This window comes from Lactuca virosa, chromosome 4, assembly GCF_052849685.1.
Source record: "Lactuca virosa cultivar CGN04683 chromosome 4, Lactuca_virosa_CGN04683_v6, whole genome shotgun sequence".
NCBI lineage: Eukaryota > Viridiplantae > Streptophyta > Magnoliopsida > Asterales > Asteraceae > Lactuca > Lactuca virosa.
This window is the reverse complement of record NC_136429.1, coordinates 183,079,373-183,151,461: the sequence shown is the minus strand read 5'-3', so window position 1 is coordinate 183,151,461 and position 72,089 is coordinate 183,079,373. Positions and strand designations below refer to the sequence as shown.

Genomic DNA, 72,089 nt, shown 5'->3' with positions numbered 1-72,089 from the left:
CATGGAACTCGAAAATGGAAAACAACAACGACGAATCACCTTCAATTCCGAGCAGTATATCAAGTGAAGGGAGAAGTTTCTTGAAGAGTTGTTTCTCGAGGAAAGCTTGTTTTAGATGGACGGCTGAGATGCTGTTAGCTCATCCTTTTCTTGAAGGAATCGGTGATGATAATGAAGAAGATGATGATACAGTTGAAGAGTTGGGTGAAGTTTTGGACATAAATGCCATTTGTTCATCTGTCATTTCTGAAAACGATGATGATGATGATGAGATGAGTATGTTGTCGTTTTCAGATGGGTTGAGTTATTTTTCTGAAGATGAACTCCATTGTTGTTCTGAAGAAGATGTTTCTTGTTTTTCTGTAGAAGAAAATGGTACCACTGTACCATTGAATGAAGTACATCAATACCCTATTACTTTCTCCATTTCTTCAGGAGTGTAGCTTAGTACGTAAATGTTCATGTCATGATCAGATGTTAAGTTATATCATACTTTTGTTCCATAGCCATATTTGAAATACAGATTACATTGATTTTTGCTTCTAGTTGGTATTATTTTTAGAAATCAGATTCATTCTTTGTGTTAATTTCTGCCTTATATATGTCAGAAATCAGAATGGGGAATTGGATTGTTTTTTTTTTGTTTCCTTTTTGATAACTGGTTTTTGTATAATAATGAATCGGCCTTATTAAGAATAGTTCTTTTTAGGTAAAATATGTATCTTATTAGATGATTTTGCTGCATGTTTTTGGAGTTTTAGTGTGTAAAACTGGATATGCTTTGTTGGTCTGTTATCATATGAACATGTGGAGACAAACTGCATACATAATCTTTCTAACTTTTTTGGTCATTTGACACACAAAATAATATTTTGAAAATATAGCTTTGTTGGTCTGTAGTCATATACGATAATGAACATGATATGAGGAGCTATATACTCGTTTGGACTCATTTCCATGGTGGTAAGCATGAGTTCAGTGGTATCAAGCTTTCCAGGACTTCATTGAGAGTGAAAATGACATGCATATTATTTATAGTTCATTATGAATTAGTGATTTAAGATGAAAATTTCTGCAATGGTTATTCATCAATGGGATTTATGATCATATCTTTTACAAAAGGCTTGAAGTGAAGATGTATCGCACTTCTGTTTTTATCTTCTTTTTGGATAGACAAAATTACAAAAATGGTCCCTGTGGTTTGCCAAAAGTCACAAAGTCAGTTCCTAATTTTTTTTTGATGTAAATGGTCCTTGTGGTTTGAAAAACTTGCACGGATGGCCCTTTTTACTAACGCCGTTAGTATTCAGCCGTTAGGGACTGAATTCGTAAGGGCATTTTCGTCTTTTCAAATATAAAGGGATTGAATTCGTCTAAAAAGAATTTAAATGAGTGGAGGAGGATTCGAAGCTGGGACCTTCTCCACTAATCCCAAATCAACCTAAGCCTTATACCACTAAGCTGCATCCAAACTTGGTTTACAGTTCCGAAAAATAAATTATATTACTTAAAATCTCAAAAAAAGATAAATAACAAAATTAATTACAATTTTTTTTCCATAATTTTTTTTAATAAAACAAATTGTACTTTTACGTATTGAAGAAAAAATGAATTTTTACAATTAGTTTATATGTTTTTTTACGTATTTATTTTACGTAAAATAATTTTTTTTATGTATTTAAAAAATACGTTTTTGCACAATACGTTATTATGTTGTTATAATCTTATAATATACTTTTACGTTATGTTAACGTCTTTAATTGGTTTAAAGCAAAACTACAAGTATTTTTTTTACATAAAAACATTAAGAACATGAAAACATAACGAAAAAAAAACTTTAATATTCGCTTTAAATCAACTAAAGATGTTAAGATAACGTAAAAGTATATTTTAGGATTTTAACAACGTAATAACGTACTATATGAAAATGTATTTTTTAAAAACATAAAAAACATACTTCACATAAAATAAATATATACAAAAAAAATTACGCATTTTTTAGGATTATGTTTTTGTATAATATGTTATTACGTTAAAAGTATGTTTTAGGATCATAGAAATGTAATAACATATTATGCGCAAACGTATTTTTTTTATATAAATTAAAAAATATATTTTACGTAAAACAAATACTTAAAAAAAAACTGGTCTAAAAAATATTTTTTTTACAATACACTAAAAATATATTTTGTTTTATTAATTTTTTTTTGTAAAAATATGTTTTTTTTATTTCTTATTGTTAATGTAATTACGATTTTACGTAATATAAGTTAGTTTTCGGAACTATAAACCAAGTTAGGGTGTAGCTTAGGGGCTGTTTGTTTTGCACTTACTCAGTCCGGTCAGAAGTGACTGCTGACCGAGTCAGCAGTCAGAGTGTTTGATGGAGTTTAAAGTTGGCTTACTCGGTTAGCTATTGCTGACCAACATCCTGACTCGTTCCTCAAAAAATTAGCTGCTGACCGAGAAAGTGAACTTCCTTTCCCCGGTTGCCCTTGTTTTTCTCTTTGAATGAACTTCGCTCTGCCCTCTCCATCGAGTCTTTGATGCACTTCAGCCTCGTCGACCACCTTCTCCACCACCGCCCTCTCTAGCACCGGCCACCTCATTCACCACCGAACTCCCAATCCCTTCTCTCATGATCGATCGTAACTGTCGTCTCTCTCTATTGTTCTCCCTCCCATCGCACCAAGAAGAAAACGAGATTTCACCCCTTTTTCGTTAATCAAGTTGCAGGTATTACCGTTTTTTCTAAAATATATAAATGTTTTTGGGTTTCTGTACTCTCACCCTAACCCTGTTCTGAATCGATCGCAATCTTCACACACGTCTTGAATTTGATTGCAGGTCAAAATCGAATAACAAGGGGATGGAGATGTTGGTTAATTTTATGTGAATTACGTGTTTTAGTCGATCAATTATCTGTTTCCCGTTGATACCCACTTGCTAAAACGATTTAAATCACTCGTAATTAACCCTTTTTTGTTCTTAATCTAAAAGTTGGCTCGTTTTATTTTTCTTGAAGTTGCAGATTGTAATCAAATACATGGCCTTTGTTTGCGTTGATTTTTTAAAGCTTTTGAGAGTGGGTATCTACTAAGAATTTGAGGTATCATATTGGAAAATGAAATTGTCTACTTCCTGTTGGTTAATATTACCAATTGAGTGTCCTTTCTTCTACACATACAGTGGGTGTTATGGAGCAATGTTGATTTGAAGAAAATTATGTGACTTTGTAATCCATTTTTTTCCTTCATAGGTCCAACATTATTAGTGATGAAACGATGATGAGATCAAAGAATCGATCATTGCCAAATTTGCCAAAAGGATGTATCATAGACACTAAAAAAGGTTTATATTGGTGGTGGTGTTGTATATTCTTCAATTGGTGCTAGATCAATGTCTTCCCTTGATCAAGAGAACATGTAGGTGTGTTTTCTGGTTTTGCTTTCTCTTTTCTTTTTGTTAGTTCTATTCATAATTCCCTTGTAGTAAAACCAAGTGTTGTAGATTCATCATTATTGATACCAAAAAAAAAAATACAAACATGTGATTCTTGTCAAGAGTGTTTTTAATATCATCTTATGTGTAAGTTCTTGAATATTGTGAAAAAAAATCATTTTGTAATTGCATCTTGTGTTTTGTTTTGTAGAATGATTTTGAAACGATTTTGCCAAGAGATCTATTAGAATTTATAATTATTTTGTAATCTCTGTGGTTGGAGCTAAGAAGCCTTTGCAGTTGGTTGACTTATGAGTTCCTGTTAAGAACAATGAAGCAATTGTAATTTTATAAATATTTTATTGAGAACAAGAGACAACATAAGGGTAATATGGTCATTTTTCATTATTCAGTATGGTCAGTCAAAGAAATAATCAACAACATAAACTCAGTCAGAAGTAGACTCAGTCAGAATTTCTAACTCAGTCAGCTTCTAACCCAGTCAGCTCTAACCCAGTCAACAACTATGGATCAATGGATGTAGGCCTCAAGTTCGAGTTCTCCTATCGTCATTTCTTAGCATTTTCATTATTTTATCGATTTTATTATTATATATACGATTTTTAGAAGGTAAAAACCAAGTTGGCCTTTAGTTCAATTGGTTAAGTTGTTGGGCAATAAAGTAATGTGGAGGTTACGAGTTCGAGCCTCCCCCTTTACAATTGAATTGTTTTTTTCAAGAAAATTTCAAAAATGGTCCCTGTAGTTTACCAAATGTCACGAATTCAGTCTTTTTATACTTGAAAAGACGAAAATGCCCTTACAGATTCAGTCCTTAACGGCTAAATAGTAACTCCGTTATTAAAAATGGCCATCAGTGCAAGTTTTGCAAACCACAAGGACCATTTGCATCAAAAAAAATTAATAGGGACTGACTTTATGACTTTTGGAAAACCACAGGGACCATTTTTGTAATTTTGTCTTTTGGCTATGTATCCTTGTTTCAATGAAAATATTACTTTCAACATTTGACCTCATAGAATATATTATATTTCTATAAAAGGAAAACATTAGAGTATGGTGACATACATGGTAATTATGATGACATACTTCGGATACTTGACTATCTCTAATAATTATTAAAAGAGAACCTTAAATTCTAAAATGAAGAAATATGGACCCTTATTACATTTCATTGCTTTGTCTCCATTTTAGATTGTTTTGCTGACGTCATCTGGACCAAAACATGCACGCGCCTTAGGTACATTTCATTCCTAGGTTTTCTCTACATACAATCAGCCAAATCACCCAAGAGCGTATATCGACATTCCCATGAGACTCGATAAATCCTTATTCCTTTCCTTCAATCGATACTTGTAACCTTATCGATTTCATATATACATTGAATCGATTTCATATATACATCGAATCGATCCTATGTGTTCTTCTTCTACTGTTACAAATTGTCTACATGAACTCATTTTCTTCTTCTTTTTCTCTTTCTCTCTCCAATCCATCAATGGATGTAGCTGTGATCGATTGGAAGGATTCAAAGTTCGAAAAGGACATGCTTTATGAAGACATTTACGCTCCTCAATGGATTGATTTCTCCAATCATGATGCTCCTGTTGATGATGAAGCTTGGTTCTACCGCCCTGGTGATTTTTTGTTCTTCTGTTCTTATACATGCTAACTGTTTAGTGATTTTCATATGCAATGGATTGTTTCTTTTCAGATCTTTTTGGTGGTAATTTTGATATGCAATCGATTCCATTACATTTGCTGATTTTTTACTGTAACTTGTAATTGTTAATGTTTTCGGGTTATGTTTAAGAATTTACGATGACTTTGATCTTGTAATTGTAACTGTTATGTTATTCGAACTTCAAAAGTCAAAATTACATCGGTTTTTATTGATTTATGTTGTTATGTTCATGATTGTGGTTTACAGATTGTGATCATCCAAAGACGGTGGAAGATTTCTTCAGGCAAAGAACCCCCAATTCCGCAAAGGTTCTAATTCTCAGATCTTGTTTGATTTCTGTTTCATTGTACTCTTAATCAAATCCTTTTCACGAGATCTACATATGTTTGATTTGATGAAATGTGTATTAATAGTCTAGATAACTAACTGATCTTCCATTTATCTTTCCATGTAGCTTCCTAGATCGGTTAGCGTTTCTGAGATCCCTGAATTTAGTGATCGAAATCGCAGGTATGAATATACAAACTTTATTTTATAACAATAAAGTCCAATCGAATCCATGGTTTATGAACCCTAAATCACATTTATATTTATGTTCATAGAGATGCAGCATTGAAGAATTGGTCCTTGTGCTTGATTTGAATTGAACTTTGGGTATATTAATAGCAATATTATATTTGACTCCAAAAGTTTATTCGTTTGAAGAAAAGCCATCCAAGGTAAATTTCTTGAACACACTTATGTTTTAATTCCGTGTTTGCAAATTTCTAGGTTTTTACATCTGAATTCTAATTTTCGGAATTCTAAATTGATTGAATCGTTAATTTGATTGTATTGTTCTATAAATCAGCCATTTATAATCTATAACTTTCATGAAGAAATTTGAAGGTTTTATGGAGAAGGAAAACGGGAAGAGGATGAATCAGATGGAATGTGATTCCCTGTTCTCGGGCAAGGAAAGAAATGGGACTTACTATATAGGTAAAACTTCATCTTCTTCATATCTGTGTTGTTCTTTGATACTAAATGTCTCATTTTATAGATGCTTATTATGTCTTACTAACCACCTTATATTATCTCATTTAATTCGAATAACTTAAAAAAACTTTATTTGAATGGTTCTTTCTCAGTTATCATCGTGTCCATGTCAGCTATTTGGGATCCAGAAGAAAACATATCTCGACATTTTAACCAACTCTGCAGTTAATCAGGTGAGATGCACATGAGGTTTAATTTAAATAGTTATCTGTTGCCATAAAAGTTTAATGTTTGGGTTGTATTTCCTGCGTTTATTTTATTATCATCCAATTGTATGTGACTGGTAGTGGGTTTGTACATTTTTATTGTGTATAGGTGAATGGTATAATTAAGCTTGAGGAAGAGGTTTTAAAATTGGCAGCTTTTATGGAAATTTAGGATGTGAACGAGATTTATAAGGGGTTGTTAGGTAAATATGGTGGTATATGAATTTTCAATATTGATTATGCTTTTCCTGTACCTATTTATTTTTATAATGACCATTGTTTTTAGTTTTATTTGTTTAGTGTTGATATTAAATCTCCAATTTTTCTCCTCTGATCACCAGGTACCATTTTTTATATCTATGTTTTTTTCTTATGCTACTTACTAGTGGTAATCGCATTAGAGTTTCTTGCATCTTTTATATGTTATCATTATTTTTTTTAAAACCTATTTATTCAATTGTGCTTTTGGGTTTCTTCTATAAAAATTAAAACTAAAGAGTAAGGATGAAAACGTGAATGTATTGAGTTCCAAATAGTATGGTTTTATATGACTTTGTTGTGGAGCTTTTGGATCAAGGCCATGAGGTTTTTTAAACATAATGGATTTTAAAGAAAGGCTATACCTAAAGCAGAAGCAAGAAAAAAAATAATGGATTTTAAACATATTTGCTTGATTTTCAATCTTTTTATATTTTCATATTACTTCAAACTTGGATTTTTTGGCGAGCTTACAGCATAGAATCGATGAGATTCAATGTTACACTGTTTGCTATACCATTTTCAGTGCTTCCTAAAATCAAGAATGGAGGATAACTCGGCCAATCAAAACAATCAGCAACAACAGCCACCTAATGTAAGTTATTGAATCATGTTTAATCCAATACCAACTTTGGATTTTTGTTTATCTTCAATGTTTCTGCTTTGTGCTACTTTTATCGGATTTTCATTTTTTCCTTAATTTGGTTATAGTTGCTCATCAATTTTTGTCGGCTTTCATACTTTCCATTAATTTGAATTGTTTTGAATTTGAATTTAGTACTAATGCTTGAATTTCAAACTTTCATTCAGTTTTAATTATGTTTGTAATGTGTATTATGTTCTGGTTTTTCATTGTTTATGATACTGATATTGGTACCTTGCAGTCTAAAATGGTTCTTCATAATATTGAAAATAGTGTAGTGACCGAGCCTATTGTCATCAAACGTCGCAAGCAAGTTGTGAAACTGTACTCAAAAGGAAATTTAAATATTATTAATATTATCATATAGTTCATGAATCATTGATAGTTTTTATGTATTTGAGCCCATACAAGGTGAAGCTGGGGTATGTAATCGACATTTCCCCCCTTTCATTTATGTGTTCTTTTCTATCTATTACTGTTAAGGACTATTTTTTTCCACATTAAGTCCTTAAGAAAGTGGCTGAATGGGTAATGATGTCTGTATAGATAAAGTCTTGCATAAATATGATTTGTTTCTTTGAATAACTTGTCCTAATGAATATAAATTACCATTTTACCTTTACATTCCAACAAATAAAGTCATTGTGTCCATATTAAGTATAATAGAATCAATAATATATAGATGTCCAATTAATTGCTTAATTCATTAAGGATTTAAGTACAAACGAAACAATGCCTTAGCTTCATAAATGATAATCCAATAACTTCCTTTTGTTATGTTTTTGAAGTTCAAATTTTACATCTCCTTTGGTGGAAAATAGATTTGATTTTGTGTTGACTGGTTATAATTTCTCCAGATGGCTACCTTACGGCTGTGAGGGAACATTGTTTAAACCATAAGGTCTTACATACTGGTCATGTAAGTGGTTAGTGTGTCATGTTTCTTTTATTGTCTTGTATATCTTGATACTTTTTTAACTTCAAAGTATAATGTCCTAATAGATTCTGTGGACATTTGTATGTTTTTTATATGCGTTCCCCCGCGTTTAACGCGGGTCATAATCTAGTTTTATCATTAAAAGAGTAACTGTAAATTCGGTCAACATGTTTGCTGATTTTTTATCGTTTCATCTAAAAAAGCTTTTTTTTATTATACGAGCTTTAATCTTTTAGATCCATATAAAATGACAATTTTATCTTCTTCTATGCATTTTATTATTAATTTATTACTACTAATATTAACTCGAGATTTATTTTAAAATGAAGGTTTTTCGGCTACACAACCTCTTTCGATACACAATTTTCATTCGGATTCAACAACTGAAAGATCTAGTATGCTTAATAGTCATATTAAAATGATATTACTAATTAACATATGATACTAATAGATCACATTAACAACGTGATACAATTGATTTTTTTATTAGAAATTGATTTTAATAAATATTCAATAAACTCTTATAATTAATTGGAAATTATTTATTTCATGAAAATAATAATTTTCATTATCAGTGAACATTACATATTTCATATGGTATAAATTATTAAGTCATGTATAACATTTTGGACTAGAAATACTTTTTTGTCTTTTACCTAAAAGTTAAGGTTTATATTTTATAAAGAGAGTTTATAAAATTTACAAGTGTTGTTTCTTTTTGACTTGTGAAACCGTGAATAGAGGAGGGAAGAGAGGGAATCACATTTGCATTTGTTTAATAAAAAGCCTTACCCTAAAAAGGCATTCTTAGACATGATCATGAACTAGGGACATGGTTATTCAAAAAGTGTTAAGACCTTATGGTTAAAGACTTCACTTTATGCATAAACATGAGGCTTTCATATTTGTCTCTTTTCACTTGCATAAAACCGTAACTACATAGATGTATACATACTCTCTCACTTTTGATAATCTTATGAAGAACACTTACTTGCATTTGCTCTCTTGAAGTTCATATTTTGATATGAACTTCAAGCTTAAGAGTTTTACAAGACTAGCATCTTAAATCAAGTTGAGCTCTTGTTGGTGTTTCAAAGGTTTCATATTCTCCATAAACTTCAAAGCCTTCCCTAAAGGTATCAAAGTCTACAAAGGTTGTTAAACTCTTCTTCTTCTTTGGTGCTTGTTTTTTTCCAAACTTTGCAAGAAGATCCATGGTTTGTTATAGCTAATTTATAATAATTCAAAAATACTCAAGTCTTCCATTGCTAAAATCTTGGTTTTGAAACTAATTTTAGAATAAAAAAATCCAAGAATTGGTATCAGAGTCATCTTTGCAAGTTTGGTTAGATTTTATAAATTTTTTGAAATCTTAGTTTTTGAAAAATATGGATAACTTGTTTTTGTAAGAAAATGAGTTCATACATATTTTCTACGACAACTTTATAATTGTTATTTTTGTGACAAAGTTTTCATGCATATTTTGTCATTTAAAGTTGTCTTAGAAAAACAAAGGTTGTTTAATGCGTATGTTGATATGTATGATGTGAATAAACTAGCCAATGACCATTGTGTTTTTGTGTTTGATGTTTTTGTTAAAAAATTGGTTATAATAATTTATTTATTCATATGATATGCAATAATTAAATAGATTAGTATTATTGGTTTATTTTTGTAAGTAATAGATTAGTTTTTAGAAATAATTTATTTATACAAAAATGTAACAAAAAAATGAAGATGAAACCATTTTTTGAAGACAAAAGGGTAATTTTCGCTACTAATAAGTGTGCAGTGAAAATAGTGACAATTTCTGTAAACCGTCACTAAAGTTGTCGCTGATAGCTATTCCTTATGGGCTGCTACAACTTTTGCGACACTTCCTGCAACACTTTCTGAAAGTGTTGCATGTTGCTGAATTATTACATTCAAGAAGCTTTTTCAACCTTTTGCAAGCAATGAATGTTTTCTTAAGTGGAAGCTTCTACAACAACATTACTAGAAGACTTTTTGGTCCCTTTAAATGTCCCTTTAAGAATAGACTTGACATCTTTTGTGTTGGCTCACAAAAATGTCTTTAGTTAGTTATGTTTATGCACATATGTTTTATGTATGCTTGTGTTGTTTATTTTTATGCAATTATTATTTGTGGTTGATAAATTAGTTTTTCACATGCTAAAATAATTTTGAACAAAATAAACATCACATGAATGGTCCGCTCACTCTGACCGTCAGTCTGCAGATGATAAGCAGTGCTAAAATGCAGCCTCGTACCCAGTTCCTCATGGAACCTCTGCCAAAAACGAGATGTAAACCGAACATCCCGATCAGATATAATGGAGACTGGAATACCATACCGAGCAATGATCTCGTGCATATATAAATCGGCCAATTTTTCAGCTGAAGAACTCTCCCGAATGGCTAGAAAATAGGCGCTCTTGGTCAGACGGTCCACGATAACCCATATCGTGTCGAATCCCTTAGCCATCCGAGGTAACTTGTTGATGAAATCCATAGTAATATGTTCCCATTTCCACATCGGAACCTCCAATGGCTGCAACTTGCCATGTGGCCTCTGGTGCTCGGCCTTGACCATCCTACAAGTCAAGCACCTGTCAACATACCAGACTATCTCTCTCTTCATGGACGGCCACCAATAACTAAGCCTCAAATCCCGAGACATCTTGGTAGCTCCGGGGTGTATCGAAAACCTGGACTTGTGTGCCTCCTCTAGCACAGTCTGCCTGTTCCCACCAAAATCTTGCACCTAAACCCATCCATACCGGGTCAATAACCCCTGAATGTCAGTAGCAAACCTGTCAATCTCATCCTTGAGTCTCTTCTGCTTCCAATTCTCCTTCTTGACTCCCCCAGCCTGAGCCTCCCTAATCAAATCAAGAATTAGAGAATCAATCGATATCCTCATACATAGACTCTCAGCAGCAGAACTAGCCGTCTTACGGCTCAAAGCATCAGCGACCACATTAGCTTTCCCGGGGTGATACGAAATCTCGCAGTCATAATCCTTGACCACGTGTAGATAGTGTTGAAGGGTTTTGAGCATTCTAACACTCCTATGGTGTACATGCAACCCTAGATGATTTGGATCTATGTTTTCTCTAATATACATGCAAACTTTTATTTTTCCAAAGCATCATCCTAACTAGCATACAATGGAGTATCTTTACTACAAAATTCTAGTTAGATGACATACCTTTTGTTGTAGTTGGAAACCTTGGACCTTTAAGAACTTAGTGCCCCAAGTGTTGCACCTCAAATGGAATCACACAACACCACCAACAATGGAGGAACTTGAGAGGAGGTTACTTGCACTCATAAAATCGGCTTGCCCTTTTTGTAAGCTTACTTAGGTCCGATTTCATGAGCTAGAGGGGTTCTTATATAGTGTGGCTTAATTAGGGTTACACCATGCAAACCCTAATGTACATGACCTTCCATATTCCTCATGCTCCATGGGTTTAAACCTCCATGGGTCACCACATGGGTTTAGCCCAACACAAAGAACTATGGATCATAAGCCCACATTATAAGAATGAATGATTTACATAATCAATCCCCATATATTTAATTAGTCTCTTTTGATCACAAAATTAATTCCAAATTAATTCTTGATCAATACTAATTAAATAATATGATTTCATATTAATATATTAGAACTTATAATATATTAACAAATCATAAATAACCTCTTCTCAAATATCCATCCTTCAGATTGTTCCGGTGTCATGCAACCCAAATGGACCATGCTACTCTCGGGTCAAGTACATACCAATTATAGTTATGGATTTAGACACTAATCCAACAATCTCCCACTTGGATAAGTCTAATAACTATTATTGAAAGTACGACTCCACAACCCGACTAGCAATCGTAACTCTTAAAAGCCGCTGTCGAACTCTGACCTAGTCAATGACACGTCCATTAGATAAGGGATCATATATTCCTCCATTCTGTATATCATATGGACTGAGACATGGATTATAATCATTCTCTCTGTCCATTTGTTGTTTCCTGATTTCCGATTTATGACGAATGACTAATTGAACAAATCAAATCAGTCCAGGCCTGGTGTCATCACTAAATCATCGAGGGGCCCACATATATCGCTTTTATCCACATGGGGTAAAAGGAACGGATAAACTTCAACCCAAATGCTCGCTTGTACTTACTGCTCAAATTACACACAACACTATGTTTTATAACATCCAAGTTACTGGTGCGTTTACATATGTCAATGTGCAACCGACTCGCAACTACAACTCACATGTCTCCGTTTCAAGAATATAAGATATTATCGTCTCATGATCACTCGTGATAAAATCCATGAAGTGATTCAAATGAGTGTGGGTTGAATCCAATACTTGAATCTTATTCCAGGATGATATTAGTTTGAATACCTACTTCCAAAGTATGATTGACTATGGATGGTTTGAATAACCTTGTTATTCGGGAAGTCAAAACATGCAAAGTGAAACACAAGAATAATACTAATCCTATATAGCCCAAAGCTTTTGAGTCCCATAATGATTACTTATTATTCATTGTATATTGTTTTGAATAATCAACTTAATACTTGAATTAAAACAATAGTTATGTCATGCTCCAAGCATGCACATTATGTTTGTCTAAACAATAGTTATGCCATGCACCAAGCATACACACTATGTTTGTCTATGGTCCTTAATTTGTGAAATAGATCAATTGAAAAACATTTCAATGATGCTCATTTCAAAATTCCAAATCCTTATTGCAAGTGTAAGAATTCCAAATTCTTGTCACTGCTAGAAAGTGTTAGATTCTAAACTATCATGCAAAGATTCTTTTGTAATGTCTAGGTGCCAAAAGTCATAGAGACTTGACCAATGATATTACAAAATATTCCTTTGGAGATTGTTACAATACAATTCCATGTAAATGAAGTCTCAAATTCAAAGTACATTCCTTTGAATCATCCTCCTTGCATAAAAGTTTCTTACCTTTTCATCTATTCTTCAACTCCCAATATGGAAACATTCCATATTTGCCATATGACAACTCATTATTAACAGACTCCTGTCTATTCATAATAATGTCAATATGGTCCTTCCATTACCATACTTCCAACTGTCTTTAAGCGACCAATCCTTGGAGAACCTTAGATTATCCTTAACAGTTGTTTAACCACTTTAGCCATATCCGGTTCTATTCCTTTTTCCCTCTAAACTCCTTAGGCATTCGGAAAATTAGAACACGAGAATATTATAGCATATGCAATCGATCCTATACTCGAAGCATATGGGACACGATTCATAATGTCTAACATAAAGACATGATGCTTAATCAGTCTTTTGCTATAATATTTCTATTTGCCATGTTCTCATAATTTTGATTATGAAGAGGGATGTCGTAATCATAATCAAATCTGAGAACGCAATTAACATTTCCATATATAGAATTTCCTTATGTTGAACCATTCCAACATAACATTTATATATATATTTGACTAAATTTGATTAAAGTCTCACAATCTAAGCTTTTAGATATGAAATGAAGTATAAATTCCTCTCCCTTAATTATAGCAAAACAACTTTTCAAACCCTGCGACTTTGCGAATTGAAAGCTTTGTTTTCTATAATTAACATTGTTAACTTGCAACACTTACCATAATAATTATGCTCCCAATAGCATAATAATTTTTAGCATAACACGTATGCTCTCACTAGCTTTGACATATATTCAGAAATTAGCTGGACTTCTAGAAATCAATACTTATTGACTTTCATTACCAAAGTTCAGATTTATGATATGAGACGCTTCGATAAGACTTTATCTAGGCTTCTCAAACTCATACACCTTTCCTTAGATAGCTCACATGTGTGTCTAAACAATTTTAGAACTTATAGCAATAAGTCTCAAATGTTTAGACTTTTGCCATTTCTCACAATTCGAACTATGAAGAGGGATGTCGTAATCATAATCGAATTTGAGAATGCAAATATCACAATTGTTATCTCTTTAAAATCTACTTAGTGTAAGCGTTTCCTCACTATCATTTTCATGAGTCAGAGAGAAACCTTATGACACTTAGATTTTATGGCGTATATGTTCCTATCCATGTGCATTTGTCATAGCCATAATCACAAGACAAGGTCAGTGACAAATCCAAACTCATATGGACTAAACTTGTTCAATCTTAATTTCTTGCCACTTGGCAGCACAAGGGCCTACCATTTCTTCCAAGTAGTTATGCAAACAACTGAGAACTCATAGAACTGCATAGTCAACTTTAACTGGAATGGGCACAGAAATAAGAATATGTCAACACGATAGGTTATAAACCTCAAGTCGTGTGTTAGTGATAAACAATAGGTTTTATTCTTGATTAGTTCTTGAAGTTTTTCCAAGATCTTTAAGACTCCCACTGCCCTCTTGACATATAAGATTCTCTTGTCATGAATCATTCCTTGACAAAACATATATTCAAGAGTTAGTGCGGATTCTTATCAAGACAAACATTTCACTCTTACAAGAGTAAAAAAAAACTTTTACTCTACATTTTCTAAGTTTCTTAAACATTTCTTAAGATTATGTCACTCAAGGTTACAATCTTGGAGTATGACTCTAAGACTTGTTTTGGAAACGAAGTATGACTCATCTTCTTGATTTAAACTATTTCAACAATTCACAATTCCTCTTCTTAGCCATACAAATGCACTAAGATGTCTTTAGAAGATCAATTGTGATATGGTTTTTCCATAAACATTAAGATGATCATAAAACACGATACTAAAGTACTCTCCCATCTTTTCAGATTGGAGAAACTTTTATCTTTCTGCCTAATTTGATTCTTCTCATTCATTCTGCCATACATTGAACCTTTTCCAATGTTTCAGAATTACACTTAAACTTGTAAGCATAACCATGTTTACTAAACTTTAGTAAATCATGACGAATAGTCTTATTGATCTTTGTGGTGGATCTTGACCAACGCACACCCAGTGTACCCGATCCCTAGTCCTTCACTTGACTCACATATACATGTGAACAATGAATTAGTCTTAATTTACCAAAGATGAAAATTCTCATTCATCATACAATACAACTTGCATGATTCCAAGTTTCTATCCAATTGAAACTTGGTTGATGAGAATCTTTCCTTATTTGGCAAATACTCAACACTACCACAAACGAAAGAATCAAATTCATATTGCTAACATAGAAACATACAAAGATCAATTTTCACAAATGCCATTGCAAGGAGATATAATAAAATAAAAACAAAATTTTATTTATTTATAAAATACGCAAAAAACCTTTCCTTACAATGCAATTACAAATGAAAACTATGCTATTACATATTTCCTAGCAATCTATCATAACTCCTAAGCAGCAACTCAAAAATCCGATCTCCGAACCATTCGATTGAAATCCATCTTCGCGATCAAATTCAACACTCTCTTCCTTTAAGCTTCCTTCCATTTGCATGATCCTACAAAACATCAAAATGCAACCTTGTCACATCATGTATTAAGAATCAACAATTAAGAACTTAATAGATTTAGACAGTAGAATTACCTGAAGCAGAGTCAAACTTTTCGATTCTACCTTTTCTCAGATCTTTCAGGTAGTCAGGGCAGCTTCGCAATCAATGCCCCTTCTCTTGGCAATAGAAAGATATAGACTCTTTGGGAATGGTACACGGGACAATCTCAGACTTAGCCTTTCTCTTTCCCTTGGAAAGAGAAATCTTTTCTGGACTTCCAATGTTTCCATAGTAAATGTCCATGGAAGTTTGGGGAGTAGATCTTCCAATCAATTTTGGTTTTCCAGTGTGCCAAATCATTGTTGATTAAGCAGCAACAAGCAAATAGGTAAGATCAATAAGGGTCATGTCGTGGTCTGTCACATAGTAGTACTTAATGAACTCACTATATGACTCGGGAAGTGATTGAAAAACCCAGTCAACCTCTAACTTCCTCGAGACAACGACACCCAATACTCTCAGCATGTCAATATGTGACTTCATCTCCAAGACATGAGTACACACTGACCTTCCATCTTGATGTTTCATTGCAAGTAGGGCTTGAGTGACCTTGAATTTTTCAAGTCTTTGAACTTGTGGGTTAGGGAGAATTATTGGAGGAGGTGGAGGAAGTGAAGTATGACTTCCACGATCCAACCGCGAGACATCATCTTCAAGAGGAAAGCTTGTTCCAAAAGATTTGGGAAGACCATAGTTGTCTGAACTAGACATCTACAATGGGAGAAATTCAAGTTAGTTGATTTAAGTCCTTAATATAACACCCAAATGAAATATTAAGGCTAGGACCCAACACAATATTTTACAATGTGTAAGAGGGATGCCGTAATCCAATTGCAAAATATTTGAAGGTAGGTAAATGACGATTTACCAATTTCCATCACGAAAACCGAAAAAGAATTTTAGGTTTTAAGTGAATTGAAATTCCTAGATCCTTTGAGATTCATTGAAACTTTCAATGGCATGTTTAAATCTTGATTGTGCCCTTCAAGTTTGTGACTGGGATGTCGAGCATCATAAACAAGGTGTGAATAACCATGCAAATTAGCTTGGTACACCCAATGTTACAACCACCAAATCAATGTGTCGGTTAACCACACACGCTCCACTGATCTATGATTAAAATCAAGCTACCCTTTTCCACGCACTGTCAGTCCCAGATTAGTATGCCGGTTAACCACACATGCTCCACTAACGACTTAATAAGGTGCAAAGTGCAATTTCATGGGTTAGCACCATATTCACACTTTCCTAAGTAACTAAGATTTGGGAATTTATAAGTGTTTAGTTACTTTATATTTATCATTATACTTTTAATGAAGGAAGAATTAGAGTCACATCCTACCCGTTTGGCTAACGACCCTCCACCAGTCAAGGAAGCGGTGGGTGAGAGTGGACACCCATTAAACTGTCATTTTATAGGCAGTAACCTTATACCCCCCTTATAGACCGGCTTCGTGAATGAGGCCTACTAACGGTAAGACTGAATTTGTTCTTATATATATATATATATATATATATATATATATATATATATATATATATATATATATATATTAAACCTATAATATTATAATAGTATAAGGGTAGAATTTTAAACTTTAAAATTCTAGGGTTTGGAATTAAATGTTTCAAGAATTAGACTTTTACATTTACAAATTCCAAAACTTGAGGGCAAGTTTTGAACTATTCAAAAAAACTTTTGGACTCCATAACTTATGAGTTTAATATAGGTTTTAATGAAAAGACTCTTGAAAATCCATAACTTGAGGACAAGTTATGGAGTTCATAAAAAAAACATTTATGAAAAAGACTCTTCACTTTCCCAAAACCTATGAGTTTTAATGACCTTTTAAAAGAAAGACTTTTCATTTTTCCATAACTTGAGGACAAGTTATGGAATTCATCAAAAACATTTAGATCAACTAATGTAACTTACAAAATCAAACAATTTGTAAATGATCTAAATTAAACTCATAAGAACAAGACAATTCATATCAAAAAAAATTCATGTAATTAGCCTAACCATATAAACTAATACAAAACATGAAACTTTGACAATTATCTTTTAAATTGGATAAGCATGATCATTACCACATCAAAAACAGGTTTATAAGTTCAAAAAAGGTTTAGGGTAATGATCCTAGTCCAAATTCCAGCCTTAAAACTCGAAATTCTGCATGCAGGAGCACGAACTCGTCGAGTGCATGAACTGACTCGGCGAGTTGATCAGTTTATTGGGTGGACTCTGCGAGTTCCCCAGTGGACTCGGCGAGTCCACTGTCCAGACAGTAAAAAATCGATTTTTTAAGCTTTGAAAACAAGTAGCATCAAGTATATAAGAAAACAACCCTAAGCTCTGATACCACTGAAGGGTTTTGAGCATTCTAACACTCCAATGGTGTACATGCAACCCTAGATGATTTGGATCTATGTTTTCTCTAATATACATGCAAACTTTTATTTTTCCAAAGCATCATCCTAACTAGCATACAATGGAGTATCTTTACTACAAAATTCAAGTTAGATGACATACCTTTTGTTGTAGTTGGAAACCTTGGACCTTTAAGAACTTAGTTCCCTAAGTGTTGCACCTCAAATGGAATCACACAACACCACCAGCACTGGAGGAACTTGAGAGGAGGTTACTTGCACTCATAAAATCGGCTTGCCCCTCTTGTAAGCTTACTTAGGTCCGATTTCATGAGCTATAGGGGTTCTTATATAGTGTGGCTTAATTAGGGTTACACCATGCAAACCCTAATGTGCATGACCTTCCATATTCCTCATGCTCTGTGGGTTTAAACCTCTATGGATCATCCATGGGTCACCACATGGGTTTAGCCCAACACAAAGAACTATGGATCATAAGCCCACATTATAAGAATGAATGATTTACATAATCAATCCTCATATATTTAATTAGTCTCTTTTGATCACAAAATTAATTCCAAATTAATACTTGATCAATACTAATTAAATAATATGATTTCATATTAATATATTAGAACTTATAATATATTAACAAATCATAAATAACCTCTTCTCAAATATCCATCCTTCAGATTGTTCCGGTGTCATGCAACCCAAATGGACCATGCTGCTCTCGGGTCAAGTACATACCAATTATAGTTATGGGCTTAGACACTAATCCAAAAAGTGTTGGATTAGGTGTCTAAGCCAATAACTGAATTAGTATAAACTTGAATTATTAGCAAAGTCATTGTGGGTTACCTTCAAACCTAGTAATTAAATATGTTGACTTTTAGAGAGAGAGACTGGTTTATTGATTTATTATATGATTAATAAATAGAAATAAATGAATTTATTAATATGTTATGAATATAATATATTAATTAGAAATAATAATTTTAAATTATTAATTAATCAGAAATTAATTAGATTAATTTTGGGATTAGTTATATTAATTAAAAGTGCAAGGGTTAAAGTGCAATTGTTCAATAGTTGAACAAGAAAGAGTTCAACACCTTCCTTGGAAGGAGGTGGATGAAATTAGGATATTTCAGGGTATCTAAAATATTCCTTGCAGATAAATAGAAAGTTGGATAATTACCAAATTGAATAAATATTATTTTATTCATTTAGGGTTATCTAGGGTTTCCAAGTTGCAATATAAAAGACACCCTTGACCTACAATTTTCGGCCAACTCTTCCTACTCTAGAGATAGCCAAAATTTTGACATTGCCTCTCCTCTCTCAAAAGCTTCTTGTTGCTAGTGTTGGGTGTGAACCATTAGAGGCAAGATATTTGTGTTGCTAGCTTCCAAGTTATTGAAGAAACGATTCTTGATTGTTTACCACAACAATCAAAAGGTATGTATTTCCTTTTCAATTTTCGAAATTACCTAGGGTTAGTGTGTTCTCATTGTTCAATAGAATGTTACATAAATAGAGTTATGACTTAGATCTTTTAGGTTGCATGTACCCTTAATTGTTAAGGATTTATCCGTGTTAATACATGTAAAACCCATCAGATAGTACACCGGACCCCATACAAATAATGCCGCTAAATCTTGAGAGTGAATACCACTGCTCCCAACTCCAAATCATGAGTTAGATAATGACCCTCATGCGGCTTCAACTGCCGAGAAGCATAAGCAATAACTCTCCCTCGCTACATCAGCACCGCTTCCAAATCGGTGATGGATGCATCACAATATACAACAAAATCCTAAACACCCTCGGGGAGGGTCAATACTGGAGCCTCACACAACTTCTGTCTCAATGTCTCGAACGCAGCCTGCTGCTCAGGCCCCCAATGGAAATCCATGCCCTTCCTCGTCAGACGAGTGAGGGGTACAAAAATCTTGGAGAAGATCCTGAATAAATCTCCGATAATATCCTGCTAAACCTAAGAAACTCGTGATCTCTGAAGGAGACTTCAGAACCTCCCACTGCATCACGACCTCGATCTTGGCCGGATCGACCAAAATCCCATCCAAGTCAACGAGATGCCCCAAGAATTGGACCTCTCATAATCAGAACTCAAACTTAGAAAATTTGGCATACAACTGTTCTCGCCTCAAAACTCCCAGAAGCTCTCGGAGGTGCTCCTCGTGCTGCTCACTGGTCTTGGAATACACCAAAATATCATCGATGAACACAATGATTGATCGATTGAGCATCGACCGACAAACCTGATTCATTAAGTCCATAAATACCACTAGCGCATTGGTGAGCCCAAATGGCATCACCACGAACTCGTAATGACCATAAAGAGTTCGAAACGCGGTCTTCTCCACATCCTCCTCTCTAACCCTCATTTGATGATACCCTGACATCAAATAGATCTTGGAGAACCAAGATGCACCCTGCAACTGATCGAAGAGGTCATCAATCCGTGGAAGGGGATAATGGTTGTTCACGGTCAACTTGTTCAACTCCCGATAATCAATGCACATCCGGTGTAGACCATCCTTCTTCTTGATGAATAAAATTGATGCTCCCCACGGCGAACTACTCGGTCTAATAAACTGCTTGCCCAACAACTCCTGAAGCTGAGAGGAAAACTCATGCATCTCCGGTGGTGCCAATCGGTACAGTGCCTTAGCAATTGGGGCCGCACCTGGAACCAAATCGATCTTGAACTCAACCTGTCTCTCAGGGGGCACACCGGGTAACTCCTCTGGAAACACATCAACAAACTCTCTAACAACTGGCACATCCAAAACTGAAGCCTCGGTCCCGACCTGTGTGTCAATCACATATGCAAGATAACCCATACACCCATGCTGCAGATACTGTCGGGCCCTGGCGGCAGAACAAAAAATTGATCCAATCCTGGTACCCTCCTCGTAGATAACTAGTTCTCCCCCACTTGGGGTTCGAACTATCACTCTTTGACCCTCGCAGTCAATCATAGCCCCAAATCTACTCAACCAATCCATCCCTACTATCACATACACATCGCCCATGGGGATAGGAATTAGATCAATCAGGTAAGGCACCCCAAAAATCTTCAGAATACAACCCTAATAAACGCTCGATGCAGATATCATGTGTTCGTTGGTGATAGAAACATGCAACGGACACCCCAACTCTCCATGAGTCATAGCAAAACCCCTAATAAAAGAATGAGATACAAAGGACTGACTCGTACCCGAGTCAAAAAGAACAAGAGCAGGTAAGGAATTCACTAAGAAGGAACCTAGCAGAAACATAAGCATAAGCATAGCATAAAATAACTGACAAAATAATAATAGAAACATACCAGTAACGACGTCCGCCACCGCTCTGGCCTCCTCTGCAATGAGCTGGAAAGCATGAAATCGAGCCCTTGGGGGCTCCGCCCTACCCTGGTGTCCATTAGTAATCCTCAATGTAGCCGATGTTAGATCCTACGCCGGCCTCGCAGCGAGCAAGGGACAATTGGCCTTCACTTGACCAACCTGCTCACAGTGATAACAAATCCAGGTACTCGGTAATGGGGACTGCTGACGATAATCCTTGGCATAATGCCCCTCCTTGCCATATCTGTCGCACCTAGATGAAGATTGACTAACGCCACCATAAACCTTTCCGCACTTGCCACAAGTGTGACCCCTCTGTTCTCCAGATCTCGAATCAGCGGGCTTGAACCGCTTTGTTGTAGGATGTGACTACACAGAAGCCTGCCGCAGCTCCCTCTCCTGGAGCTCTATATCAATCTGCCACCTCCTCGTGGCCTCCTGTAGCACAACTAGAGTACCATAGCGATGGGTGGACAAAAAATGACGAATATTTGTCTTGAGCATGCTTAAGTACTGGGTCATCTGAGCCTGCTCAAAAGCAGCAAACTCATGCCAGAAAATATCCCTCTTAGTAAACATCTTCGTGATCTCAGTCACCGTATCAGTCACCTGTCTCAAATCCAGATACTCCTGAGCCAACCTCTCTCTCTCTCTCTCTATCTCTCTCTCTCTTTCTCCACCAAGGGAACATACCTCGAGTGAAATATCTCCGAGAACTGTTCCCAGGAAACAACAACTCTTTGCTCATGTGTGTACGAGCCAGTCACCAATCTCCACCATTCCTTCGCCCCTGACCGGAGAAGTTTCAGGGCGCACTTGACCTTCTAGTCAGCAGGGCAACAACATGTGAAGAAACTGATGGGTTTTGAACATAGCAAACAATCCTATGTGTGCATGCAACCCTAATATGTTGGACCTATGTTTTCTCTATTAGACATACAAGCATTGAACACAAAACAAGAAACCATAGGAGGCATGTATAATTTTGGAATTTAACAATAAACTAGGGTTAGGATACATAACTTGATTGTTATATTGTAATAACAATGAAATCCTTGAAGATCTTGAACTTTGAGAGCAAGTGTCACAAGTGTAACACCTCTAATGGCTCACAAACACACCAGGCAAGAGGATGAGGAAGCTCTAGAATTCGGCTCTTCTTAGGGTTTTTAAGCATTGGCCGAAATCAATAGGTAGAGGCTCTTTATATAGTTGTTAGTTGCTTAGAGCTAAAGCTAGGGTTTGTTGGAGGAAACCCTAATTTCCAGCTTAAGGCCTAAGCAACCTATGGACTCCCCATCCCTTAGGCCATGGACGAAAATTCTAGGGCTTCCCTTGTAGTTTTCGTCCATCCCTTCTAGGATGGTCCAAGAGCCTAAAACCACAACTATTAATTAATTGCTAAATAGCCCCTGTACTTTTAATTAATTCCTTTAATCCCAAAATTAATTCCAAATTAATTTTTGATTAAATATTAATTAAATAACATGATTTCTAATTAATATATTATTTCAATAATACATTAATAAATCATTTTTCTATATTAATTTATTATTCCAAATAATAAATTCTTCCTCTCTCTCAATAAATCATCCTGTCTAGTTGTAGTATGAAGGCAACCCAAAAGGACTGTGCTACTATCAATTCAAGTACATACCAATTATAGTTATGGGTTTAGACACTTAATCCAACAGTCTCCCACTTGGATAAGTCTAATAACTATAATTGCAAGTATAACTTCAAAAATTGACTAGCAAATTGTAGCTCTCAAAGCCGCTGTCGAACTCTGACCTAGTCAGTAACATGTCCTGAGATAAGTGATCATATAACCCTCCGTTCTACAAGATATCACGTGGAAAAATGACATGGAACAAAATCATTCTCATTGTCCAATAGTTTGTTTCCCGATTTCTAATTTGTAATAGCAAGGAACTACAATTGAACGCATCAATTCAGTCTTGACCGGGCCCGAAACATAAGTCAACACTAATTCATCGAGGGGCCCAAGATATTGCTTTTCCCGTTAGGGAAAAAGGAACAGATAAACTTCGACTTATATGCTTGCACTATTTACTCATCAAATCATGCACAACAATAGGTTTTATAACATCAAGTTAATGATGCGTTTACGCATTATCAATGCACAACCAACTAGTAAAGAACAACTCATATATCTTCGTTTAAAGATTATACGACATTATCATCTCAGAATTACTCTTGCTAAATTCCATGAAGTAATTCATTGAGCGTGGGTTTAATCCAATACTTAAATCCCCATTTCAGAAGTACTCATTAATGTTGCAGCAACCCATTGCTATGTCTAAACCCTTAGACAATCTACAACCCAATTCATGACAACCTTAATTCACTACTTACTTCCAAAGTATGACCGACTGTGGATATTTGAATAATTTAATTATCTGGGAAGTAAAATATGCAAAAAATGAAACACAATGATAAAAATTTGACAAAAGATAGTAAACAACACTCATAAATAAATCTCCATTATTTAGTCACCAAATGTCAATTACATTTATTTTTTAAAAGTTTCTATCTATTTATCTAATTACTAAAACTAATATCATCCTTCAGACCAATGCTCCTCGCATGCTGAACGCGATTAACCTTACTTAGACCCTTCGCGAGGGGATCGACAGGATTCTCTTCAGATTATACCCTCTTAACGACGAGGTGTCCTTCTTCTCCTCGATGTCTGATAAAGTGGTATTTTCTGTCGATATGTCTAGATCTGCCATGATCTCTTAGTTCCTTGGTTAAGGCAACCGCTCCTTCATTATTGCAGAAAATCTCTTTCGGCTCCTTAATGGCTGGCACAACTCCAAGGTCTCCAATGAATTTCTTCAACCGTATAGCCTCTTTCGATGCTTCACTCGTTGCAATGCCCTCTGATTCACAGGTCGAATCAGCCACCGTTTCCTAATTGGAACTTTTCCAAGTCACCGCTCCTCCATTAAAGGTAAACACCCAGCCAGATTGAGAACGGAAGTTGTCTCTGTCTGTCTGAAAGCTGGCGTCACTATACCCAATAACTCTTAAGTCATCACTGCCACCAAGCAGAAGGACCCAGTCCTTAGTTCTTCGCAGATACTTAAGAATGATCATGACCGTTATCCAATGAGCTTTACCTGGATTTCCCTGATATCGACTAACCATGCTCAAAGCAAAAGCCACGTCAGGGGGAGTACATTTCATAGCATACATGATCGATCCAACGGCGGAAGCATATGGATCTCGAATCATTTCCTGCTATCTCTACATCGGTACTTGGACTCTGAGTCTTACTTAGTTTGGTATTGCTATGGGTAGGCAATTCTACTTTTTTGGAATTCTCCATGCTAAAACGCTTCAACACTTTATCCAAATATGTACTTTGACTAAGTCCAATTAGTCTTTTACTCCTATTCCTCAAAATCCTTATTCTCAGAATATAAGCAGCCTCTCCCAAATCCTTCATAGCGAAACACTTTCCAAGCCAAGACTTAACCTCTTGCAAAGTTGGAATGTCATTTCCTATGAGTAGTATGTCATCAATATACAATACCAGAAAAGTGACTATACTCCCACTAGCTTTGACATATACACAAGATTCATCTTCACTTCTAGAGAATCCAAACTCTTTGACTTTCTCATCAAATCAAAGATTCCATTTGCGAGAAGCTTGTTACAATCCATAGATTGATTTTTCAAGCTTACACACTCTATTGGGGTACTTAGCATCCACAAAACCCTCTGGCTGACTCATGTAAACATCCTCAGCCAATTTTCCATTGGGGAAAGCGGTTTTGACATCCATCTGCCAAATTTTATAATCATGAAATGCAGCTATGGTTAGAATAACCCTAATAGATTTAATCCTAATAGATTTAATCTTAGCCACTGGTCAGAAGGTCTCATCATAGTCAACCCCTGGGGTTTGAGTAAAGCCCTTTCACAACCAGTCTAGCCTTCAAAGTATGTACCTTTCCATCCATCTTGGTATTCTTCTTGAAGATCCATTTGCACCCAACTGTCTTACGACCTGGTACATTGTCAACCAAATTCTAAACTTGCTTGTCATACATGGACTTGATCTCGCTGTCTATTGCCTCTTTCCACTTGGTAGATTCAGGGCCCACCATTGCTTCCTTGTAGTTCATAGCTTCATCCAAATTTACCAATGTGCTATCATTGATAAACATATCACCTTTCTGCAGTTATATGGAAACCATACAACATAGGCGGAATGGTAACTCTACTAGAACGCCTAAGGGGCAATAACTCGTCAACAGGTTCAACAGGAGTTTCTTCCTCAGGCTGAGTGCTAGTGTTAGAGGTTCCTTCATCGTTTTACTCTTGAATTTCTTCAAGATCAATTGTACTCCCACTTTCCTCTTTGCATATGAGCTCTCTCTCGTGAAAGACTCCCCTTCGTGCTACAAAAACCATGTTTTCACTAGGTCTGTAGAACAAGTATCCAAGGGACTTTTGTGGGTAGCCGATGAAAATACATCTCTCACTTCAAGGTTCAAGCTTTTCGTGAGTCTCTCACCTAACGAAAGCTTCACAACCCCAAACCTTGATATGTGCCAATGAGGGAACCTTCCCTGTCCACATATTATGAGGTGTTTTGGCAACCTTCTTTGTTGGGACAAGATTAAGAATGTGGGCGGCAGTCTCTAAGTTATACCCCCAGAATGAGATTGGAAGTGAAGCTCGACTCATCATGGAACGAACCATGTCCAATAAAGTTCGATTACACCTCTCAGCCACACCATTAAGTTGTGGTGTCCTAGGAGATGTTAATTGTGAAACAATTCCACATTTCTTGAGGTAGCCGTGGAACTCGATACTAAGATACTCACCACCTCTATCAGATCTGAGCATCTTGATCTTCATGCCCAATTGATTCTCGACTTCATGTTTGAACTCTTTGAACTTTTCAAAGGTTTCTGACTTATGCTTAATTAAGTAGATATAGCCATATCTGTTATAATCATCGGTAAAAGTCACATAAAATCTATTTGCATCCCTCGTGGTGGATCTGAAGGGCCCATACATGTATGTGTGTATGAGATCCAACAATCCTTCACCTCTATCAATAGAACCAATTAAATGTGATTTAGTCATCTTTACAAGCAAACAAGATTCGCATGTATCATCTAACCTTAAGTCAAATGATTCCAACACTCCATCCTTTTAGAGTTGGGCATTGCGTTTCTTGTTGACATGTCCAAGACGACAATGCCACAAACATGCTTTTTCTATACCATTAGATGAATCAATTTGCAAAACACTATTACCTAAATTGTCTACAACCATCACAGTTTCATACATGCCATCACAAGGTAATGCTTCAAAATAAAATACACCATTTTTATAAGCATAAATAGAACCATTCTCATTATCAAAAGAATATCTAAAACCTTGTCTGTATAAACCATGAAATGAAATAATATTTCTCGTTATTTCTGATGAATAGCAACAATTGTTCAAATCTAAACATAACCCACTAGTAAGCACTAAAGAATAAACACCAATCTTCATAACATGTGATGATCTCTTATTGCCCATAATCAGGTTCATCTTCCCATGCTCAACATCCTCACTTCTTTTTAGTCCCTTCAAGTCAGAGCACATGTGAAAACCACATCCTGTATCAAGGACCCAAGAATTAGAATGTGACGAGTTTTTAGATAGGATAGTGTAAATACCTGTCGAGGTTGGCTTAACCTTGCCATCCTTTATGTCTTGCAAGTACTTGGGGCAGCTTCGTTTCCAATGCCCCTTGTCATGGCAGTTAAAGCAAGTAGCCTCTTTAGGGTTAGAGGCAGGAGGAGCTTCAGAATCGGCTTTTCCTTTGGGTCCATTGCTTGAAGACCCCGCTTGGTACTTTCCCTTCCAATTCTGTTTCGGAGGAGCTTTCCTTTTCTTCCCCTTCCCTTGCCCAATGGCCAAGACGGGAGAAGCAGGAGTGGAGGCAATACTCTTTCCCTTCATTCCACTCTCAGCGGTTGTCAGCAAGCTATGAAGCTGACTCAATGTGGTTTCCTCCTTGTTCAAATGATAAGTCATATTGAACTGATCATAACAGCTAGGCAATGATTGCAAGACTATGTCAATAGCCAATTCTTCATCGAAGTTCACATTGAGTTTTAGCAAACGATCCACATAACGTTGCATGCGTTGCAAGTGGGTCGTGACGGACTCTCCGTCCTTTATCTTGTTGGTTATGAAGGACTTGACTATCTCATATCTCTTTTGACGAGCTCGTTGATGGTACTTTTCCATCAAGTCCTTGCACATGTCATACGGCCAGTAGTCCTCATAAAACCTTTGCACCTCAGGAGTCATAGTAGCCACCATGATGCATGCCACTTTGGTAGCACCATTGCAATGTCTCTTATACTCAGCTATTTCTTCAGGAGTAGCATTTGTTTCATCAATCTCATTCAGCTCTTTTCCAAGTACATATTCCTTATCCTCGAAGCGCAAAGCCATCTTGATGGTACGCATCCAATCATTATAATTGGAGCGATCAAAAGTGACTTTTGAGCAGATGCTCAAGAGCGAGAAGTGGTTGGAGGATTTGTTGTTGTTAGAGGAACCAAAAGCATTATTGGAAGTTGACATCTGAAAAAGAAGGACAAGTTTTGATTAGATAAGAAAATCCTTAATATAACACCCAAATGTAATATTAAGGCTAGGATCCAACTAAATAATTCACAATTCAGAAGAGGGATGCCGTAATCTAATTGTAAATTATTTAAATGTAGGTAAATGACGATTTACCAATTTCACCACGAGAAACGAAATTTAAATGAATTAGGTTTTAAATGAAATTCCTAGATCATTTGAGATTCATTAAACTATTCAATGGCATGTTTAATCTCGATTATGCCATTTCCATTTGTGACCGGGATACCGATGATCACAAATAAGGTGTGAATAGCCATGCAAATTAACTTCGCACTCTCAATGTCATTTATCAACTAATTAATGTGCCGGTTAGCCACACACACTCCATTAATCAATGATAATTTATGAGACGCTCATTGCCACCCTTTATTAGTCCATATTAGTGTGTCAGTTAACCACACACGCTCCACTAACGACTTATATAAAGTGCAATGTGCAATTTCATGGGATGGCATCAATTTCACATTCTTCCTAAAGTAACCAAGATTGGGAATTTAATAAAAACATTTAGTTACTATTCCATTATACTTATTAATGAGAATTAAGTGTCCTATCAAACTCGTTCGGTTAACGACCCTCCACCAATCAAGGAAGCGGTGGCTGAGAATGGACACCCATTCAATCGTCATTTTATAGCCAGTTTCCTTATACCCCCCTTATAGATCGACTTCGTGAATGAGGCGTACTAGCAGTTCGACTGACTTGTCTTATACATATAGTAAATATTAAACTTTTAATTTTACATATAGTATAAGGGTGTAAAATGCAATACACAGGGGCTAAAATGCAATACTCATCATACTTAGGGTTAAAATTTGGAATTATCTCAACATCAGGACGTTACAATCATGATCAGACTACTAATCCTAATGAATCAAAAGACTCTTAATTTCATTGTTATGCCATTAATTATCCATAAATTCATTGTTGAATTCGTATTAAGCAGTATTTGATCTTTATTAATCCTAATGATCATAGGAATTAATTCATGTATAGAATGATCATCTACTCGTGCACACACATTAAAGTTCATCACTTTATTTCCTAACCCTAGGTTTTGATCCAACTATAGTCATAATTACCAATGATCATGGACAACTATGATTCAAATTAACACAATCACAATGATCATCTAAACTCTATTAATTCAAGAAGAGGGAATAAAGTAATAATCTTTAACACATGTGGATCTTGCAATCAAACTTTACAAAATAAATTAAATAAGAATAAACCATCCAAGTAGCAATTAATCCATAATCTCAAGAATTCATCAAATCATAAACACAAAGCAAAGGGTTTTAACACCCAAATCAGAAAGTGAACACATATTGAATCACATTGGAATGCTACTCATGATCAGAACAACAAACCAAATGATTTCTGGCTTATCCGCTCTAAAATCCTTCATATCTTTGCTCCATATCAGCTTTATGGCCATCCAGCCGCCTTCTAGACCCTGAAAACGTCTCTTCTGGGGTTTATAATCATAAGGAATGAATTAGGGTTGAAGATATATCATTAGGGGTAATTTTTGGCTCTATTTATAGCTTATAATTGTTCACTACGTCGTGGTTGACCGCCACCACGTCGTGGTCCTCGTCGAAATCTCGTATTCTCAAAGTTAGCTTAACGATCGCGAAGATTCCATTTAACACGTCGTGGTGAGTGGGAATTAACATTTTCTCAAAACACAAAAGTCGTCCGATATTATGTATAGTTTTTAGAACGTTTTGAATTTTGTCAATCGGAGTTACGAGTCACGAGATATGGCCAAAACACTGGCGAGGGGTCAAGCTGTCCAACGACATCCTTTTTGCGTCTTTTTAGCTCATTTCTTCTCCTTTTGCATTCTAGCTCCCATTTTAACTGTAGTTGAACATTTCAAAGCATATTAAGTATCTTTTAGTTCCAAATAACATAAAAACATAGTATAAAATAATAATAAAACATCATAAATATATGCATAAAATAGACGTTATCACTTATAGATAGGGTTGTCAAGTTAAAAAAGGTTTCTCCTGGTGCTGATATGGTTTCTAAAGCCGAGATGGAAAAGGTAAGGGGTGAACTATCCATTGTGCAAAATGACAAGTTTGCTTTGGAGAATAGGCTAGCTGGTTATCAGGATGAAGTTACGACACTAAAGGCTACAGTGGCATCCCTTGAACTAGAAAAGGTTGGTTTGGTGGACAAAATAGCTATGTTGGAGCATGGCGTGAAAAAGTTAAAGGTTGATTGAATGACTCTGTTATTCGAAACACAGATTTACAGGCAAGTGTAGTTGGACTGGAGAGTAGGGTACACAAATCCGATGAGGATATGTCTTGGGTATTATCACGTGGAATCGTGAAGTTGGTGGATAAACTCATTGCTGAGTCATCCTTTTTTGAAGCTAACCGTGATCTTCAAAGTGTTTGGAACTGGTTGTGAGATGATGAACACAGAGCATAACTTAGGACTGAGCGAGACTGACATTCTGTTGTATGATCCTACTCGTTTGCAGAAAATGGAGGAAGCGTTCTCTGCTTTATTTTGTTGTGATTATTTGGATGAATTTGGTTTTCCTTTGTCGGATGTTGAGCAGTTACATGCATTGGTGGTCCCAACTAACAACATGATGTCTACAAGCAGTTTTGGTGCGGGTGCTGGTAGGTCTTGAATGATGGAGTGATGTTGCTTATAATTTCTCTTGTTTCCATGAATCGTACAATTTGCTTTTATTTATCTTTCATCTGATGTCGAGATTTCTGACTCTAGATATTGATACTTTATGTTGTTTGGTGACAATTTGTTCCTTGTGTTAGACCTTGTTGCATCAAATTGGTAGTGTTTTAGTCGTATGATCGTTCTTTTGTTCTTGTTAATTTTGTGGAGTAACTAATACTTTGAAAGGATGTCAACCGTGTCCCCCTTTTTTTGTTGTTATGACGCGCGTGCCGTTTCCTTATTGTGTTTTGGGAAGATGTAAGCTCTTAGTCTAAGCAGGTAACTTAGGTCGTGGTTTTTGGCTTCATCCTCTAGAAAGATGTAGTTGGTTGAGCAAGCTACTTTATTTAGGAGGAATAAGGATATTCTTTTGATAATCAAGTAACCGAAGTCGAAGTGTTAAACTTCGACTTTTAGAAAGATGTAATCGGCTGACCGAGCTACATTATTTAATAAGAATAAAGATATTCTTAGGCTAAGTAGGTAGCCTAGGTCGTATTTTTGAATTTCGACCTTTGGAGAGATGTAGTTGGCTGACCGAGCTACATTATTTAATAAGAATAAAGATATTCTTAGGCTAAGTAGGTAGCCTAGGTCGGAGTTTTAAACTTCGGCCTTTAGAAAGTTGGAGTCGGCTAAACGAGCTACATTATTTAAATACGAATAAAGATATTCTTAGGCTAAGTAGGTAGTCTAGGTCGGAGTTTTGAACTTCGACCTTTAAAAAGATGTAGTCGGAGCTACATTATTTAAATAAGAATAAAAATATTCTTAGGCTAAGGAGGTAACCTAGGTTGGAGTTTTGAACTTCGACCTTTAAAAAGATGTAGTCGACCGAGCTACATTATTTAAATAAGAATAAATATATTCTTAGTTTCTCATAATTGCCTTCATTTTATTTATCGTGAAACGACGTTAATGACTTTCGCCAAGTTTCCTACCACATGCTCTTGATAGGTTGATGCCTTTTGCCCAGCTGACCCGGTATACCCGTCCTTTGCTTTCTACTCTCCGTTAAGGGTTGGTTGTGGGCCGTGTTGCTTCTCTCCTTTCCGTTCTGGCTTTCTTTACTCCGCAATATGGCAACACTAATGGGGTCAAGCTTTGTGTTTGTCCGGTAAGTCCCTCAAAGCTTTTTATGCGGCCGCATTCACAAGGTTTTTGGCCGCCTTCACAAGGTTTTTGGCAACAAGCCTATTAACAAGAACCTGTGCTTAATTGCGCTCTCAATCTTTCTTTTAGATGTCTTATAGAATAAAAACCGTACTTGATTAAATTAGACCAATTGATGTTGTACACTTTAGATGAGTCGTCTTTGTAATTTTTTATTTTACTTTCTTATTGTAATTTAATAGGTTGTTGCTATTTATCTTTTTTTTTTGTTAATAATTTTTACGGCCGTTCAAAAAATATCCTTCAAGCTTCAACCTACAATTGGTTGCATGTTTCCCCTTAAAAACAATATTAATCTATAGTTCAGTATACATAATACAATTTTAAAATGTTCACATTATGCATCATAGATCTTTCTTTAAACTATAGTTGCAATAATATAATAAATGTCATATGCTCATATCGTGATCACTATATTAAAAAAATATTATAACTAATAATTTTGATTCATGATTGCAATACGTATGCTTTAGATACCTGAATTTAACAAATTATACACAAGATCATTGAAACCATCACCAGTTTTTCACACCAAAACTCCAAGAACATGCAAAGTAATCATCTAATCTAATAAGATACGTATTTAACCTATAACAGAGGATGCTTTATAAGGACGAATCTTTAACATAAACTCATAAAGTAACCAGCTTTGTTTAAATGACAAAAGGAAACAAACACAAGATCCTGATTCCCACATCTTGATGCACTTATCAGACAACATAAAGAATAAATCAAATTTCCACTAAATATACGATTCCACAAGGAAATTAAGCTTAGTTTAATCTATATCTCAAGTATGGCTATGGAACAGAAGTATGATATAACTTAACAGCTCATGAACATATACTTACTAAGCTAAACTCCTGAAGAAATGGTAAATGTAATAGGGTATTGATGTACTTCATTCAATGGTACAGTGGTACCATTTTCTTCTACAGAAAAGCAAGAAACATCTTCTTCAGACCAACAATGGAGTTCATCTTCAGAAAAATAACTCAACTCATCTGAAAACGACAACATACTCATCTCATCATCATCATCATCATCGTTTTCAGAAATGACAGATGAACAAATGGCATTTATGTCCAAAACTTCACCCAACTCTTCAACTGTATCATCATCTTCTTCATTATCATCACCGACTCCTTCCAGAAATGGATGAGCTAACAGCATCTCAGCCGTCCATCTAAAACAAGCTTTCCTCGAGAAACAACTCTTCAAGAAACTTCTCCCTTCTCTTGATATACTGCTCGGAATTGAAGGTGATTCGTCGTGCCTCTCTGATAACAGACAACTTTGCTTTTCTTGCTCTGTTTAGCCTTTTTTGCTAACCCCAGATCGCCAATTTTAGCCATGAAACCACCATTAGAAGAACTACCGACGAGTAGAATATTTTCAGGTTTTAAATCGCAGTGGACATACCCGTTATGATGTATATGACGTAATCCATGAAGAATTGACCTAGTATGACGTTTGACATCCGATTCAAGCAACCCATTTTGACCGGATTTTTTGATTAGATCAGCTAGGGTTCCTCCGGAGCCATACTCCAGAAGCAAATTGTACACCATTTGTCCATTCTCTCCGGTTGTAATCTCTTCCCCAAAACATCTGATCACATTACGACACCCTCTCAGATTATTCAAAACCTCTCTGTCGTTTTGAATTGAAGACGAAACAGAGACCTCAGCCGATTTCACAGCCATAATTGGTGGGTAAGAACTGTATCTCGATTTGGGTTTCTTCAAATTTGCAAGAAATACCGACCCAAAACACCCTTTACCAATCAAACAACCTCTAAACCAGGCCATTCCATCGCCATACTTGCTCTGTTCAAGCACCTCATGTTCTTGCTTCCTTCTCTTTCTCTCATCGTTCATGACCCCACTCTGGGAACTGACTAGACTCCTCTTTTTCTCATTCCCTTTCTTCAAAACCAAATCCATTCCCAAATGCTGTAGGTCTTTTAGGTAACTTGATCACGAAAGATAGGTCGACAGATTAGCATTAGCAAAAATAACAAAAAAACTGACAACTTTCTCTTGAAAAGATTGAGCAATCTTTTCCCCTTTCTTCTTGGTTGTCAATAATTTCAAGAAGTGAGAGTATATTTGACGAATTTAGGGTGAAAGAGTGTTATTGTTGAATGTGAAGCGACAATTGTTGAATCTGAAGTTTTTTCAAAGGTTGGCTGAAGATCTGGTTGTGTTTTTTGACTACTTCTGATTTCCATCTCTATATAAGAGATTCATTTGTATTTGTAAAACTTGTATCTAAAGCAACAAAGAGTGAGTGCAGATTAGCACCAAGAAATATAAACTCCTAGTTACCGGTGGACGTATGTCAGAGAAGGACCGAACCACGTTAAATCCCTCGTGTTCATCCTTGTGTTCTTGTTTTTCGTGAGCTGTGTGTGTTTAGAGTCGTGTGTTAAGTGTCTCGATCCTAACAAGTGGTATCAGAGCCTTGGTTTAGCTCCAGAGGGTGAATTTCTGTTTTTTGGTCGAAATTGTTTTTCGTCAAAAACGATTTTGGTGTATACCGTTGGAAAGGTCTCGTTCCGAAGATTCCGAAAATATTTTTTTCTAAATTTTTTGACCACCGGAAGACGTCCAAATCGCGGGTCAAAGGTTGCCGGAATAGTTACCGGAAAAACCAGTTTCGCCGGAGAAGACGACACTGTAGCAGGAACTGTAGCACGACGTCAGCAGACACTGTAGCAACACTGTAGCAGATTTGAAAATTTGCAATTTGGCCCCTGAATTTCTAGAAAATTGCAAGATAGGTCATTGTTCTTTCAGAAAATGGTAGAAAACAATAAGCTTCAGATTGAGAAGTTTGATGGGAAAGATTTTGGTTGGTGGAAAATGCAAATTGAAGATTTGCTCGTACAGAAAGACTTGGACACAGTTTTAGGTGAAAAACCGGAGGCGATGACACAGGCAAACTGGGAGACTTTGGATAAGAAGGCCAAGGCATTTATTAGACTGACGTTGTCAAAGGATGTTGCCTTCAATATTTTGAAGGAGACCTCGGCAAAGGGAATCGTGGAGGCATTGTCTAATATGTACGAGAAGCCGTCGGCAGTAAATAAAGTCTTCCTGATTCGGGAACTAGTCAACACGAGGATGAGGGAAGGAAGTTCAGTTACAGTACACATCAACAATTTGAACTCGATTTTATCCAAACTTGGGTCAGTGGGAATAAAATTTGAGGACGAAGTTCAAGCTTTACTACTGTTATCATCATTACCTGACAGTTGGTCCGGAACAGTTACAGCCGTTACTAGTTCCGCAGGATCGAAAGAGCTCACTTTTGAGGGAATTCGGGATTTAATTCTAGGCGAAGACGTCAAACGAAGAAATTCCGGGGAATCATCAAGTGAACAATTGAATGCGGTCAGAGGTAGAAGAAATAACAGAGGTAGTGGGAGCGGGAACAGGAGAAGGAGTCAGTCGAGGACTCGAAATGATGTGACTTGTTGGAACTGTAAAGAGGTTGGACATTTCAGGAATCAATGTCCAAAAGACAAGAAAGAAGTTAACGTTGCAGTAGACCATTCAGATGATGATGTTTTGATCTGTAGTGTGGAGAGCAATGTGGATTCCTGGGTTATGGATTCGGGTGCTTCATTTCACGCTACCCACATCCGTGAAGCACTGCGAAATCTGAAAGAAGGGGATTTTGGTAAGGTAAGACTGGCGAACGATGAGGTTCTTGATGTGACGAGCATAGGTGACTTAGATCTGAAGACTCCAGTCGGTCCATGGACTTTGAAGGATGTCCGGGTAATTCCAAGTCTGAAGAAACAGTTGATTTCTGTTGGGCAGTTGGATGAACAGGGACACGAGGTTAAGTTCAGGAATGGGCAGTGGAAGGTTGTCAAAGGAAATCTTGTGATAGCTCGTGGACATAAGAGGGGTTCATTATATATGGTCAGTTTACCGTCTGAGGGAGTAACCGTCCCAGTTCAGAAGAAAAACAAAATCTGGTTCATAGAGTCTCGTGGACAGAAGAAGGTTTGCTTTGCAGATGGCAAACCCAGAGTCACAGGTCAGATTCAGGTTGAACGTGTTTGGAACGGTTCAGAAAAACCAGTCAAGGGCATTCATAGCAGTGGGAGCATGGGCTTTGTTTCAGCTAGAATACCCAGAACACAGTGGGTTAAGAGAACCAGTATTCCATCTGTAAAAGTCTCTCCAGATTATCTGCTTCACATGGAGAGTGTCGTTTATTCTCAGGATGTTCCAGGATCGGGCAGTTCATTTCAGTGGGAGCCGGTAGAGACAGAGAACAGGTAAATTGAAGAGAAGGCCGGGTAACTAGGAAGGAGTTAAGATCAATTTTTTTAAAATACAGATGCACAGTTGAAGCACAGGTGAAGATTGTTCCGTGGCTTCAAGTGGGAGATTGTTGAATGTGAAGCCACAATTGTTGAATGTGAAGTTTTTTCAAAGGTTGGCTGAAGACCCGGTTGTGTTTTTTGACTACTTCTGATTTCCATCTCTATATAAGAGATTCATTTGTATTTGTAAAACTTGTATCTAAAGCAACAAAGAGTGAGTGCAGATTAGCACCAAGAAATATAAACTCCTAGTTACCGGTGGACGTAGGTCAGAGAAGGACCGAACCACGTTAAATCCCTCGTGTTCATCCTTGTGTTCTTGTTTTTCGTGAGCTGTGTGTGTGTTTAGAGTCGTGTGTTAAGTGTCTCGATCCTAACAGTTATGAGGTGAATGAAAGAAAAGAAAAGAAAAAATTAGGGTTTACGAGCGTGGGGTTGTGAAATTTCGTTGTTTCCATGAGTTTCTAATTTTAGGCATGGGATTGGAAAACAAGCAGCCGCGTTTTCGTTGGAGTTGAAAAGGTAGGACGTACATAGGACACCACAATTTTTCTTTTTAACGGAATAACTGTCACCCTTTGTCTTCGTTTCCCTTTTCAAATAAATACATAACAAATAAGAATCTCTCTTCCTATCCCGTGTCACATGTCCTCTTTCTAAACCTTTAGTTTTGCCACATGTCACCTTCACAGCAATCTAAAAATGTTTTTCCGCTTATTTGCTAAAATCTTATCCCATCTCTCTTATTCCCATTTTGATTTGAATTGAATGGAAATTAGAATTTAATGTAATTCATTCAATCCCATAAAATCAGCAACGATTGATTTAAAGATCTTTGACCATAATCTTACTAACTCTCAATTGAAATCTTTAGGTGTTTCTCTTTCTTCCTCTCTAAATCACGCCATCTTTCTTCAAAAACCATAATTTAATATATTGTGCAGGTTTTGTGATATGATTTATATTTTTATTGATTTTTGGTTGTTCGATCTCAAATTGTGAAGACGCGTAATCTAATATGCACTATATTTCTTTCGATTGCACATGTAATATGATTGGTTTTGGGTATTATATCATTTTCGTTCCATGCTTTTCATCTTTAGATTCTTATTTTCTGATCACATATGAGTCATGAAGACATCAAAATGAGGCTTGACATGTTAGGGGGTTTAGGTCAAGTAAACACATCAAGATTCCACTACGGTGGGGTGTTCGTTCTGATGGACTCAACTTATCTGATTTTTGGGCAACAATCAAAAGTTAACTTGGGGTTTTTAATTCGTTTGGAATGGTTGAAGTGTCAAATTGAATTACTCAATAAAGAATCCTTAATAAGTCATTATGTTTGAACCTTAAGTTACAAAGTGAAGGAAGAAACGAAGATACAGACGATGATCCAAAGTGAGTTCAAGATTCCTCCTATCGTTTTCGACTACATTTGTTTCCCTAGCGAAGGCCTTGTGGTACCTTCAAATCGTTGTGTTCTTAATCATCATGCATTTTTTATTAGCTTTCTTCATGTTATTCAAGTTACCTCTATGCGGTTATGATCTTGCACGGTTGATGGTTTGAACTGAAGGCACATATGATGTGATAGCAGAAGTTACATTGCAACTACACAAAATTCTAGAACATTCAATTGTAGCTCCACCCAAAAATCCATTTGAAAATTATAGCATATTTAATTCTGTTTTCAGGGTTATCTCCTTGGCAATCTATTTTCCATATGATCTTCTTCATTATGATTCATGAGTTAAGAATAAAGATTTTAGAATAAATTCTATGTTTGTGTTTTTGGGGCCTTTTTTCAACATGTTATCTGAAAGTGATTGTATCTTTTTGGCATGTGTGTAACTTTACTACACTACCCTTCTGTTGGTTTGGCAGGAAGCAACCCTTAATCATGTAAAACATGTTGGACTCTTAGGTGATGGATTTGGTTGAATGCCCCCTGAGATGTGCAAACACATGTTAATTATGCTTTTCTTTATCCTTAGGTGCTTAAGGTATTTGATTTTTTTTATAAGAAAAAAGGTATTTGATTATGTTTATTATGAATAAAAAAGGGGTATTAGATGTGTGATTGATTAATCAGAGTTTAAAGTTTTTTGCACATTTATCATTTAATCATAAATCTTATTATTTAAAAGATTTAACTACTAAGTTGCATCTTTTTGTTTCTTGGATTATTGATAAGATAACACTTTTAAATGGAGTTAAGAATGATTTTATTTTGAATTTCTATGAAAATTCCAAAAAATAGTTTGACCCTAAAGTTTATTGTGGTAGAGCTCACATTTTGAGATGTTCCAAGTCATATGCTGTTATTGGTGCTTCCTAGACATGAATAAAATCAAGCCAAAAAGTTATTGAGGTATATCATGCTACCATTCTTCATCTTTTAAATTATTTATGTTTGTTTTATTGTTGATGTTGTTGCACTTCAGTGATAGTACTAAGTTTGGAGATACTATTTGTTGAAGGAAGTACTAATGAGCTTGGTCACAACCTCCAAACTCAATTGTTTAGCTTCTTAATTTCATAGTTTATTAAAAACCAGGTGAATTTCTTTAATGCATATTGAAAAGTTACCTTCTTATTGTACCTATTGGCCACTTATTTCTATACCAATGTTTTCAAGTCTCTTGTGGTCTAAATGATTTGTAGATTCATTTTTGCTTTACTACAACCTTTTTGGAGTCTTCTACTCAGCCAACACCTTAAATCTACTTGCACAACATCTTAAATATGCGGTTTACCATTACAAGTTAAATTCGTAAAAAATAGCCATAAATTATGCGATTTTAAAGTAGATACAAGGAGAGTTGGTTTTGGGGTTTGACTGGTTATTATAAAATTAAAGTGGGATAAAAACATAAAAAAGAAAATTCATAAGAATTGAGCCAGTTTTTCAGTTAATAAAATTGGGTAAAGAACATGGATTAAAATGGTAAATTTAGGCTTAAAATGATCTCGTGATAATTTCTTGATACTAAAAAGTATAGCATGTGTAGCAACAAAGTTTTAATTTTTTGTTTTTGATTGTTCTAACAAAAAGGCTTCAAATTTTGTTTTTGTTTTTTTGCTTTTTTTTTTTGTTTTCGTTTTGACGCAAGAAAATTTTAGCTTTTTACGTAAAGAGTATTGAAGAAAATAGCAACGAAGTTTGAAAAGTACGGAAAAATAATAAGAAAGTTTTATTTTTTTATTTTTTTTGGTTTTAGGCAACAAAGTTTCAGTTTTTTTTTCCAGGAGAAATATTATTGGAAAAATAGCAACCAAGTTTCGAAAGTATGGAATATGTCTACGTGTTTTTATGTAAATAGCAAGCAACTTTCAAACCATTTAACATATTAATTTAAAATAAATATGATAAAATTACATACAAAACATAAAAAATTGTATATAAATAATTGTTTGTATATCTATGATTAATGATCACGATTTTTATAGTTTTTATGTTATTTTACATTGTTAACCGTGTAGTACACAGGTTATAACCTAGTAATAATAATAAAGAGACATTAGAGTTTTTATTATGATTAAAATGTTGAGGTTAAGTATTTCAAAAAAGTTTGTTAAACAGATGAAATAATAAGCATATACTGTATTGTTTTTAGACAAAATTGCAAAAATGGTCCCTGTGGTATGCATTTTTTCGGGGTTTTGGTCCAAACCACGAGTTTTTTGGGTTGGTGGTCCTTTTAACCATGTTTGCTTGTGATTTTGGTCCCTCGAAAAACTGAAAAGACTAAAATGCCATTTCTGATATATTTTTTATATTTTTTCTATTTAATTTAAAAGAAAAAGAAAATAAATAACTAATTTGGGCCCACATCTCTCTTTCTCTCTCTCTCTCACTCTCTCCAGTCATTCCTTCATTCATCGGGTAGAAGACATTCCTTCATTCCTTCCCGTCTTTCTTCACCACCGGCCAAGGAAGAGGTTGTCGGCCACCGGAGCTGCCTTTTCCTTCCTCTTCCGGCCGAGCAACGCCACCCAAACACCCTAAAGATCGTCATTCTCTCCTAACAGATCCAAAAACACCACCTTGATTGGCGACTGATTTGCTCCTCCTCCCCTTCGTGTGTTGCTACTGGCGCCGAAGCAAATGAACCAAGGAGGGCTCGCCATAGATCGGCTGCCCATCCTTTCCTCGTGATTTCTCAGCCATCACTGTAGCTTCCAGTTAGCTGCCTTCGTTCCTTTCTTCCCGATCCGTCGAATCCCGTCGGCTGGAGCTTTGGGGGAAATACACTTACGTTCTTAATCGGCTTCAGGTAACATTTTCTTTTTATCCCCGATGATCGGATTTTGTGTTGGATCGAAATTTTGAGTTTATTGTTGTGTGATTGTTTTAGGGTATACTGGAGCTGGCGTTCTCTAAACCACGGGCAACGATGAACCCATGTTTCCGTCTGCAATTTCCGACTTCCTATCAACAGCGATACCACAGGGACCGTATTTGGTTGATGTTTGTTCTACGTATTCCAATCAACGGCCTTTACTTCAATCTAAGGATGAGTTTCTTTCTTTTTCTCAATTTGGTGGCTTAATTTCAGATTATGGAGGTTGACGCCCCTTAATTTAGGTTGGTATCGTTTGGGCATTAGATGGTTTTTCATTTCTTTCATTTAGGTTGCATCAAGATTGTAGGCGGAGGTTGCTCCGGCAGTCGAGTGGGGTTGGGATGGTTGTTTCCTATGGCAATCAGGAGGTGACCTTGCTGCCATGTTTCTCTTCTGTTGGTAACGAACGAGAAGGAGAGGGGGAAGGGAAAGGAGGTGGTTTGGTGGTCGGAGGTTGCTCCAGCAGTCGAGTGAGGTTGGGATGGTTGTTTCCGGTGGGAGAAGGTGGTGGCAGTGGGGGTGGTGTAGCTTCTTCCTGCTCATTTTCCGGCACAACAATGGAAGGTGGCGGAGCTGTGGGATTTACGGTGGCATTTAGTGGCCAACGGGAGGCTAGCAGGTGGTGTGGTGGCTGCCTCTAGATCACCAGAGGTGGCAGTCTCCACTCTTTGGCTTCGTTTTTCCGGCAAGGCTAGGAAGAGATGAGGGGTCGATATTTTAAGAGATGAGTATATATATATATATATATATATATATATATATATATATATATATATATATATATATATATATATATATATATATATATATATATATATATATATATATAGAGAGAGAGAGAGAGAGAGAGAGAGAGAGAGATAAGTAGGCCCACTTTTATATTTATTAATAATAATAATTTTAAAAAGTAAAAGAAAAATGAAAACTAAATTCATTAAGGGTATAATAGTCATTTTATTTTGGACAGGGACCAAAAATGCAAGCAAAACTAGCTCAAAATGACCATCAACCCAAAAAACTCGTGGTTTGGATCAAAACCCCAAAAAAATGCATACCACAGGGACCATTTTTGCAATTTTGTCTTGTTTTTATTGTTAGTCCTTAAGCAAAATGATATTTGTATGAGTCATTAATTTCAAACATGCTACATTTGCAGTGATGACTACGAAATGAATGTTTTCTATTAATTATAATTAATAACTCGTTTAACTACAACATTTCGAATATCTTTAACTCTACATGTCCTTGTAGGAACATGCGTATTAAATAGTAAGATTGCAACTAACTGCAGATTGTTTGAATAAATTTGTATAAAATTATGGAAAAAAATGTGTTGGTTGGATTATATTGTTCATTTATGTATCAGTTAATTGTTTTATTCCTATGAAATCTATCGGTTTTTTGTTTTTAAATCTTATTCTCCGAATTAGTTATTGCACATTTGGTTGACTAACCACATTGTATTTGGTTCTTATTATCAACACTTTACACTTAGCTATTCATGTGTTAAAACTATTAGAATATAAAATTGATATTTGTATTTATGTAAAGTATCTTTGTAAAATTAGAGGTAATCGTGTATTAATAGGTTTCCTTGATTTGAGGACCGTTTCCATTTTGAATCAATGCCTTCTGTTGTATTTATTCACGCTTATGATGAATGAAAAGGGGCAAGGGAAAACATGCAACTTTCATGGTATCAGAGTCAGGCTCTCCAAAATCCCCCAACTCATCTCTTCCTTCTTCTCCTTCTTCCTTTAAGATGTCTCCCTCTATTCACCCTGTTCTCACAGTTTCAAATATCAAGAATCATATCTCCATTACCCTGAAGATGGAAAATGTCCAGTACTCTACATGGGTTGAACTGTTCAAAATTCATGCCCGTTCCCACAAAGTGTACCACCACATCATTAAACCTGAAGCAGGTAAAGAAAAAGTGCCAACAACAGATGAAGAAAAAGAATTGTGGCTTACCCTTGAATCTTGATGCAACTGTCATTCAATGGATATATGCAACAATTTCCAATGATTTGTTGCACACAATTCTTGAACCATGTTCAACTGCCAGGGAAGCATGGAACCGTTTTCGGGAAATATTTCAAGATAACAAGCACTCATGTGTTGTGAATCTGGAACAGGAGTTCTCTCACATTCACATGGAAGATTTTCCAAATTTTCTGCTTATTGCCAAAGACTCAAAGTTCTTGATGATCAATTAAAAAATGTGGGAGCTCCTATATCTAATGATCAATTGGTTCTTCAGATGGTGGTTGGACTTACTGAAGCGTATAATGGGGTAGGTACCCTTCTTCGACAAACCGACCATCTCCTTCGGTTCTATTAGGCTCGATCTATGCTGGTTCTTGAAGAAGCAAGTCAAAATAAAAAGGCATCCCAAGCTATCCCTACTGCGATGCCAGTTATATATCGAGAGGCTGATGATTCTCACTCAACGGGTCATCAACAATACTCTCGTCAAGAGGGAGGATGTGCTCAAGGACATTGTCGAGGTTCTTCACGAAGCAATCACAACGGAGGCTGAGAAATAAGGGTTTCATGAGCCATAAATGTGTTTATATAGTGTACAACCCCGAAATTAGGGTTTTCATTAAATAAGGCTGAGAAATAAGAGGGGCGTACGTGTCCGAAATCCCGTCAAGGCCTCGCATGAGTACGCTAAGTGTACCATGTGGTAAGCATCGCGTACTCGCTTCATAGCTTGTACGCCAAGCGTACCATGTGGTACGCCCCGCATACTACACAAGGACCAAAATGCAACTTATCAATACACAAGGGGCAATAATGAAACTTATCAGGATTCAAGTGTTACAATTCCCCCCCCCCCCCCACTTGAATCAGACTTCGTCCTCGAAGTCCGCTGCCCCAAACAACTCCGGATAGTGCTCCCTCATCTCATCCTCGGGCTCCCACGTCCACTTCGATCCCTTGCGGTGCTGCCATTGCACCTTCACCAGCTCGACAACCTTGTTCCTCAAGGTTTTCGACTTCCGATACAAAATCGCCACCGGTCTCTCAATATAATTTAGACAGTCATCCACCTGAATATCCTCCAATGGGACCATTGCGAAATCATCCACTAAACACTGCCACAACTTAGAGAAATGGAACGTGCTATGAATCTGACTAAGCTTATCTGGAAGATCCAAGCGATAAGCAACCCGGCCCACCCGAGCCAAAACCCTGAAAGGACCAATATATATGGGGCCCAGCTTGCCCCGCTTTCTGAACCGGATGACACCTTTCCAAGGTGACACCTTTAGGAGAACCATATCTCCAACCTGGAACTCTAAGTCTGATTGGCGCCAGCCGACATAACTCTTCTGCCGACTTTGAGCTGTCTGAAGTCTGCTTCGAACCTGCTGAATCAGCTCAGTGGTTTTGAGTACCACCTCGGTACTCCCCATAACCTACTAACCGACCTCGCCCCAACAAATCGGGTTCCTGCATTTCCTCCCGTAGAGCATCTCAAAAAGAGATTGATCAATGCTGGCGTGATAGTTGTTGTTATATGAAAATTCTGCTAATGGAAGATATGTATCCAAACTCCCACCGAAATCCAGAACACACGCCCGCAACATATCCTCTAGGGTCTAAATCGTCCGCTCAATCTGACCATCAGTTTGTGGATGGAATGTGATGCTAAAATGGAGACGAGTGCCCAACTCGTCATGAAACGTCTTCCAAAACCTGGAAGTAAATCGAACATCTCTGTCAGAAACCACTGATACCGGCACTCCATGACGTGCCACAACCTCCTTGATATAAACGTCAGCCAACTTCTCTGCAGAATACTCTCCTGAACCGGAATGAAATGAGCGCTCTTGGTCAACTGATCCATGATGACCCATATCGAATCCACTCCAAGCGCAGTCCTGGGAAGCTTTGTGATACAATCCATGGTGATGTCCTCCCATTTCCATATAGGAATCTCCAAAGGCTACATCTTGCCGTGAGGTTGCTGATGTTCGGCCTTGACCTTCCTGCAGGTCAAGCACCATTCCACATACCATGCGACATCCTGCTTCATGCAGGGCCACCAATAATTAGGACGAAGATCACTATACATCTTCGTCGCCCTGGGATGAATGGAGAACCTCGACTTGTGAGCCTCCTCCATCAGAATCTGACGTACACCGCCCCAATACGGAACGCAAACTCACCGATGTAGAGTCAACAATCCATGGCTATCATAATCGAAGGAAGCCACGTGACCCACAATACACTTGCTCTTTCGGTGCTCTTCCATCATAGCCTCGACATGTGTCTCACGAATCCGCTCCTACAATGGAGTAACAACGGTCCTCCTCAAACATATATCTCTGATTGGAGTCGCGACTGTCGTGTGGCTGAGAGCATTGGCCACCACATTGGCCTTCCCCGGGTGATAAAGGATCTCGCAATCATAATCCTTCACCATATCTAACCATCGACGTTGCCTTATATTCGGATTCGGTTGATCCATCAAGTACCTTATTCTCTTGTGATCCGTGTAAATATTACAAAGGACCCCATAAAGGTAATGTCGCCAAATCTTGAGGGCGAAAACCATGGCCACCAACTCCAAATCATGCGTCAGATAATTCGCCTCATGAGGCTTCAACTGCCTCGAAGAGTAAGCGATCACGTGACCCCTATGCATCAACACTGCCCCCAATCCCGTGATCGAAGCATCACAATAAACCATGAAATCCTCAAAACCCTCTAGCAGGGTCAGAATCGGCGCCTCACATAACCGATGTCTTAAAGTCTCAAAAGTTGCTTGCTGCTCAGGCCCCCAACGAAAAGTAACCGTCTTCTTTATCAGTCGGGTCAAAGGAACTGCTATCTTGGAGAAATCCTGGATGAATCTCTGATAATAACCTGCTAGCCCAAGAAAACTCTAAATCTCAGATGGAGACCTCGAAACCTCCCACTGCATCACAACTTCAATCTTGGTCAGATCGACCAGAATACCATTCTGGTTGACAAGGTGCCCCAGAAACTGCACCTCGCAACCAGAACTCACACTTAGAGAACTTTGTGAAAATTCTCTCCCTCCTCAACGTTTCCAACACTTCCCTTAAGTGCTCCTCATGTTGCTCCTGAGTCTTGGAATAAACCAAGATATCATCAATGAATACTATTACAAACTGATCCAACATCGGTCTGCACACGCGGTTCAAGAGATCCATGAACGCGGCTGGAGCATTGGTGAGCCCAAAAGGCACCACCACGAACTCGTAATGACCATAACGAGTCCGGAAAGTGCTCTTCTGCGCATCCTCATCCCTGAATCGCATCTGATGATAACCCGATCACAAATCAATCTTGGAGAACCAATATGCACCCTAAAGCTGGTCAAAAATATCATCAATCCTCGGGAGTAGATAACGATTCTTCACCGTTACCTTATTCAGCTCCCGGTAGTCGATACACATACGATGAGACCCATCCTTCTTCTTTACAAATAGAATTGGTGCTCCCTAAGGCGAACTGCTCGGTCGAATAAATCCCTTATCTAACAGCTCCTGCAGCTATGTAGGCAACTCCTGCATCTTGGGAGGATCCAACCGATATGGTGCTTTGGCTATCGGAGTCGCACCGGGAACCAAATCGATCCTAAACTTAACCTGTTTCCCCGGAGGAACCCCAGGAAAATCCTCCGGGAATACATCCGGGTAATCCCGCACAATCGGCACATTATCCACTGTCGCCTTACCCTTATCCCGGGTATCCATAACATAGGCGACATAACTGGAACAACCCTGCTCAAGATAGCGTCTGGCCCTCGCTACTGAACACAAAATCGGCCCACGCTGAGATCTCTCCCCATGAACTACTATCTCTCCCCCACTAGGGGTCCGAACCTGAACTAACTGTTTCTCACAGTCGATCACTTCCCCATTAGGGCTCAACAATTCCATGCCCACGATAACCTTATTCCCACGCAGAGGAATGGGAAGCAAATCAACCAGAAACTGCTTGCTGAATAACTGGAGAGTACAACCCCGATGAACCCTCACAACCCGAACAGACCTATCATCAACAATATCGACATCTAGAGGACAATCCAGCTCCCCTGGAGCTCCAACAAATCTCTTGCTAAGCGCAAGAAAAATAAGAGATCGAGTAGCCCCCTAATCAAACAATACCAAAGCAGAAATACCGCTCACTATGAACGATCCTAAAATAAAACACATAAACATAAGCAAGCAATTCAATACAAATAAATAGATAAGGAGAAGATATATACCCGTCACCATGTCGGGAGCTGCACGCGCCTCCTCAGCCGTCAACTGGAAAAATCCCTGCTCTTCGTCAAAGGCGCGTCTGCCCGACCCTGGCGGCCGTCAGTAATCCGAAGAGTTGCCGGAGCGTGTGCTGACACCAGTGTTGCAAAACTCGCCGAGTTGGCCGACTACTCGTCCGAGTACTCCCTACTCGGCCCCTTATCGAGGCGAGTTACAGAATCCAAGTACTCCCCGATCGATCCCTTACTAAAACGAGTAGTATTGTAAAACTCGGCCAACTCGATGATTAATATGTATAATATACTTAATGATTTATTATTTAACATACACACATGTGATTATTACTATATATATATATATATATATATATATATATATATATATATATATATATATATATATATATCTTAAATTTTTCATTAATTATTCACGAAGTGAGACCATTGTGTGTTTTTCAGTTTTTGTGTATTCACATGTATCTAATTTTGTTATATATTTCAATCAACTTATGGTTTTAACTTATGATTTTGACATATATAATTTCCCTAAAAATATTTCTACATGAATTAACGAATCTGAGTACTCCCCGAGTAATCCCGAGTACTCGCTACTCGGTAGTCGGCCAATAAAAGTACCAAGTAGCGAGTTCTACAACCATGGTTGACACCGGTCCTGCTGCAGCCAAACTGGGACAATGGGCCTTCTTGTGCCCCCTCTGATTGCAATGGAAGCAAATCAAATCAGATCCCTGGGTGGTGGTAGCAGTACAATCTCTGCTATAATGACCCATCTGACAACACTTGAAGCAGCCAGAACCACCAACCCTGCACGGTCCCTCTTGCGACCTGCCGTACTTCCCGCAACGACTCTGGCCGTCAACTGGAAATCCCTGCTCTTCGCCAAAGGCGCGTCTGCCCGACCCTGGCGGCAGTCAGTAATCCAAAGAGTTGTAGGAGCGTGTGCTGACACCAGTGTTGAAAAACTCGCCGAGTTGGCCGACTACTCGTCCGAGTCTCCCTACTTGGCCCCTTATCGAGGCGAGTTACAGAATCCGAGTACTCCCCAATCGGTCCCTTACTAAAACGAGTAGTGTTATAAAACTCAGCCAACTCGATGATTAATATGTATAATATACTTAATGATTTATTATTTAACATACACACATGTGATTATTACTACATATATATATATATATATATATATATATATATATATATATATATCTTAAATTTTCAGTAATTATTCACGAAGTGAGACCATTGTGTGTTTTTCAGTTTTTGTGTATTCACATGTATCTAATTTTGTTATATATTTCAATCAACTTATGGTTTTAACTTATGATTTTGACATATATAATTTCCATAAAAATATTTCTACATGAATTAACGAATCCGAGTACTCCCCGAGTACTCCCGAGTAATCCCGAGTACTCACTACTCGATAGTTGGCCGAACAAGTACAAGGTAGCGAGTTCTACAACCATGGCTGACACCGGTCCTACTGCAGCCAAACTGGGACAATGGCCCTTCTTGTGCCCCCTCTGATTGCAATGGAAGCAAATCAGATCAGATCCCTGGGTGGTGGTAGCAGTACAATCTCTGCTATAATGACCCGTCCGGCAGCACTTGAAGCAGCTAGAACCACCAACCCTTCACAGTCCCTCGTGCGACCTGTCGCACTTCCCGCAATGGCTCTGGCCTTGATGACCTCTCGGTCTAGACTCAAATACCTTGGGCCTCTTGCCCGAACCCTCAACACTCGACATAGAATCTGTTTTCCTCTTCCTCTCCATCTCCAGATCAATCTCCCTCTCTCTATCTCGTGCTATCATATCCTCCAGCGTCTTGGAGCTGGATCGGCTCACAAACTGCCGAATGTCACTCCTCAACATCTCATGATATCGGGCATTCTTCATCTCCTCATCTGCCACATACTGCGGAACTAGAAGCATCCTCTCCCGAAACATCATGGTGATCTCAACCACCGTCTTTGTAGTCTGGCGGAGGTCCTGAAACTCTCGCGCCAGCTGCTGCACCTCAATCACCGGTGCGAACTCAGCTCGGAACCTAGTCGAGAAATCATCCCATGACATCACATCAATAACATCATCACCCATTGCATGTCCTACCTCTTCCCACCAGTTTCGTGTCCTATCCTTCAAAAGGCAGGAAGCTAGTCTGACCCTGTCCTCTCGGGGAAACGGATGGTGCGGAAGGCGTTAGCAACATCTACTAACAATCACCTGCTCGCTGTGGGGTCCTTCTCCCCATGATAGTACAGAGCTCCACATGCCCGGAACTCCCTGAATGTCAAAGAACGTGCTCCCGCTAGTGCCATCATCTCAAAACGAAACGAGCTCATACGCTCATCCAGAACCTCCAGAATACCCTCCTTGACCGTGCCGAAGGTCATAGGAGTCTGATCAAGAATGCAACGAGTAATCTCAGACGAGATGAACTCCCTAGTTTGCTCATCGACCTGCTCGACTCCAGATCCTGAGCATGAGCCCTTTCCAACACCTAAATTGCCAGTAGATCTGCCTCGCAATACCACACTCATTCCTAAGTGTTAAGTATCACGAGCTAGAGATTGGCGGCCCTAAACTCGCTTTTCTCAGCTATAAACAACCTAGCATACCGAATCCCGCAAAAACACGAAATCTGGAGATTATAGGGCTGCCGGTGGCGGCTCTGGCCTCCTCAACAGCATGGATCACTTAATATTGATGCTAGGGACCAAGTGAATTCAACACATACCTTGGAGGTCGCCTAGAAGTCGAAGAAACGAGCTGAGAAACTCTCCTTTTCCCTGAAAACGCTAATCGATGACAATACTTCCACATCATCATTTTTGGTCGGATTCGAGCTCAAGAGAGGAGGGAGACTGCACTAGAAAATGGACGAATATGTTACACATGAGGGTAGGGATTAAATGTCTTTCGAATTTGCAGCCAAATACAGGTCTAAATGAAGGAATGGCATCGACAGTAACCTGCATCGGCGGTAAGGAAAGAGACAACACTCCATTTTCGGAAATTGGCACATAAGGTCCCTACAATCGGCATGCTGGCAAAATACACCCCTAATCTGAAATATCTTTACACAATTAGTTTTGAAAATATACAATTTGAATCCTGGAGTTATATATTCCGATTATTTTTATTATACCCAGTGAGTGAATCCATGGTAAACCACAGGTCACTTATATATATATTTTTCATCATATATTTGTTGTTGTAATTAAATCTAATAATGTCCATTGTTAACAGAACAGTCAGCAGCGAAAATAAAAGAAGAACAAAAACAAGAAAAACCTAATTGTGGATTAGTAAAAAATTGTTGCATAAAATTCAAAAGGACGAAAAAGGATAAATGATAAAAGTATTGTGGCCATTGTCAAAACTACATAAAGTTGTGGGCAAAGGGAAAATGGGCAAGAGGAAGGTCAAAGTGGTCAAAGAGACTGAATGTGACAAATATTAAAAGGTTTGTGGCTAATGTCTAATGCACAATAAATTCATTTTCCATAAAATTTATAAGGGATAGATGATAAAAGTATTGTGGTCATTGTCAAAACTACATAAAGTCTCTCAGCAAAGGGAAAAGGGGCGAAAGGAATGTCAAAGTGGTCAAAGAGACTAAATGTGACAAATATTAAAAAATTTGTGGCCAATGTCTAATGCACAATAACATCACTGTTCCTAAGGACCTTGCTCATTAATATAATATATAATTTATAAATTATTATTATTATTATCTTTCTTTTTAATAAATATCAAAAATTATTAAATACTTTTTTTATTCATTACCTTTTATTTCACTCTCTATAAAATTATTAATTCACATAAACTAATATTTTTAATATTTATATACTCTTTTAGTTAATTATTTATTTCATTTATCTTCTAACTGCATAATCACAATCTTTATTTGTTAAACCCTTTTAAAAAAAGTAATATGAAAAATAGGACGTTCACCTCTTGAAGGATTGAAGAGAAAAAATAACCTAAATTTTGCTCGTAGCTCCCATTTGATATCAGATTTTGCAAATATTAATTTTCATATTCCCTTTGATGGACATGGAAGGAAGGAGGGGGGCATTTCAAGTATCAACTTCGGACCATGTCTTTTTAAAACTATTATAGATGTACAACTCAATATCAATAGTTATATTTCATTTCGGTTGGAAAATGCAGTTAAATGTTTGGGGAAATATAAGCGGTTAAGAAATAGTAACGCATATCACGGGAGGAAACTTTACGTTGAGTTCTATTATTATTAGTGGATGACTCCACGATTTCTTATGGGCACAGGCATCCCAGATAATTTAATCTTATATCTTATGGTTCTTCATTATCCACATAAGACCTTTTTTTCCTAGGTGCTCAATTTGTATGAGTTTTTAGTTTAATGTTTTTATTCATTGGACATGGTTATTGGCAAGAACTAATTGAATCCGTCTTTTGAGATCATAGTAAATTAAAATTTGTTCCTACTACCCTTCTGAGAGCCTTAAGTATTGTACAAGGATGTGTTGGAGTAACCCAATACCTTCTAGGTGGAATTATCACAACATTGGTGTTCTTCTTAGCAAAAATTATTACGGTAGGACAATGGCTACAATGATTTGAAAGGCATTATAGCATTAAGATTTGTATGGTTTAGCCAAGGCTTAGCTCAAGGTCGCACTACTCGATAGAGTTCCTCTATTAGTACCCACCCCACAATAACAATCAATCAAGATCTTCTTAATTTCCATGGCCACCAAGATGAAATCGCAAACCATAGAAAGGGTTTTCCTTATGTTTTGTGTCGTCATAAGGAGAGAATGCGGAGAACGAATTCGTGAAAGTATTTTTGGCTAATCTATCAAGGATTTACATGCCTTATATAATGCACAAACCTTCGAGACAATGTTCATATCCAAGTTTGCATAATTATAGTATTAATTCTATAATTCAAACTATGGACCTTTATTGCATAAATGTGTTAGACATTACTTATACTCATGTATTTACGTTCTGGGGGCCTTTTTTATATAGCAGCCCATATATTGTATTTGTATCTATATATATCATCTAATGAGAAGGATCACAGATTATAGGAAAATATTGATCATAACATGGTATCAGGCTAAATCTCTATAGAAAAAAACCTAATCGACCTTACGGCGTATTTTCTTCATTGATCCTGTAATCCTCTTCTTCCTGTATTCTTCTTCCTCTCTACTTCTCATCAATCATGACCGTTGGAGAGTCTTCATCCAAACCTACTCTCACTGACAAGATCTATGGCATCACAAACATTAAATCATATGTTCCTCTTGTTCTTGATTTGGAACGCCTCAACTACGACTCTTGGAAGGAATTGTTCAAGACTCACTGCCTTGCCTATGAAGTTTTCGATCACCTTGACCCCCCCGAACCTATTCCTGTCGATGCTAAATGGGACACAGTTGACAACGTGGTGAAACAATGGTTGTACGACACGCTTTCACAGCCAGTTCTTCAAGCTATTCTCCAAGTTGATCCCACTGCTGCAGCTATTTGGAATGCCATCAAAGAACTGTTTCACGAAAATAAAGAATCGAAAGCCATGGAGTTAGATGATGAACTCTGATCTCTCTCTCTTGGTACCTCCTCCATTTTCGATTATTGCAACAAAATCAAATCAATTTCAGATCTCCTTACCAATATTGGGTCGCCGGTTCCTGAACGCAACTTAGTTATCTATGCCCTCAACGGTTTACCATCGACATACTCTTACATCATCCCTACCATCAGGTACCAAAAACCTTTCCCTACGTTTCTTCAAATGCGTGCTATGCTTAACCTAGAAGAACGTGCACTTCTTAAGGAGAAAAATTGCGTCAATAAAGCCACCCACCAAGACACTCCCTCTTCGCCCCTTGTTCTGACCACCGATCATCATAATCGACCTCCTAATTCAAGCCCTAACGCCGCTCGTGGAGGCAGCAGGAACAGCCATGGTGGCGGTCGTGGCGGACGCTCCGGCAGAGGCGGACGTGGGAAGTCCGGCGGTGGTGGCGGACCAATGCACGACAGTCAATTTAGCGAATGGGGAGGAGCTATTCCATGGCCGATTTATTACCCTGTTCAGTGTGGGATCCTGCCTACTCCAAATCAGATGGTAAAATGGCCTGCAGTCCAGCCCAACACACAATCTGGCCCACAGAATCAGCTACCAAGCTGATCTTCACCAGCGCAGGCCCAACAACCTTGGGGTTCTTCTCCTTTAGCCCATCAGCAAGCTTTATTCGCTGGACAGCCCAATACATCTTATAATTGGCAATTTTCAGATCAAGCCACCACATTACCACAAGCTTTCTCAACCATGAACCTTCAAGACCCGGCTACTGCCGACTGGTACATGGACACCGGTGCAACCGCTCACCTTCATGCTGACCCAGGTATACTCAAGTCCTCTAGTAATATTTGCAATAAATCTAATTTCCCAGTATTATTCGGTGATGGATCGCAAATTCCAGTAATTAAAACGGGTCATACTACTCTTGGATATAATCCCTTTCGTACTCTTACTTTAAAACACGTTCTTATTACTCCTAAAATTATTAAAAATCTTGTTTTTGTTCGTAAATTCACTCACGATAATAAATGTTCTATTGAGTTTGACGAGTATGGTTTTTCTGTGAAGGATTACTTGACCAAACAAATCCTCCTTCGATGTGATAGCACCGGTGACCTATATCCTGTTACAAGTCATTCTCATCAAGCTTTCGTTAGTGTCGGTCCCTCCACGTGGCATCATGCTGACCCAGGTATACTCAAGTCCTCTAGTAATATTTGCAATAAATCTAATTTCCCAGTATTATTCGGTGATGGATCGCAAATTCCAGTAATTAAAACGGGTCATACTACTCTTGGATATAATCCCTTTCGTACTCTTACTTTAAAACACGTTCTTATTACTCCTAAAATTATTAAAAATCTTGTTTTTGTTCGTAAATTCACTCACGATAATAAATGTTCTATTGAGTTTGACGAGTATGGTTTTTCTGTGAAGGATTACTTGACCAAACAAATCCTCCTTCGATGTGATAGCACCGGTGACCTATATCCTGTTACAAGTCATTCTCATCAAGCTTTCGTTAGTGTCGGTCCCTCCACGTGGCATCAGAGGCTCGGTCATCCTGGCGATCAAGTCCTTAAGCATCTTGTGTCTCAAAAGTTTATTTCTTGTAATAAAAAGGATTCTCCATTATTGTGTCATGCGTGTCAGCTAGGCAAACACGTCCGTTTATCTTTTTCATTGTCCAAAACCAACACTTAATTTCCATTTCAAGTTATTCACTCAGATGTTTGGACTTCCCCTTTGGAAAGTCATAGTGGCATTAAATATTATGTCATTTTTCTTGATCACTTCTCTCATTTCTTGTGGGTTTATCCTTTACGAAATAAATCTGAAGTTTTTTCTAAATTTGTTATATTCCGTACCTATATCAAAAACCAATTTCACAAAGACATACAATTTTTTCAAATGTGATAATGGTAAAGAGTTTGACAACTCCCAATTTCATCAATTGTGTGCCACACATGGCATCCATATGCGATTTTTTTGTCCTTACACCTCTCAACAAAACGGTAAATCTGAACGAATGCTTCGAACCATAAACAATATCATTCGCACTCTTCTCTTTCAAGCCCACCTTCCTCCCACCTATTGGGTTGAAGCTCTTCATATGGCTACCCATCTTTTAAATATTCTACCCTCCACCACTCTCCATAATGACTCCCCATTTCATAAACTCTATCACAAACAACCCCAATATAGTCACCTTCGCGTCTTTGGTTGTCTATGTTTCCCACACCTCAACAACACCCATAAGTTACAACCTCGGTCTGTTCCATGTATCTTTCTTGGGTATCCCACTAATCGTAAAGGTTACCGTTGTCTCAACCTTCAAACAAACCAAATTATCATATCCCGTCACGTAACCTTTGACGAAACTATTTTTCCTTTTGGCTCCATGACCCCAAATCAATCTCCCAACTATGAGTTTCTTCAAATGGATGAGTCTTGAAATATGTTCAATCACCCTTCTCATAAAGGCCAACCCCTCAGTCATCCTTCTTGTTCATCTACTCCGACCGGCTCACCTCACGTGACCGACCCTCACTCGGCCCCACCTAATCCATCTCATACTTCAGATATTTCTTCAGTCCAACTTGAGTCTGATGCCCACTCGGATCCTCCTGCTGTTACATCTGGTAACAGCTCCACTACGAGTGTCGGTGCTACTCCTCGTACTATACCTACTCGATCTCTTCCTCCTGCCTCTAGCACTCACAGTATGACCACTCGTTATCGTCACGACATCATCAAACCCGTTGACCAGTTGAATCTTCACATAGATTCTACCACCTCACCTGTTCCGCGCAACTATTTAGAGGCTTTTCAAGATCCTAACTGGTTAAATGCTATGAAAGAAGAATTTAGTGCACTTATATCTAACGGGACTTGGGTACTTGTGCCTCGGCCTCCCGATGCTAATGTTGTTAATTGCATTTGGTTGTTTAAACAGAAATATAATGCTGATGGCTCTTTAGCTCGCTACAAAGCTCGTCTTGTTGCTAATGGTCGTAGTCAACGACCAGGACTTGATTGTGACGAGACTTTTAGTCCAGTTGTTAAACTGGCCACCATCCGGACAGTTCTTAGTTTGGCCATATCTCATCATTGGCCGGTTCACCAGTTAGATGTGAAGAATGCGTTTCTTCATGGTCATCTTCAAGAGACTGTCTACATGCATCAACCTCCAGGATTTCGGGACCCTTCTACTCCTAACCATGTTTGTTTATTGCAGAAATCTTTATATGGCCTCAAACAGGCACCGCGAGCTAGGTTCCGGAGATTTGCTCAGTTCATTGTTGGGTTTTGAGCATTCTAACACTCCTATGGTGTACATGCAACCCTATAAACCTTGGATCTATGTTTTCTCTATTATACATGCAAATATTAACTATTCCAAGGTTTCATCCTAACTAGCATATTATGAAGCACCTATACTACAAAGTTCTAGTTAGATGACATACCTTTTGATGTAGCTTGATGTCTTCAAGCTTTAAGAGCTTAGCCCCAATAGTGTGGAAGCCTCAAATGGAATCACAAATCACCAAAAAACCTTGGAAGAACTTGAGAGAATATGTATGCACACTAAAATCGGCCCACTCTTATTTTCACACACTTGTGCTAATTTTGTGAGCCAAGGACCCCTTTATATATTATGGAGGATTAGGGTTACATCCATGTAAACCCTAATACCCATGACCTTTCATTTACATAGGATCCATGGGTTAAAAGCTCCATGGACCATCCATGAAAGCTTAGCCCAACCTAAATGAACTTGGCCCATTCCATATATATAAGAGTCCATATTTAATTAGTTCTTTTTGATCACTTAATTAATTCTTGATCAATACTAATTAAATAATATGATTCCATATTAATATATTAGAACTTATAATATATTAATATAAATCATAAATATACTATTCTCAAAAGACTATCCATATAAATTGTGTCGGTGAAGTGCAACCCAAATGGACCATGCCGGGTCGGGTCAAGTACATACCAAATATAGTTATGGACTTAGACATTAATCCAACAGTCTCCCACTTGGATAAGTCTAAAACTATTATTGAGTATGACTTCAAAACCTAACTGGAAATCGTAGCTCTTAAAGCCGCTGTCGAACTCTGACCTTGTCAATGACTTGTCCATTAGATAAGGGATCATATATTCCTCCATTCTAGATATCATATGGACTGAGACATGGATTATAATCATTCTCTCTGTCCATTTTTTGTTTCCCGATTTTCGATTTATGATGACTGACTGATTGAACAAATCAAATCAGTCCTGGCTTGGCCAAGCACTCACATGTGTCATCGCTAAATCATCGAGGGGCCCACATATATCGCTTTTATCCTGAAGGTAAAAGGAATGGATAAACTTCGACTCATATGGCTTGTTCTACTACTTGTTGAATCATACACAAAGGCACGTTTTATAACATCGAGTTACCAAATGCGTTTTCGTGCAATCAATGTATAACCAACTCATAGTAACAACTCATATCTCTAGGTTTGAAGAATATACGATATTATCGTCTCATGATCACTCGTGATAAAATCCATGAAGTGATTCAAATGAGCGCGGGTTGAATCCAATACTCAGAACTTATGAGCACTCATGAGTGTTGTAGCACCACTTTGTCCACCAACTTGGACCTCTACAAACCAACCCATGACAGTCTTGATTCATATCTACTTCCAACATATGACCGATTATGGATGGTTTGAATAACTTAATCATTCAGGAAGAGCGAATTAGTTATTCTGGAAGTCAAAACATGCAAAGTGAAACACAAGAATAAATGAATCAAATATGGTATCAAACCCTATGAATATAAATAAACACTTTTATTTATCACCATACTGATTACTCATTATTCATTGTTTCGGTTTTATCAACTTTATACTTGAATTAAAAACACTAGTTGTCCCATGCTCCAAGCATGTACACTATGTTTTTCTTAAACAATAGCTTTGCCATACACCAAGTATGCACTCTATGTTTGTCTATGATCCTTACTTTGTGAAATAAACCAATTGAACATAATTTCAATGATTCTAATTTCACACTCCCAAATCCTTATCGAAAAATGTGAGAATTTCAAATTCCTATCATTTATCGAAATCTGTTTAGATTTTAAACTTATATGCACTGACCCTCCTGTAATGAATATGTACAAAGTCACAAAGACTTGTCAACAGTCATTATAAGGTATTCCAATGGAGATCAACTCCATGGAAACTAAGTCTCATATTCAAAGTACATTGCTTTGGACATGCTTCTTGCATTAAGTTTTCTAATCTTACACAGATAACTTCCACCTATGGAGACAACTCCATATTCTCATTTTGACTATCACTTCTGAATAAGAGATGCCTCTTTTCAGAATATGTCAATATGGTCCTTCCAAAATTAGCACTATACTTCCAACTGTCCCTGAGCAACCAATCTTTGGTAAACCTCAGATTGTCCTCGACAATTGCTTAATCATTTTAGTCATATCCAATTCTAGACCTTTTCCCTTCTTAATGCCTCTGGGCATTTGGAAAAATTTAGAAATGACAAATATTATAGCACATGCAATCGATCCTGTACCCAAAGCAAATGGTACACGATTCATGATGTCTCACATAAAGACATGATTCTAGACCAGTCTTTTGCTATAATATTTTTATTTGCCATGTTTTCAAAATTTGACTATGAAGAGGGATGTCGTAATCATATTCGAATTTTGAGAACGCAATATATAGAATTTCCTTAAGTTGAACCAATCCAACATGAAATTCATATATATATTCTTGACTAAAGATGATTAAGGTCTCAATCTAAGCCTTTAGAACTGAAATGAAGTATATCCTCTCCCTTAATTATAGCAAAACAACTTTTTCAATCCCTGCAGCCTCACGAATTGAAACTTTTGTTTTCTATAATTAACATTGCTAACTTGCAACACTAACAATAATTATCATGCTCCCACTAACATGATGATTATTAGCATAACACTTATGCTCCCACTAGCTTTGACATGTACTCAGAAATCAGCTGGACTTCTAGAAATCAATACTTTATTGACTTTCTTACCAAAGTTCAGATTTCTGATACGAGATGCTTTGATAAAACTTTATCAAAATCATATACCTTTCCTTAGATAGCATGCATGTGTGTCTAAACAATTTCAGAACTATGAAAAGGGATGCCGTAATCATAGTCTCAATTGTTTAGACCTTTTGCCATCTGCTTCAAATCTACTTGGTGGAAGTGTTTCCTCACCATCATTTTCATGAATCGGAGAGAAACCTTATGACCCTTAGATTTTATGGTGTATGTGTTCTTATCCATGTGAATCGTCAAAACCATAGTCACAAGACAAGGATAATGACAAATCCAAACTCAAATGGACTGAACTTATGCAATCTTAACTTCTTGCCACCTGGCAGTACAGGGCCTGCCATTGCTTCCAAGTTGTTATGCAACCAATTGAGAACTTTCAGAACTCCTATGCAAAGCCAACTTTAACTGGAATGGGCACGGAATATGTCAACACGATAGGTTATAAACCTCAAGTCGTGTACTAGTGAAGAACCTCAGGTTTTATTCTTGATTAGTTCTTGAAATTCTTTTTAAGATCTTTAAGACTCCCACTATCCTCTTGACATATAAGACTATCTTGCCAAATATTCAAGAGATAGTGCGGATTCTTTATCAAGACAAACACTTCACACAATTGGCCTTAGTTGGTCTTTGTTTTATCCAAAACATCACAACTTACCAATTTCAAATGTACAAGAGTAGGACACTTTTACTCTTACATTTGACAAGTGTTTTAAACCTTTCTTTAAGATATGTCACTCAAGTTACAATCTTGGAGTATGACTCTAAGAATTGTTTTGGAACGAAGTATGACTCATCTTCCTGATGTAACCATTTCAACAATTCATGACTCCTCTTCTTAGTCATAAGAATGCACTAAGATGACCTTTAGAGGACTAATTGTGATATGATTTCTAAATCATTAAGATGATCACAAACATGATACTAAAGTACTCTCCCATATTTTCAGATTTGAGAAACTTTTATCTTTCTGCCTAATTTGATTCTTCCCATTCGTTCTGCCATACATTGAGACTTTTCCAATGTTTCAGAATTATACTTAAACTTGTAAGTATAACCATATTTACTAAACTTTAGTAAATCAAATAGTCTTAACGAGCTTTGTGGTGGACATGACCAGTGCACAAGAATGTGTACTCGATCCCTTTAGTCCTTCACTTGACTCACACATCCATGTGAACAAGTAATTAGTCTTGATTTTCCAATGCTTGAAAGTTCTCATTCATCATACTATTCAACTTGCATGATTCCAAGTTTCGGTTCAATTGAAACTTGGGTGATGAGGAACTTTCCTGATTTGGTAAATTTAGACACTACCACAAATAAAAGAATCAAATCCATTTTCCAATATTGCTGTCAGTGGAATCATATAAGCAACAATTTTCCACAAATGCCATTGTAAGGATACTTCAAATAAACAAAATTAAACAATTTTCTTTTATTTTAAAACTTTGCGGAAAAACTTATCCTTACAATCCACATGGAAAATTGTTGTTATCTATTCCTTAGCAATATATCATAACTTCTTAAGCAACTACTTAAAATTCTGATGCGATCGAAATCCACCTTCGCGATCAGAATCAGCATATACTTCCTTTAAGATTTTTCTCTATTCTTTGATTCTTAAAACATCAACATGTGACCCAATCACATCATGTAATGAGGATCTCAAAATAGAACTTAACAGAGTTAGATAATGGGCTCTACCTGATGTAGAGTCAAACTTATTGACTTTAACATCCTTAGGTAAATTTGGCAGCTTTGCAATCAACGCCCCTTCCTTTGGCAAAATAAACATATGGACCCTTTGGTAATGGGACTATCTCAAACTTAGCCTTTCTCTTTACCATTTGGTCAACCGGGTTGACTATGGCCAATCCCTTTCCATTGGGAAGAGAATGCTTTTTCTGGATTTCCAGTGTCACCATTGTCACTGTCCATAAAGTTTTTGGGAAGTTGATCTTCTAATCAAATTTGCTTCACTATCGTTCCAAATCATTGCTGATTCAGCAGCACCAAGCAAATAAATATGATCATTAAGGTTCATGTCATAGTCTGTATCATAGTAGTCCCAAAGGAACTCACTATGTGACTTAGAAAGTGATTGAACATCCAACTTTCTCAAGACTTTGAAACCCAACTCTCCCGGCTTGTCAATATGTGACTTCATCTCTAAGATGTGATCACACATAGACCTTGCTTGCCATTAGGGCTTGAGTGACCTTGAACTTGTGGGTTAGGGAGAATAATTGGAGGATGTGGAGGAAGTAAAGTTCCAAGAGATTTGGGAAGATCATAGATGTCTGAACTCGACATCTTTTGGGAGATATTCAAGATAGTTGATCTAAAGTCCTTAATATAACACCCCATATGAAATATTAAGGCTAGGATCCAACAACCTATTTATAACTGGAAGAGGGATGCCGTAATCCGAGTTATAAAATAGTTGAAGGTAGGTAAATGACGATTTACCAATTTCCACCATGAAAAACGAAATAATTTAATTAGGTTTTTTTACTTGGATTTGAAACTCCTAGATCTTTTGAGATTCATTGAAATTTTCAATGGCATGTTTCAATCTCGAGTGTGTCCTTCAGGTTTTGTGACTGGGATGCCGAGGATCACAAAACAAGGTGTGAAGTAACCATGCAAATATACTTGGTACCCTTAATATTTACCCCTCAATCGATGTGCCGGTTAACCACACGAGCTCCACTGATACTATGATAAATATTAAGTTACCCTTTGCCTACTTTGTTAAATCCAGGTTAGTGTGCCGGTTAACCACACACGCTCCACTAACGGTTTAAACAAAGTGCAAAGTGTAATTTCATGGATTAGCACGTTATTCACATTTTCCTAAGTAACTAAGATTGGGAATTAATAAAAGGTTTAGTTACTTAGTATTTATCATTAATACTTTTAATGAAGGGAGAATTATAGTCCTTGTCCTACCTGTTCGGCTAACGACCCTCCACCAGTCAAGGAAGCGGTGGGTGAGAGTGGACACCCATTAAGCTGCCATTTTATAGGCAACAACCTTATACCCCCCTTATAGACCGGCTTCGTGAATGAGGCCTACTAATGGTAAGACGACTTGCTCTTATACATATAATATATTAAACTTTTAATATTATAATAGTATAATGGTGTATTTTAGACATTTAAAATACTTGATGGTTTAATCTATTAATTAAACTAGACTTTTAATTTAATTAAACTCAAACCATATATTTATGGATTTAATAATACTCTTTTAATTAATCGCTTTAATTAACTATTAATAAAGTCCATAAGAGTTAATTTGAACTATTCAACAAAACATCATAATTCCAATTTTAAACTCAAAATTAAAACCATTTAATTAATTGTTTAAGTTATGAACCCAAGAGTTTTAGAATTCAATTCTTTTTTTCATAAAAAACTTTTCTCAAATTCCAAAACTTGAGGGCAAGTTTTGTAATTCTTGAAAACCTTTGGATTCCATAACTTATGGAATTAATGGTGTTTTATGATGAAACTTTCCATGTTCCATAACTTAAGAACAAGTTATGGAATTCTTTAAAACATTAACACCAAATTTTGTAACTCCATAAAAACTTTGAATCAAATTTTTTTTTTTAAAAAACTTTCATATCCATAACTTATGGAAGTTTCAAAAACCCTTAAGATCACAACTTTAAAAAAAAATTTGAGCTCCAAAATTTTTTGACAAAATTTGTAACTCCTTAAAACATTTAGATCAAACTTTTAAAACTAATAAAATAATCATATCATTTTATCTTTTACTAAATTTGACCTAATTCAACTCATATAACAAATGATTCAAATTTTACAAATAATTCGTTTTTCACAAAACAAGTAATTATCTTAAAATTTGACAAACGTCATGTTTTTTTTTCTTTTTTTTTCCAACTTGAAAATAAAACATTTGCATCAATATAACTGAAAACAACTCATGGCTCTGATACCACTGTTGGGTTTTGAGCATTCTAACACTCCTATGGTGTACATGCAACCTATAAACCTTGGATCTATGTTTTCTCTATTATACATGCAAATATTAACTATTCCAAGGTTTCATCCTAACTAGCATATTATGAAGCACCTATACTACAAAGTTCTAGTTAGATGACATACCTTTTGATGTAGCTTGATGTCTTCAAGCTTTAAGAGCTTAGCCCCAATAGTGTGGAAGCCTCAAATGGAATCACAAATCGCCAAAACACCTTGGAAGAACTTGAGAGAATATGTATGCACACTAAAATCGGCCCACTCTTATTTTCACACACTTGTGCCAATTTTGTGAGCCAAGGACCCCTTTATATATTATGGAGGATTAGGGTTACATCCATGTAAACCCTAATACCCATGACCTTTCATTTACATAGGATCCATGGGTTAAAAGCTCCATGGACCATCCATGAAAGCTTAGCCCAACCTAAATGAACTTGGCCCATTCCATATATATAAGAGTCCATATTTAATTAGTTTTTTTTTATCACTTAATTAATTCTAAATTAATTCTTGATCAATACTAATTAAATAATATGATTCCATATTAATATATTAGAACTTATAATATATTAATATAAATCATAAATATACTATTCTCAAAAGACTATCCATATAAATTGTGTCGGTGAAGTGCAACCCAAATGGACCATGCCGGGTCGGGTCAAGTACATACCAAATATAGTTATGGACTTAGACATTAATCCAACATTCATCACTAGTCGTGGTTTCACTAATAGCAAATCAGACACTTCTCTTTTTATTTACAGACAGGGCGATCAGATTGCTTACTTACTTCTCTATGTTTATGACATTGTGTTAACTGCATCTACCACAAGCCTACTTCATCATATTATTGCTTCTCTTCGCTCTGAGTTTTCCATGACAGATTTGGGTGCTCTGAATTATTTCTTAGGAGTCGCTGTCTCGCGTGACACTCACGGCATGTTCTTGTCTCAGCAGAAATATGCTATCCAGATTCTTGAACGAGCTCATATGCTTAATTGCAAACCTGCTCGTACCCCAACAAACACTTCTGCCAAGTTTGATGGATCGGGTCCTCCGGTCACTGATCCGACTCTATATCGTAGCCTTGCAGGTGCTCTTCAGTACTTGAGTTTTACCAGACCAGACATCACTTATGCTGTTCAACAAGTTTGTCTCTTTATGCATGACCCTCGAGAGCCTCACTTTACAGCTCTCAAGCGTATCCTTAGGTACCTTAGAGGCACCTTAGATCATGGTCTTCAGTTATATGCCTCTCCATCACGTGGTCTCGTTGCTTACTCTGATGCTGATTGGGCTGGCTGCCCAACTACTCGACGCTCTATGTCCGGATACTGCGTTTTCCTGGGGCAGAATCTTGTATCCTGGTCTTCAAAGAGACAGGGCACCATCTCACGCTCTAGTGTTGAAGCTGGATACCGCGGAGTTGCAAATGCCGTTGCTGAGACGTGCTGGCTTCGCAATCTATTACGCGAGTTGCTTTATCCGCCTCTCACTGCAACCTTGGTTTATTGTGATAATGTTAGTGCCGTTTATCTGTCTTCGAATCCAGTTCAGCATCAATGCACTAAACATATAGAGATTGATCTTCACTTTGTTCGCGACCAAGTTGCCATGGGTCATATTCGTGTGCTTCATGTTCCTTTTTCTTCTCAGTACACGGACATCTTCACCAAAGGTCTTCCGTCATCCCTATTTCTGGATTTTCGATCTAGTCTAAACGTTCGATCTCAATCTCCCGTTTCGACTACGGGGGGATGTTAGACATTACTTATACTCATGCATTTACGTTATGGGGGCCTTTTTTATATAGCAGCCCATATATTGTATTTGTATATATATATATATATATATATATATATATATATATATATATATATATATATATATATATATATATATATATATATATATATATATATATATATCATCTAATGAGAAGGATCACAAATTATGGGAAAATATTGATCATAACAAAATGGTCATTCTCCTTTAATTTCTAGTTAGCTCATTATTTAGTATTGATTAACAAATTAGTTTCTTAATTATTTATTCTTTCTTTGTCAAGATTGAACTATGATTATAACCCAATAGTTCCATGTATTTATTTTTGTGTCACTAACTTTTGTTTCGGTTGACATACTTACCATATATGGTTCATCCATTTGGAATTGGTTTTTGAATTAATTTTGTCAATTTACTACAACTTTTCTGAGATAAGTTATCGATTCAATCCTTCTGTCCAACAATGTAAGTTTCAAGACGGTACGATGCAAGTCCCTCCCAAGTAAAGTTAATATTGTAGCTTGGAAAATCTAAATTTTGATGCTACCTACTTACTCCAATGTGGCCTATCGAGGTGTCAACATCGATACTTAGCTTTGTCCCTTCTGTGGATTTGATCTTGTTGTGCAAGGTGGCAAAATGACTCATTGGTAAGTTTGAACATGCTGGGCATCGTCATTTCCCATCTAGACTCGGTGACCGCAATATTTCAAAGGGGTCAAGCACTCAAGCTTTGGGTATGTCCGGTAAGTCCCTCTAAGCATTTTATGCGGCTGCCTTCAAAGGGTTTTTGACACCAAGCCTATTGATCTATCAAGAACCTTCACTTCATTGCATTCTAAATCTTTCTTTTAGATGTCTTATAGAATTAAAACGGTAGTCGATTAAATTTGATCAATTGGTGTTGTAACCTTTAGATGAGTCGTCTTTGTAATTTTTATTTTATTTTCTTCTTGTAATTTTATAGCTTGTTGCTATTTCCTTTTTTTCTTTGTTATTAATTTTTACGGCCGAAAAAAAAAATCCTTCAGGCTTAAACATACAATTGATTACATGTTTCCCGTTAAAAACAATATTAAACTATAGTTCAGTAGGCATATACAATTTTAAATTTTCACATTATGCATCATAGATCTTTCTTTAAACTATAGTTGCAATAATAAATGCCATATGCTCATATCGTGATCAATATATTAAAAAAATATTCTAACTAATAATTTTGATTCATGATTGCAATACGTATGCTTTAGATACCTGAATTTAACAAATTATACACAAGATCATTGAAACCATCTCTAGTTTTTCACACCAAAACTACAAGAACATGCAAAGTAATCATCTAATCTAATAAGATACGTATTTAACCTACAACAGAGGATGCGTTATAAGGACAAATCTTTACCATAAACTCATAAAGAAACCAGCTTTGTTTAAATGACAAAAGGAAACAAACACAAGATCCTGATTCCCACATCTTGATGCACTTATCAGACAACACAAAGAATAAATCAAATTTCCATTAAATATACGATCCAAAAGGAAATTAAGCTTAGTTTAATCTATATCTCAATTATGGCTACGGAACAAAAGTATGATATAACTTAACATTGATCATGACATGAACTAAGCTACACTCCTGAAGAAATGGAGAAAGTAATAGGGTATTGATGTACTTCATTCAATACAGTGGTACCATTTTCTTCTACAGAAAAGCAAGAAACATCTTCTTCAGACCAATAATGGAGTTCATCTTCAGAATAATAACTCAACCCATCTGAAAACGACAACATACTCATCTCATCATCAGACATGATTGACGAACAAATTCCATTTATGTCCAAAACGTCACCCAACTCTTCAACTTTAACATCTTCTTCATCATCATCATCACCGACTCCTTCCAGAAAAGTATGAGCTAAAAGCATCTCAGCCGTCCATCTAAAACAAGCTTTCCTCGAGAAACAACTCTTCAAGAAACTTCTCCCTTCTCTTGATATACTGCTTGGAATTGAAGGTGATTCCTCATTGTTGTTTTCCATTTTTGAGTTCCATGGAGGTTTTCCGGTGAACATCTCCAGCACGATGCACCCAAATGCCCAGATATCAGACGGAGCTTCTTGGACGCCGTCGGTTAAAATTTCCGGCGAAAAATACATCGAGGTGCCTCTCTGATAACGGACGACTTTGCTTATCTTGCTCTGTTTTGCCCTTTTTGCTAACCCCAGATCGCCAATTTTAGCCGTGAAATCACCATTAGAGGAACTACCGATGAGTAGAATGTTTTCAGGTTTTAAATCGCAGTGGACATACCCGTTATGATGTATATGACGTAATCCATGAAGAATTGACCTAGTATGACGTTTGACATCCGATTCCGGCAACCCATTTCCACCGGATTTTTTGATGAGATCAGCTAGGGTTCCTCCGGAGCCATACTCCAGCAGCAAATTGTACACCATTTGTCCATTCTCTCCGGTTGTAATCTCTTCCCCAAAACATCTGATCACATTACGACACCCTCGGAGATTATTCAAAACCTCTCTCTCCTTTTGAATTGAAGACGAAACAGAGACCTCAGCCGATTTCACAGCCATAATTGATGGATAAGAGCTGTATCTCGATTTGGGTTTCTTCAAATTCGCAAGGAATACAGACCCAAAACACCCTTTACCAATCAAACAACCTCTAAACCATGCCATTCCATCGCCATACTTGCTCTGTTCAAGCACCTCATGTTCTTGCTTCCTTCTTTTTCTCTCATCGTTCACCACCCAACTCTCGGAACTGATTAGACTCCTCTTTTTCTCATTGCCTTTCTTCAAAACCGAATCCATTCCCAAATGCTGTAGGTTACTTGATTACGAAAGATAGGTCGACAAATTAGAATTAACAAAAAGAAAAAAGAAAAAATTGACTACTTTCTCTTGAAAAGATCGATCAATCTTTTCCCTTTTCTTCTTGGTTGTCAAGAATTTCAAGAAGTGAGAGTATATTCGATGAATTTAGGGTAAAAGAGGGTTATGAGGTGAATGAAAGAAAAACAAAATTTAGGGTTTACGAGCGTGGGGTTGTGAAATTTCGTTGTTTCCATGGAGTTTCTAATTTTAGTCATATGGGGGGATTGGCAAAGAAGCAGCCGCGTTTTCGTTGGAGTTGAAAAGGTAGGACATACATAACACAGGACACCAGTATTCCCTTTTCTTTTTAACGGAATAACTGTCGTCCTTTGTGTTCGTTTTCTTTTCAAGTACATATAAAAATCGTTACCATTTATGTCATATCATCCACAAATGGTTTTCAAATAATGTCTAACTTGTGACATGTCGAAGCTCGAATTCTCAAGATACGTCAAATGTTTTTAACATTAAATAATTATACATATATATTATATGTATCGATCAAATAATAAGTTTAGCTTGTACAGTATTTCTTTTATGGTTAGTTCTTAATCGAATTGATATATGTACTTGAAGCATTAATATCACACAAGCCACATTTGCACCATGTATGCCTACGAAATGAATGTTTATGAATGAATCATTAACTACATTACTCCGGATTTATGCCAACTTACACTCCATGTGCTTGTGAGAAGATGCTAATTAAATAGTAAGATTGCAACAAGTTGCAAATGTTTGAATAAATTTGTTTTTTTTAAGCTAAGTTATTATTAAGGTTATAAGTCTTTGTAAAGACTTATTGTATTTGCCCACTAGATTTTTCACTAACAAATTTATATAAAAGATTTATAAAAGCTTTTACCCAAATTTACTTAAATTTGTATAGAAGTTTTGTTTATCTCTTGAGAATGACGTATAAAATAAAAAAGTTTTGTTTAAAAAGTTTTTTGCTAGGAGGCCATAACTCTTTAAATGATTTATTCAAAAGGTAAAAAGTTTTTCAAAGAGCCTTCATTGAAGATGCTCTTAGAAGCTCTAGCAAGGTGCTACAGGAAAGACTAAGAAATTACAATGGGATACTCATTATCGGGTTTTTCAACCAAGAGCTCCGATCAATACTAAATTTATGGTTCCTAGTAGCAAATCCCTTTAGGGCCATGGCCACCCCGATTTTCGGTGTTATATTTGTCATGTGCTTAGATAAAATATGAGTTTAAGTGTGTAGCCAATATGAATCTTGAAAGAGAAGTAAAAAGACATTATTCTCAGCTGACGAGATATGTCCGATGTGCCACAAGGCATGTTTGGACTCTTTTGGAGAGCATGCATTTCATTGAAAAGACCTACCTGGTTTCAAATACAGGCACGATATTGTTAGGGATGTTTTGGTCGACATATTTAAGCGTGCCGGAGTTTCTGCCAAGAAAGAGGCTCCTGTGAATTTTTTGACTGACCCGACAGAAGGAATGTCAACCCTTACACCGGCTGACGTTTTGATTTTTGGATGGGTTGGAGGGAAACACGCATGTGTAGACCTTACAGGGGTATCCCCTCTTAATGGCTTGAGGGTCGGGGGTTTCACGGCGGGATAGGCTACATTAAAAGCTGCTACATGCAAGGTCGCCCAACATGAGATATCGTCCATGGAAAATCAACACGTGTTCATACCATTTGCATTTGATACGTTTGGTTTCCTTGCGCCGGATGCGGTAGAGCTTCTTAATAGAGTACAACGGATCATGCATAACAATGTTATATCCCCTAGATTTATGGATGTAGTCTTCAAAAGAATTGGATTTACCAATCAAAAAGGCTTAGCGGCGCAACTTGTTGCCCGTTTGCCTTCTCATTCGTTATACGTTGATAACTAAGTATTATTAATAAAATAATAATAATAATAATAAATATATCAAGATTTTAAGTTTAAACATGGTTCTAAACCCGTAACCTTATAACCTGTAGATGACAGAATACGAGAATAGGCTTTGTTAGGGGATAATAGAAAGACATCCAAGCCAAGGAAAACCATCTATAAAAGCGTTATCAATTAGCGCTTTAGACCTCCCAATGAAGAAAGAACAAAAGAACTAGAACTTGAATCTCTGGGAGGGGCGAAGCAAGTCGTAATAGATGGAAGAGAAGTTCCAAGAGATGGACTTGCTGGGGCAGTTACTAGCTGTATAGTTGCAGTTCCCGCTTAAACAACTCCTTATTATGCTTTTGGAAGAAATTCCCCAGTCAACCTCCCTTAGTCTCATCCTTTACACCCGGTCCAACCTTGCCCTCTCCTCTTGGCATCTAGGGTTATGTTATGGCTACTGCCTACTATCTCTCTAATAGCGAGGGTGCTTTCATCCATGATGGAGTCATATGACATTCAAAGCCTTCTCTTTGAGATAGGTAACAGACTCAGCTGCTAGCCTTTCGAAATCTCTTTGTCGAGATCACGAATCAGCAGCTATAGAAGGAGTTGTTCCAGAACCCGCGGGCAGAATACCTTTTGTTGTAAGAAGGGCTACTGGTATGACATCAATCACTCTTAGAGTCTTAGCTGGGAACATTCTATTCCGAAAGTCAGGTCAATGCCACAACTTCTTCTTAAGCATCAACATCAAAGTGCTCCAATGCCCTTACTTGAATCTAATGGAGGTCGATGTCCAGGGAATTGATAGAGTCAGACCTGAGAATGTAGTGACTAAGAAGGAAGGTAAAGGAAAGTCAGTCAAAAGCTCGAGTAAGAACGAGAGGAAGAAGAAGCAGTCGAGCTCAATTTATTCTTTAGAGGGAAGTAAGAACGAGAGGAAGAAGAAGCAGTCGAGCTCAATTTATTCTTATTTTACATTATCTTTTTTTCTTTGGCCCTTATTTCTTCTTATCTCTCTTTTCCGACTAACGCAAACATGCTACCATTAACCATGCTACCACAGAGAAAGTAAAGCTGGCTCTTCCAGCTCTCGTATCCGAGGAAAGCTAACTTCATTCCTAAGCATCTTCTTTTCTTGGTGTGATCGTATCAGCGTACGAATCCGGAGTGATGGCATAGAAGGAGCTGTAATTGAATCAAAGAAGAAGTTGTTGTGCTAGAATCCACTGTTATAGAATAGGCAGCTATAGAATCAGCTCCGTCCTTTCTTCCGTTATGCCTTTAATAGCTATCTGATGATCCCGTAACTACCGCAGCCGAGGGGCTTTCCCTCTTTCGCCTATATCGAATTCTGCTACTGCTTCTTCGACTCAAAGAACTGACATCTATCCTTTATCTTTCTCCTATGATTCCCAATATCCGTGGGACTTCCTCTAAAGCCTTTCTCTTTAGTAACTCAAACAAAGAACCTTAGCGGATGGATGAAAGAAGTAACTGAAAGAAAGGATAATATCTTCTTTATCCCATCTAGGTATAGAGATAGATTGAATATTCCAGCGGTTGGTTGAAAAGATATACAATAATAGGAAGAGACTGATTGATATAGCATCTCACTAACTTAATCTCATGACTTTAGAATATCACTTTGTGAAAGTGCTCTCGATATGCCACCAAGAAGCCATTAGTGCAAGCTGGTATTTAGCTCGCTCCTTAGATAAGCTATAGCTCCCTCTTTCTCGGTCAACCAAAAACAATGTAAAATGTATTAAATACCTATTCTTTGTTCTAATCAGCAAGCGGTATACGACAGCTTCGATAGCATCCTCTCCTCTTTCTGCTCCAAATCCCTAGTTTAGAATGCAACGAATGAAGCGAAGAAAGGTGAAAGAGCTACAGAAGCAGGCAACAGAAGGAAGAGCTACAGAAGCAAGACTAAGAACTAGCTCGGCTTAAGGATTAGCTAGCTAGGAGTCTTTCTGTATATTCGAGACTTTATCCCTCGGTTCTAAGTGCAAGGCTTCCTTAGCTGCGGTAACCCTGCTATGCCGGAATTCTTACAGTTATCTCAAATCTAAGCTTGGAACGACGAACCGGGAACAAGCTTCCTTCGTTTTCGCTTACCTGCTTAACCGTTAGTTGTTAAGGATTAGCAGCACCATCTACTAGCTAGAGCTGTGAAACCTGAGAGAACCGGGTGGAAACTCAAGACTAAGGCAGTAAGAAAGAGCTAGGATTAGTAGTTTGAGTTGGGATAACTAAGTATTATTAATAAAGAAATAATAATAATAAATATATCAAGATTTTAAGTTTAAACCTTTTTATACCAGAAAAAAATACTATTAGTAATTTGCATTTAAAACAAAATCCTAACAAATCTAATCACTATAAGACTTCTTCATATAGTTATGATATTTAGACTCTTTTAATTTAAAGAAAATATGCAAATGATAATCATATTTAGTATCTATCAAAGCCTTCATAATAGCCACAAATTTTTGAGAAAACAAATATAAAAAGTCAAAAGTTGAGAAACCATAACTACTCATAGAAGTTACGCTGATAACAGGCATAATACGCCCCTCTCTATCGATTTTCACATCATAAACTGCTGCTCTCCATCGCCTTAGATTACACGCCAATCGTTGCTAACCATCACCTTCAAGTCTCACCTTAACTCTATCCACTTATTTAATAATTTTTTATTCTCACTAAACATGTTTATACTTTCTCTCTCGACATACTCTTTTTATTGTGATTAT

The 72,089-nt window shown here is 37.0% G+C and overlaps 2 protein-coding genes and 3 pseudogenes across 7 annotated transcripts; 3 read left to right on the top strand and 2 right to left on the bottom strand.

Annotated features, from left to right (window-relative positions):
- LOC145107814 (mitogen-activated protein kinase kinase kinase 20 pseudogene) overlaps window positions 1–545 on the top strand; it is a 1,638-nt pseudogene extending 1,093 nt beyond the window's left edge.
- A 4,172-nt stretch (window positions 546–4,717) lies between these two features.
- On the top strand, window positions 4,718–8,444 carry LOC145107813 (uncharacterized). 6 transcript variants are annotated; one of them, XM_079044768.1, is made up of 10 exons: window positions 4,718–5,099; window positions 5,393–5,454; window positions 5,601–5,656; window positions 5,749–5,865; window positions 6,025–6,127; window positions 6,277–6,357; window positions 6,500–6,593; window positions 6,691–6,731; window positions 7,175–7,243; window positions 7,533–7,909. In XM_079044768.1, exons 1-4 carry the CDS (start codon window positions 4,913–4,915, stop codon window positions 5,786–5,788), a joined length of 345 nt encoding a protein of 114 aa, XP_078900894.1. In that variant the 5' UTR covers window positions 4,718–4,912; the 3' UTR covers window positions 5,789–5,865; window positions 6,025–6,127; window positions 6,277–6,357; window positions 6,500–6,593; window positions 6,691–6,731; window positions 7,175–7,243; window positions 7,533–7,909. The 6 variants fall into 6 exon arrangements, with proteins under 6 accessions (XP_078900894.1, XP_078900893.1, XP_078900896.1 ...); XM_079044767.1 differs by having other exon boundaries at window positions 6,677–6,731; XM_079044770.1 differs by lacking the exons at window positions 6,691–6,731; window positions 7,533–7,909 and adding an exon at window positions 8,149–8,444.
- A 24,254-nt stretch (window positions 8,445–32,698) lies between these two features.
- On the bottom strand, window positions 32,699–34,224 carry LOC145107812 (mitogen-activated protein kinase kinase kinase 20-like; annotated as a pseudogene).
- Window positions 34,225–52,275: 18,051 nt separating this feature from the next.
- LOC145105418 (uncharacterized) lies at window positions 52,276–52,653 on the top strand. The gene has a single exon (XM_079042528.1). It carries the CDS (start codon window positions 52,276–52,278, stop codon window positions 52,651–52,653), a length of 378 nt encoding a protein of 125 aa, XP_078898654.1.
- Window positions 52,654–66,050: 13,397 nt separating this feature from the next.
- LOC145107811 (mitogen-activated protein kinase kinase kinase 20 pseudogene) lies at window positions 66,051–67,736 on the bottom strand (annotated as a pseudogene).
- Window positions 67,737–72,089: the final 4,353 nt, after the last annotated feature.

What these genes read in the sequence shown, in the direction of transcription:
- LOC145107813 (XM_079044770.1), top strand. Translation starts at nt 4,913, where the DNA reads ATGAACTCATTTTCTTCTTCTTTTTCTCTTTCTCTCTCCAATCCATCA. An exon ending in AGCTTGGTTCTACCGCCCTG is followed by an intron (nt 5,100 to 5,392) that starts GTGATTTTTTGT and finishes TGTGGTTTACAG; the next exon opens with ATTGTGATCATCCAAAGACG. An exon ending in GAACCCCCAATTCCGCAAAG is followed by an intron (nt 5,455 to 5,600) that starts GTTCTAATTCTC and finishes CTTTCCATGTAG; the next exon opens with CTTCCTAGATCGGTTAGCGT.
- LOC145105418 (XM_079042528.1), top strand. Translation starts at nt 52,276, where the DNA reads ATGACCGTTGGAGAGTCTTCATCCAAACCTACTCTCACTGACAAGATC.